This window comes from Sabethes cyaneus, chromosome 3, assembly GCF_943734655.1.
Source record: "Sabethes cyaneus chromosome 3, idSabCyanKW18_F2, whole genome shotgun sequence".
NCBI lineage: Eukaryota > Metazoa > Arthropoda > Insecta > Diptera > Culicidae > Sabethes > Sabethes cyaneus.
The window spans coordinates 227,358,602-227,428,943 of NC_071355.1; the positions used below are offsets into that span (position 1 = coordinate 227,358,602).

Consider the following 70,342-nt stretch of genomic DNA (forward strand, 5'->3'; position numbering starts at 1 on the left):
TTTGCACCAATTCGTTGCTGCATGCTACACACTACAAAATAGATCAGTCGAAAATTAAGAATTTGCACCTCTTAGGAGTTTAGGATTTACCAAAAGATCAAAACCTTTCAGGCCTTTTCTGCTGGCAAGACGAAATGAGTTGGTTCATAGTTTTTTTTTACTGTGCAGCTTGCTACCAACACCACCGCTGGTGTAGTACCTTGCTGAATCGAAAAACTTTCTGATGGCATTCAACATTTTATCCTTTAGTCGACAGAACGTGCAATGCACTGCATTGCATGAAAAGATAGTTTTCGGTGCCAAACATTGCCTTGTAGGTACATACTTTTCGAAAGCGGGTAGATATGGATACATCTCATCTCGTCTCGTGATCCATATCATTATGCACGCCCCACTACGAAGGTGTCCCGGTTACTGGCTGCCAGCTGCTGTATCTTTTTTCTCTCTCGTAAAAACTTTTTTATTCAATTTTCCCGTTGTCAAACTTTTAGGTTGTTTACTAAATTGTATCATGAGGCACTCAGGGACAATACACTATCGTCGTTTGGTTCACGAAGTTTGATCAATTCCAGTTTAATAAATCAAGACAATGTGATGAACAATATCAATATTGTCATAGTAAATATTAATTCAATTTCTAAGCTATAAGAATGCTAACTAATACCAATCCAATCTAATCTAAGTCGGTTCTCTGTAAAATTTGTATCTATAATAATCTTTGAACGATTTAAACCTTCGTGTTTGCGGTTTGATATTTCTCAACAAACAATTTAAGTTGAAATTCTATCGAATCGAAGCAAAAAGACCGGCTCTCGGCTCCCATGGGAGGCATCCGGTGTAAGGTGCCATTTCCTATAGGTTTCTTTACTGGACGTGCTACCCTGGCTCGGTAGAATGCTTGAGTACGAATAGCAATATTTAAATAATCATTAGGTATTGTGTGTGCTTTAGCAATTTCACATCTGAATAATTAATGGTCGAGAGATATTCCACGCTTGATGCTCTGCCGCCTCTCGTTTATGCTACACTATATCGACATACGTAGAACTCTCCTGTATATGTAGCAGGATAAGTAAGTACACACGTGGTTTTCGATTTCATTTCTCTTTGTATAGGGTTGCCACCACCGGAATGGAAATCGATTGCAGCATCCGGCTTTGCACACTCTGCCGCAGCAGTAAGCGACGTCAGCAACAGGCAGAATATACCTAGACAGGCTTTCACCTCCGCCGGCAATGATTCTGATGTTGATCGGGTACTTGATGCTATGCCACAATCTTGATATTCAATGCTTTTGCATTTGCAGCTTTTACACTAACGATGCACTACGGTTAGTAGGTACTCGTTTGTTACGGGTTTTCTGTGTTCTATAAAGTGCGACCCGTGAGGCGAGACGAGCTGGAACCGATCGATACGGCAAAATGCGTTCGAGCATATAATGCAAGGGTAATTCTACATCTTCGGTTGGCGTTTTCACGGGATATACCTATGCATCTTCAATGATACTACAATGTATAAATTCTCAGTTAATGGCATTGCAACTGGCATAATAGTAATATTTCTTTTTCTAAAACTGCAAAAAAAAACTCACATAATAATAATTATTTATTTACAGAGGATTTTGTAGCAAAGGTTCTGGAATTACCAAAACAACGGTATATAGTCTTATTGAAGTATAACACTCAAGTTTAAGCTGTTCGCGAAAGTCTGCGAGAAAAGTCACTGTGTTTAAAGTGGTGATAAAAAATTTTCACAAAACAAATTGTTATGGTATTTGCTAGCCCCTCGTACAAGTCAGCCATTTTTATACCAATCTTATAGCAACTGATTATTCTTGAACATTCATGTATTCTGTATCAGTACTTTGATGTGAATAGACCATCTTAATAAAGCTGTTTTAATCGTTCGATCGCGTTTTACTAAATCTAAAACATGGTGTCAGAAGTTCGCGTGTGCTTCTAGAAGTTGATTTCGGCGTCATTTGAAGAAAATCGCGAAACAAACTTGTGAAAACACGGAATTTCGGTAGTGACTTTGAAAAAACATTAAGTGCGCAATTGTAGACGCCATTTTGTTTTTCGACTCGAAGTGAAAAAGTAGTTTGGAGTGCCTCATAAAAATGGATCCAAACCAGTTTAAAATGTTTCTGGAGCACCAGACAAATTTGTTTTCGCAGCTGCTCCAAGGTATGCAAGCTTCAAGCAAGCAGACTGCCGCACAAGTGCAGACGCAGGCTCAATCAGCAGTGCAAAGACCGAGCGCATCCAGTATCCAGGTACCGCAGCCATCGCCGCTAGTTGTAGAAGGTGACATGCGTGAGAATTTTGAATTCTTTCAAAAAAGCTGGAAGGATTACGCGAAAGCTATCGGTATGGACCGGTGGCCAGTCGAGGAAAATTCGCAAAAGGTCAGTTTTTTATTATCAGTGATTGGAGAAACTGCGCGTAAGAAGTACTTTAATTTCGAATTGACGGAAGCAGAGAAGGCCAACCCAGAAGCCGCACTGGAGGCAATTCGTTCAAAAGTGGTTACTAAACGGAATATTATAGTCGACCGGCTTGACTTTTTCTCTGCCGTTCAGAATACGAATGAGTGTATCGACGACTATGTGTCTCGATTAAAGAATCTTGCTAAAATTGCGCAACTCGGACAGCTGGAGACTGATTTGATTACCTATAAGGTCGTTACTTCCAATAAATGGAAAAAAATGCGTGCAAAGTTGTTGGGCATTGAAGATGTTACGCTGTTGAAGGCGATAGACACGTGCCGCACAGAAGAAATAACATCCATTCGCTGTCTAGAACTCTTCACCGAAACATTAGATGTGGAGGTAAATAAAATCGAAAAAAAGAAAACTCGTCTACGGAAGCAAGCTCAGCGCTGCAAGTTTTGTGGGGACAAACATGATTTTACGAAAGGTTCGTGCCCTGCATTAGGAAAGCGATGCCACCGCTGCAAGGGTAAAAATCACTTTGAGCGAGTGTGCAAGGCTAGTAACACGTCGAGAAACCGCAGAACGAAAAGGGTAAAGGAAGTAAAAGATGAATTCGAGCAAAGTGCGTCTAGTGAAAATGATACATCTTCCAACGAGAGTGACACCGAATGCGAAATCGGGAAGATATGCGACAATTCTAACAAAGGAGGAAGTGTTTTAGCAGAACTGGATTTAAAATTTTCCCAGAAATGGAAAAAGGTTCAGTGTGAGGTAGATACCGGTGCGAACACGAGTTTGATTGGTGTGGACTGGTTGAAGAAACTTAGTGAATCTGAAAATGTGAAAATACAGCCGTCTACACTTCGTCTTCAGAGTTTCGGAGGTTCTCCAATTAACGTGCTGGGTCAGGTAAAAATCCCTTGTCGCAGAAAGGGTCGTAGATTCCGATTAGTTCTGCAAGTCGTAGATGTAAATCATCGTCCACTGCTTTCAGCAAAAGCGTCACGAATGCTGGGCTTCGTAAAATTTTGCAAATCGGTTGTATTCGGTAGTGCCAATGCCAATCTGTCATCAGAAGAATTATTTAAAGTTTACAGAATTGAAGCACGGAAAGTAGTTGAGAAGTATAGCGAACTTTTCCGCGGTTACGGCAAATTTGCTGGAACAGTATCACTTGAAGTAGACTCTAACGTTGTTCCATCAATCCAGTCTCCACGCCGTGTGCCAATCGCCATGCGGGATAAGCTACAGAAAGAGCTAGAGTCATTGGAGAATGATGGGATAATTGTCAAGGAAAAAATGCACACAGAATGGGTAAGCAACATAGTTATCGTTCAGCGGGCAGGACCTGAATCAGAAAACATCAGAATCTGTCTTGATCCAATTCCTCTCAACAAAGCGTTGAAGAGACCCAACCTTCAGTTTAATACGCTAGATGAAATACTCCCTGAACTAGGTAAAGCAAAAGTATTCTCCACCGTGGATGCCAAAAAAGGTTTTTGGCATGTTGAGCTAGACGAAAACAGTAGTAAACTCACCACATTTTGGACACCGTTTGGACGATACCGTTGGACGCGCTTGCCATTCGGTATTTCGTCAGCTCCAGAGATTTTTCAGATGAAGCTTCAAGAAGTAATTCAAGGTTTAAGTGGTGTCGAATGCCTAGCAGATGACCTGCTGGTATTTGGAAGTGGTGATACTCTCAAGGAAGCTCTTGAAAATCACAATAAGTGTTTACAGAAACTGTTCCAATGTCTCGCGGAACAAAACGTTAAACTAAACAAATCGAAACTGAAGCTTTGCCAATCGTCGGTAAAGTTCTACGGTCACGTACTAACAGACAATGGTCTACAGCCAGACGAATCAAAAATTTCCACTATCCAACATTTTCCCGTTCCCCTGAATCGCAAAGAAGTACATCGTTTCGTCGGTATGGTGAATTACCTGAGCAGGTACATTCCAAACCTGAGTGCTAACTTGACTAATCTTCGTAAACTGATATCGGAATCGGTTACCTGGAGTTGGGGGAAAGCAGAAGACGACGAATTTGAATGCGTTAAACGCCTTGTGTCAGATGTTAAAACGTTGCGGTACTACAATCCAAAAGCCCCACTGGTTATCGAATGCGACGCTAGTTGCTTTGGACTTGGAGTTGCGGTATATCAAAATGAAGGTGTGATTGGATACGCTTCGAGGACACTCACACCTACTGAACGTAACTATGCACAAATTGAAAAGGAGCTGCTCGCAATCTTATTTGCCTGTGTTCGCTTCGATCAACTCGTAGTGGGAAATCCGAAGGTAACTATTAAAACCGACCATAAACCTCTAATCAACGTATTTCGCAAACCGTTATTATCAGCACCAAGAAGACTTCAACATATGTTGCTCAACTTGCAACGTTATAATTTGGAAATTAAATTTGTTACGGGCAAGGACAATGTTGTGGCCGATACGTTGTCTCGAGCGCCGTTCGACGACAAAGAACTGAAAAAGGACTTCAAAAAGCTTAATATATACAAAGTGTTTCACGATGTTGAGGACATACAACTTTCACGTTTCTTGAATGTCTCCGATAGTTGTCTAGCTGAAATAAAAAAAGAAACGGAACAAGACTATACTCTACAAATGGTTGCAGAGTTTGTGCGACGAGGATGGCCCAAGTCCATGGTTCATCTTCCTGATGCAACTAAAATTTATTTTAACTGTCGCAGCGAATTGTCTACTCAGGACGGCATAGTTTTTCGAGACGATCGAATAGTTGTTCCCTACAAGATACGAAGAAAACTAATCGAAAAATGTCATACTAGTCACAACGGAACTGAAGCAACGTTGAAGTTGGCCAGAGCAAATCTCTTTTGGCCAGGAATGAGCAGCCAGATCAAAGATTGGGTCAAACAATGCAACGTGTGTGCTAAGTATGCTGCATCACAGCCTAATCCTCCAATGTTGAGCCATGGAATACCGGTCTATCCATTCCAACTTGTTTCAATGGACGTCTTTTTCTGTGAATATCAAGGAAAAAATCAGAAATTCTTGGTAACAGTCGACCATTACTCCGACTTCTTCGAAGTTGACATTTTAAAAGATCTAACACCTGAATCAGTCATCGCTGCCTGCAGAAAAAATTTTGCCCGTCACGGTAAACCACAACGAATTCTTACTGACAATGCTACGAATTTTATAAACCAGAAAATGGCAAGTTTTACAGCTGAATGGGACATAGAACACATCACGTCAGCACCACACCACCAGCAAGCAAATGGTAAGTCCGAGGCAGCAGTAAAGATCGCAAAACGTTTGCTGAAAAAGGCAGCAGACACAAACACGGATTTCTGGTTTGCACTTTTGCACTGGCGAAATATTCCTAACAACGTCGGCTCAAGTCCAGTGGCACGTCTGTTTTCCCGATCTACACGCTGTGGAATTCCTACTTCAGCAGCTAAATTGCTCCCGAAAGTTGTTGAAAATGTACCCGCTTCAATCGAGAACAACAGAAGGAAAACTAAACTGCACTACGATAAGAAAACACGAAACCTACCTATTCTACAAACTGGCTCACCTGTTTTTGTTCAACTCAATCCTGAGACATCAAAGCTGTGGACTCCGGGGAAAATTACATCTTGCCTAAGCGATCGATCTTATGTGGTACAAGTAGATGGAGCAAACTATCGCCGAAGCCTGAAACACCTTAAGCCGCGTAAGGAACCTGATACGTCGCCCGACCGTTCTTCGCCGAAGAAAAGTTTTTTTGTACAACCGGGAGAAAATCTAAACCGTAGTGATTCTTCCTGTGTAAACAACAATTTGGACTTATCGCCGGACTTTCAAATGGATGTTTTGCACTCGTCGCCTGCTTCGATGGACTATCTGCCGTGTCAGTCACCAAGGTTGCCAAATATTCCGAATCTTGCTCCGAATGTATCTGCTACTGCGCCATCTGGATGTCAATCGCCAAAACCTGTTTCTGAACAACGGGAATGCAGACCAAAAAGAGCGTCACGTTTACCAGTTAAATTTGATGATTATCAAGTTGAGTTCAAATAGCTTTTTCTTAGAGTAGGGAGGATGTTATGGTATTTGCTAGCCCCTCGTACAAGTCAGCCATTTTTATACCAATCTTATAGCAACTGATTATTCTTGAACATTCATGTATTCTGTATCAGTACTTTGATGTGAATAGACCATCTTAATAAAGCTGTTTTAATCGTTCGATCGCGTTTTACTAAATCTAAAACACAAATAACGAGTTAAACAGTTACAAATTCAAGAATACATATTTAATTTTACAAAAAAAAAAACAAGTGGAGCACGTGACCCACGGGAGGCGTTCAACAAACACTGTGCAACCCATTCTTTGTGTGATTGTTCAGAACTTTCAATAAGAAAAGGTTCCATGTTAGTTTCGACATTGACGCCAAAAAATAAAAACAGGAAATCTTTTCAAATAAAAACTTTTCTGGCAGCTAAACTGTTCAGCGCAGGTTCAAAGGCTTTTCGATAAAAATTTTCGAAGAAACGCGGCTCAGTTCAGTGTGTCGACAAATATTCAGCCCAGTGAGTGAGAATCTCGTTCAAACACAACACTCGACACGAGTTGTGGAGTGTTGTGACACATCTCCTTTCAAAAAATTGAATGGGAATTGCAAAAAATCTAGCCCACGTTCAAAAATCAGAAGAGTTTTGTTCCTCACAAGGCCGTACGTTAGGAGGGTTTTCTTACAATAAGACTTCGAATGTAGAAGAAAACATTTGCCACTACACTAAAACAGCTTGCAATGATAAAAATCATATACCTAGCAAAGTAACAATGTAATCAAAACTATTATCTTGTGTTTATTATCATAAAAGCATGAGCTTTCGTGTCTTCAGAATACCTGACTCTTCTATGAAAACGTGATAGACGGTACATTTCAACATGCGTCATGATGCAGAAATTTCCAGTGTGCAGAACTTGAGAAGAAATGATTCGTCATTGATTCTGTAAATTTCAAAAGCAGTGTTTTATTTGAAACAAAAATTCTGCTAATGAATATGTATTCTCTATGTTCAGATTGGCAAGAAGAAAGTAGTAAATCAATTTCTAAAAACCGAACCCTTGTTTCGGATCCAAAAAATGGTTCCGAAATTGGGCTCTCTGACAAAAAAGTAGACTGCATTAACTTTTTGTCGGAAATTCCAATTTCGGAAGCAGTTTTTGAGCACAAAACAGAGGTTCTGTATTAAAAAAAAAATGTATTCACTACATTTTTCTTACCAATCTGAATAAAGCGAATATATTTTCATGAACAGAATTCCTGTTTAAAACAAAAAAAACTACTTTTGAAATGTACAAGATCAACGACGCCTCAATTTACTTTAACAAACTGTTGAACATTTCAAAAATGTCCAGCATTATCGAATTGTATCTACTTTCGCAGTTCTACGTCAGCCCAGCGTTCGGGCCTCTAGGCACAGACCTTCATCTACGATCTACAGATCTCGGGAGAAGAGCTCGGGTTCGAATCCGGTTATAATTGGCTTCCAGTATAGCTTGGCTCGATCCGCGGATCCTCCGGCTTAGGTAAAAAGCAAAGTTAAACAAACAATAATAATCGCTGCTTCATTAATGACACTTCTTTACCTAATTTTCCGCTAATTCCCCTTCACTATTATGGTGTATTTTAAAAAATACAAGCCTGAAAAATGAATATTGTCAAATTTTTTTGTTGAACTATCGGTTATTACAACGAGCAGAACCAGAACGAAATGAGTCTCGTTTCCAATGCCGCTCAGTATCGCATCAAAATACACGTTTCATTATTGGCATACTTCCCATCGAATTTTATTACCAAACTTCGCACAGAACTCACAAAACTAAGCGGAGAATTATACATGAGGCTTTCAGGATAGCCAGTATTCAGTATTTGAAAAAAAAAAAGGATTCTGTGATGTCAGTTTCGTTTCAAAAAGAATAAAAATGATTTAGGTATGAAATTTGCCAAAAACGATTCGTGTCAAAAATGAGACGTGCTAAAATCGAACTGATACTGTATATACACATTTCAGTACATTTAAACATTTAATTTTTTTTATTTTGGACTAAATGACTCAAAAATTTTTCAATAGAAAAGGCCATCTGAGAAAACTGAATCAATGAACACTTAGAAAAACTGAGATGGCCATTTAAAACCAATAAGAAACCGAGCTCAATCGTGCTAACCTAAAATTATTATTCCATTGCCTAATATTCCAACCGTTAACTGTATTTTCCGTAACCGGGTTGAAATTCCGATGGAATTAGACTTCGTACATTTTAGTTCGACAGGTATCAGCATCTTTGGCTCGAGCAGCCCGTGCCTCGTTCGACAAACTTTGTAGTTAACTGTTCATTCGTCCGGTGAACGCCTTAGCGAGCACACGTCTAAATTAGTCGAGCAAGTCAAAAGAAAATTTCCACGTGTTTTTTAAGATTTCTATATTTAAATCATTATTTGTGAATCTCTATCAAAAGTTGGTTTAAATACTACTGGACCTAGACAGGAAGAACCGTATAATCATGGCGGAAGGTGGCGGAGGAGGAATTCCTCCCGATAAAAGAGGTCAAGGTGCTACTGAAAAGAATCAAGACAAAATGGACACTACACAGGAGAAGCCATCTTATCTCTATTCGCAAACAGACATGGCGCCATATAGGCTTTATGTGGAAATGTTGGACAATACAAGCCGAATCAATAAATTTTCATTGGGATCAGTATTACGAAAAATGGAAAAATATAGAAACAACATTACGGATATGAAATACATGGGAAATAACAAGATTATCATTTTCTGCGATTGCTGGCAACGTGCAAATTCAATGGTTGTCGACCCACTGTTCAAAGAGAGAGGTTATAAAATCTATATCCCGCGTCATCTACTGTGTATAACAGGTGTTATTGGAGGCATAGCAACAGATATCAGTTGTAACGAAATTCTCAATGAGATTGAAAGCAATGTTCAAGTCCTTGAAGTATACCGTTTGAATAGATGGATAAATGATAGTATTGGCAAAGTGCCATCGACACGAGTCAGTGTAACGTTCAGAGCTAAAGTGCTACCAGAAAAAATCAAATTGTTCGGGATTCCAGTAAAAGTTCAGCCGTACGTCCGGAAATTAATCTTTTGCGACAACTGTCATCGGTTTGGCCACGGAAAGGCTAATTGCAAAGCAAAAACACGCTGTGACACATGCTCCCGGGTACATGACACCACTACCGAAATATGTCTATATGAGGTAAAATGCCTACATTGCAAAACATCTGATCACCGTACTACTGACCCAGGCTGCCCTGCACGACAGAAAGAAAAAAGTATAAAATCAATGATGGCAAGGAAAAATCTGACCTACGTAGAAGCAAAGGAGATGCTAGCACTTGTACCCACCAACAATTTCTACGATGTATTAGCCAATTACGAAGAATTTCCTAACGTGTCTGAAAGTTATGCATCTAAAGCAGGTTCGAACACGAAAAGCAATCAGAACTATCAGCAACCCCGCTCGTCTACAAATAAGCTACCAAGTGCAACTGGAGCAAAAAGGAAGAGACCCGAAGACACACAACATAACATGCAAACAGAAACTACAACTAACGTCCGTGGGACCGCATTAAATAACCCTCACAGTACTACAGAAAAAGAGCGATGGGAAGAAAAGTATAACAAAATGGCTGCGGAAGCAGAAGAAAAAGCACATCGAGCCGTACAAGGTGATCTGATGAGTTTTTATTCGGCACTCTTTCAACTCCCCGAGGTAAATGATTCGATAAAAGAAAAAATTAAAGAATGTTCCAAAAAATTTTTTAAATTTGACCGCGTGATTAACTAATCTTACATTCTTAAACTCAGATACCCACTTGTAATCATTAATTGATAGATCTATAATATTTTTTACGATGGCTGATTTCAGCATTTTGCAGTGCAATATACAAAGTCTGGCAAAGCACAAAGAAGAACTATTCAGAGTATTACAAATGGGTAACTATTCTGCTGCCTTCGTTTCTGAAACATGGACCAACACTGATTTCGAAAAATCAAATAAATATCATATTCCTTACTACCACGAATTTTTTAAATCCAGAGAAGACAGTTACGGCGGATGCGCACTGCTTTTAAGGCAGGAAATGGGATACAATATAATTAATCTTCCTACACTCTCGGAAGCGACGCAAGCTGTCGCCATAAAAGTGTACTCATTAGATATAGTTCTGGTTTCCGTATATATAACACCCTCAATTACAGTGAAAGCTTTAGAAGAAGATTTAAACAAAATTTTTAGCACAATCAAACATCACAAACAAATCATACTAGGGGGAGACTTCAACGCGCATCATTGCGCGTGGGGTAATAACTTCAACGATACGAAAGGCGTAGTGGTCATGAACATTATCAATGACTACAACGTAATCCTAATAAATGATAGCTCAAAAACCTATATTCCAATCCAAATAAACAGGAATTCAACAGCAATAGACTTAACCTTGTGCAGCCCAAACATACTGTCCAAACTTTCGTGGGAAACATTAGACTATGGAATAGGTAGTCATCACGTTCTGATTAAAATTACTTACAGTACTAGTGTAACAGTTGAACAGAAATGGGTTTATAATCGTAAAAAAATAAATGACGAAATTAGGAATATTAATTCAGATAACCACATTCGTATTGAAGATTTTCAACAGATAGTAAGCAACATACATAAAAAGAACAGAATCCGTAACAAGTATACTCCGAAACATTGGTGGACAGACGAAGTAAGTGCGGCTTGGAATGACAAAAACTCTGCAAGAGCGGCTTTCAATAAATTATCAACAGTTGAAAATCTCATTGTTTTCAAAAGGAAACAGGCTTTATTTAATAGATTGAAAAAACAAGAGCGAGCAAAAAGTTTCAAAGAATTTGTAGAAGACATTAACCCTTCGTTAACCACAAGCGAACTTTGGTATAAAATAGGAAAATTAACTGGAAAATCCAAAAAGAAAATTACAAATAACATACTATATGAGGATTCATCGTTAGCAAACAAATTTTTGGATAAAAATTTTGGTCCAGACGATCCAACATTTTTAATAGCTTCTAGTAGATATTTTACAATTCCTCATGATCTGTTAACTGCTAATCAATTTGATGAAATTATTCATAAGAAAAAAAAGAAATCTGCTCCTGGAGAAGACAAAATCAGTTACCAGCTACTAAGAGAACTGAGTACTGAAGCAAAACTTAAAATAGTACAACATCTGAATAATGTCTGGAAAAATTGTTATTTACCCTTATCTCTTAAAACAATAAAAGTAATAGCTATTGAAAAGCCAGGCAAAGATCCGTCAAGTATAGACAGCAAAAGACCAATATCTTTAGTTCCAACTCTTACCAAAATTATGAATACAGCCGTACTACAAACACTCACAAGTCATTTAGATGAAATGAAAATAATTCCTAGTACATCCTTCGGTTTTCGCAAACACTCTTCTACGACTACCTGTACGAATTTTCTTATAAATACTATTAAACAACACAAAAGGGATAAATTCGAGACTATGGTAGTATTCCTAGATTTGTCAAATGCCTTTAATGCAATACAAACAAATCTGCTAGTAAACAAACTATTTGAATACAAAGTTCCAGATGCGGTATGTCTCTGGATTTCCCAATTCTTGAAAAACAGAAAAATCACATTCAGTATGAAGAATAGTAAAATTGAAAGATTTGTATCAAACGGTCTACCGCAGGGAGATGTGTTATCACCCACGCTTTTCAATATTTATACTGCAGTACTACATCAGATTGCTGATGAGGATACAGTACTTGTACAATACGCCGATGATTTCGGAATCATAATAAGAGCAAAGTGTCTACGTCTTTTAGAAATAAAAGTTCAAAGTGTTTTAGATAACTTTGTACAAGAGTTGGATAAATTAAATTTTAAGATCAATCCACAAAAATCAAAAATAGTCTTATTTAATGGTAGCAATAGAACTATACCATTAAAAATAAATAATGTGATTGTAGAAACAGTCAAATCTCATGTTTACCTAGGGATAACAGTAGATCGCTTTTTAAATTTCAGCGGTCACATAAAAAATACAAAATCAAAAATAACAGAAAGATTGAACATGCTTAAGGTCATCAGCAGCGTTAAACAAGGAGCACATCCACAATCTATGATAAGTATATACAAATCTATTATCCGTAGTGTACTTGACTATGGTGCATCAATCTATAATAATGCTAGCAAATCTAGTAAACAAATGTTAAAAACAATCAACAATCAATGCCTCCGTAGAATTACGGGCTGCACCAGAACTACTCCGCTGAATTCATTAATGGCCATAGCTGCTACTCCTCCATTAGATATAAGACAACATTTTATTACAAGCAAAGAAATTGCGAGATCAATTTATTTCCGAGATAAAATAGCAGATCAACTACATCTTATTGATGAAAACACTAACCATGTCAAACTTTCATACACCGAATCTATTTTCATTTCAGAGAAGTCTATTCTGAAGAATATATCCCCACTAGTAAGGACCAATCCAAACTTTAAAAAAATTGACATTGTTCATAAATTAGATTCATTACTAACATCGAAAAGAAACACTAACCCAATGCATCTCAAGCAACTCACATTATTCGCTATGAACGGCAGATACAAAGGAAGATGTCAAGTTTTTACCAACGCATCGAAAGAAAACATTACTTGCGGAATAGGAATTTACACAACCTACAATAAAAAACGATACTCATTTAAATTAGAAACAGAAACGTGCATAACAACTGCGGAAATAATTGCAATTGACACCGCACTGTCATATATTGAACAAGATCAAATAACCAACGCTGTAATATATACGGACTCCAAATCTGCTTGTCAAATTATAGATTCCGGGCAATATGAAAAACAGGTTCCTTATCTAATTTTTAATATTATTAGAAAAGCCGCAACATGGAATGTTGCATTTCAGTGGATTCCAAGTCACACTAACATCAAAGGAAACGATGTCGCTGACATACTAGCAAAACACGGTCTTACTGAAACCAGAACTATAGCTAACCAGATATTGATAAAAGACGCGTTTTGTAAGTTCGAAACTGACATGTTTGCTAAAACTAATTCGTGGTATAAGGATTATGCAGATACTAAGGGTAAAACCTTCTATCAATTTCAGCCAAACTTCGAAAAAGTAGCCTGGTTCTTTAACAAAAATATAAATAACGAAAATACGAGGCAGCTAAATAGATTGATTACAGGCCATGATTGGTCCAAATATTGGAAATTTAAAATGAAATTAGTGGATGATGAAAACTGCGAAACATGTAACGTACCCGAAACCGCTGAACATGTTATATTGCACTGCAATAAATTTGAGACCATCCGTCGGAAATATTCTTACAATTTAGTGTATAATACTTTAACATCTTTATTCCAAAGTAAAAATCTTCATCATTTTGACGAAATCTGCAAATTTTTAAAAGAATGCAAAGTGGATATTTGATTTTGGTTAGCCCAATACAAGAAAATAGCAATAATTAAGATATTAGTTACGAAAGATTGCCAATAAAAATGAATCTAAGCCTAGACAGTGCTGTCACAAAACACCACAGGGCATTATAGTCATAGTCACTCGGCCCTTACCAAGAACTGTCCGATGACAGTTCGAACAGAGTTGAAGAAGAAGAAGAAGTAGTTAACTGTTATCAACAATAGCGTAGATTGTGCTACCAGCCGAGACTTGTTAAGCCAGAGTCGTACCTCAAGTTCAAATTTGAGTCTGTAATTCCACATGCAATTTAATAAAAATAGAAAACTTTTTCAATTAAATTCTACTATTTCTGTTTATTCGCGACAATAGTAGAATTTATTTGGAAGTTTTATTTTTTTTAAATAGCAGGTTCCGTATTCTACTAAGGTGCTTCAAGAACTTTAGTTTAAATTCCACGCCACCGTTTTTACTTTCTTCTGTGATGGAATAGATGTGGCACAAAGCTCCTAAGAAAACATTACCGACTAGTGCTCCACAAATTTGAAAAACTAAACTGCAGTTAAACGTGGTTAAACTATGTTTAAAAAGTCGAAATAATCTTTTGAAATGCTCATTGAAAATTGTTGCATAAGTTATTAATTTATATATTCGCACAGTCAAATTCTATATACTATAGTAAAATTTTAATATCTATATTTCGTAGAGTAATCCTTAGGAGATACCACCAAACCCCGCCCTTTCCGTGCACCTCGATAGACCGTTTCGATGATGTCAATCATTTCCTGCTTGTCTTCCAGGGGCCAGTTAATTTTGTTATTATTACCGGTTCCTAAATCGATCATAATGTGCTTATTCCGGAAGAAGAACATTACCGTGCAGGGATCGTACAATTCGTACATTTTATTAAAGTCCGGAACCTCTGTAATGTCCACCAGATAAATGACGGCAAAGTTTTTCACCTTTTCCGCTATGCTATACATCACCTCGTCCATCTTCATGCAGGTAGGGTCCCAATCGTGGCCAAATCGGATAACCTATGGTGGAATAGAACGAAATCAGAACGGTTAGATGCTTTGACGATTTAAAAGTAAAGCACTGTAACTGAAACTTACCACGACACGATCTTCTTCGGAGAGAATAGCCTGGTCTACCTGCCATCCGTTATGTAAATGTGCCAGCATATACGACATTTTGGAAGAGTGTTTTTTAACGTTTTCCTGATAATAATTTTAAAACTTAAAGATTCAGTTTCGAACGTTTTATAGACAAGCACAGTCCCACAAACAGGCGAGAGGCGAACAAAACGTAAACAAAACAAATCATTCAAAAACAGCGATTGCTGTTGCTCAAAATTGACAACCTACCCGAATCCGAAATCCTGAACCGTATAGGGCTGGGAGAAATTTTCAAGCAAACTGCTTTGAAGGCTTTTCGAGCAGTCTAGAAAAATTACAAGCTTGCTTATAAAGGTGTATGCTTGGGCGAATGTACTCCAGTACCCCATCATATACGAACTAGTATGTAGGGTATCCAACGTATTTTGGACCCCCTCAGCAGCGGTATATAATTTGGACACTGACAGCAAAATCAAATGCAAGTGTCCAAATTATGTACAGCTGCTGATGGGGTCCAAAATAGGTTGGTTACCCTAGGTTCAGTCAACATGTTCGTCTGTGTGAAAAATTAAGGCAGAAGAAGATGTTTTGTATGAAATTTGCTCATCTTTTAATGTAAAAAATATCCGGTTATATATGCTCACATAAGTACACGGGATTCCTGGTAGCCGCCTTAAAATACTCCATGGACAACGTTTCAACAGGGCCCAAGTCCAGCATGCAAATAAACCGAGTAAAGGTTCTTTTTTCAGGGCTTGTGATGGGTGCAATGCTTTTGTCGCCAATATCTCAGCACATGCGAAAAAGAAACAGCAAGTCATTGCATACGTTTCACTCGACAATGTTGTCAGCAAATTTACCTATCAAGCGGGCGCTTTTTATGCAATAGTGCCATTCGTTAAGTCGACTGTCAAACACCGTTCGTTAAGATTAGGGATAGCACCCCGCTGTCTTTTTTGTATTCTGTTCGAGCCGAGATTCCAGCAAAACAGAACCCTTACCTAGACCCTTACACGGTTTAAGGCTGGCTAATATGTCACTGTATTAGTGGTTTGTGCACATCGGGAAAGGATTTTTTATGGGAAAATTTTTCTATAGAGGAAAACAAATTGCGTAAACGTGCGGCGAAGCGTGCATAAGATAAATGTAAGCAATCTGTAGTAAAATATTGGTCGTCAGTTTGCAAAATTAACTACCGAGTCACAACAGTGGACATTATACCCTAGATTGCAAAAAATCGAGCAGTTCAGCTCGTGCCGAGCGCGAGTCTGCTTGTCTCTAGCCAAAGGAAATCGTTATCCAATGTCAACGTCAGCGGTTGCGTGTGTTTCGGTTTCGGTGCCGAATTTTCATTGTCGAGAATTTTAAGTTGATTCCATGTGGTAACAGGCTGCTTAATTTCATTTGAAAATTTGCGTGAGCCTGCAAAAGTGATCTGTTCGAATCAAAGGAAACTAACCATACGTAACAATGGTAAGTTTAGCTTGTTCACTAGGTGATTCAGCTGATGAAATATCACTGATTGATAATGCACATCCGTTTTAGGCGACGGAACGAAAAGGTACTTTTAAGGTAGAATACCTCCAGAAAATCGAACGGGAGATGCAAGAGCGCTGGGAAAAAGAGAGGCTACATCAAAACGATGCCCCGGAGACTGGGAGGAAAAATTCCGATGATAAGTTTTTGGTTACTTTTCCTTTTCCGTACATGAACGGCAGATTGCATTTGGGTCACACCTTTTCATTGTCCAAGGCGGAATTTGCGGTGCGTTACCAAAGGCTGAAAGGGAAGCAGGTCTTGTTTCCATTCGGTTTTCATTGCACCGGTATGCCAATCAAAGCTTGTGCCGATAAACTTAAACGTGAGATGGAAGACTTTGGATGCCCGCCGGTTTTTCCAAGGGATGATGAAATAATTGCTGTTGTTGAAGAGAAAGATGTGATTCCGAAGGATAAAAGTAAAGGAAAGAAGAGTAAAGCTGTGGCAAAAACGGGCGGGGCCAAATACCAGTGGCAGATTATGCAAAGTCTAGGTCTCTCTGATGAAGAAATTAAGAAGTTCGCTGAAACCGATCACTGGCTGGAGTACTTCCCACCGCTGGCCATTCAGGATTTGAAGTCTGTAGGGTGCCACATCGACTGGAGGCGCACGTTTATTACGACGGATGCCAATCCCTTTTTCGACTCGTTCGTTCGATGGCAGTTTAACCATTTGAAGGCACGGGGAAAGATCATGTACGGTAAAAGGCATACAATATTTTCGCCTAAGGACGGACAACCCTGCATGGACCATGATAGATCTTCCGGAGAAGGTGTTGGGCCACAGGAATATACGCTTATAAAGATGAAAATTACTGGCAAGTTGCCGACTAAGCTGGCCGGCTTGAAAACATCCGTCTACTTGGTTTGCGGTACGCTAAGACCGGAAACCATGTACGGTCAAACGAATTGTTGGGTACATCCGGACATTAAGTATATCGCGTTTGAAACCACTCGCAACGGAGAGGTTTGGATATGCACGAGGCGAGCCGCTAGGAATATGGCCTATCAAGGTTTCACTGCTGTTGAAGGTGAGGTGAAAGTAATTGCTGAATTAGTGGGACAAGAAATTCTCGGTTTACCTCTGTCTGCTCCATTGACTCCGAATAAAATTATTTATACGCTTCCGATGTTATCTATTAAGGAGGACAAGGGTACCGGTATTGTTACTTCGGTTCCTTCCGATTCTCCAGACGACTACGCTGCTCTAATGGATTTACAGAAGAAGGCAGCATTCCGCGAGAAGTATTCGCTTACGGATGAGATGGTTCTGCCATTCCAACCAATTCCGATTATAGAGGTTCCCGGTTTGGGTAAACTTAGTGCCGTTACTGCGTGTGAAAAATTGAAAATTCAAAGTCAGAATGATCGCGAAAAGCTGACAGAAGCTAAAGAGTTGGTCTATCTAAAAGGATTTTACGATGGCATTTTACTGGTGGGTGAACATGCCGGTAAAAAAGTTCAAGATGTTAAAAAGGATCTCAAAAAGTATCTCGTCGACCGAAACGAGGCGGACGTTTATTATGAACCGGAAAAGACGATCATTTCCCGTTCGGGAGATGTTTGCGTTGTAGCTCTCTGCAATCAATGGTATCTAAACTACGGGGAGCAAAGCTGGCAGAAGGTTACCACCGATCATTTGAAGACAGTGGAAGTGTTCCACGATGAAGTGATGCGGAACTTTGAGAACTGTCTCGATTGGCTGCATGAATATGCCTGCTCGCGTACATACGGATTGGGTACGAAGCTTCCATGGGACGAACAGTGGCTGATTGAGTCCTTGTCGGATTCTACTATCTACATGGCGTTCTATACGGTTGTCCACCTGCTGCAAGGTGGTTCCTTCCGAGGAGAGAAGCCAAGTCCGCTTGGTATTACACCGGCGGATATGACTGCTGACGTTTGGGATTACATTTTCTTTAGTGATGCAAAACTGCCGGCCGGTAACAAAATTAAAGCGGAACATTTAGAGCTAATGAAGAAGGAGTTTAACTATTGGTAAGTTAGGGTTAATTTTTTTATTTTACTAGAGCCAAATTTAGAACAACACTGTCTTTTTACAGGTATCCGGTAGATCTTCGCGTTTCGGGTAAGGATTTGATACAAAATCATTTGACGTTTTTCTTGTATAACCACGTTGCCATTTGGCCAAACGATGCATCTAAGTGGCCTCAAGGAATACGCTGCAATGGGCACCTGTTGTTGAATTCGGCTAAAATGTCCAAGTCGGAGGGTAATTTCCTAACGCTTTACGAAGCGATTGCCACCTTTAGCGCCGATGGCACGCGGCTCTGTCTGGCCGATGCCGGCGACAGCATCGAAGATGCGAACTTTGTTATTAGCACTGCGGAAGCAGGCATTCTAAGACTGTACACTTTTATCGAATGGGTTAAGGAAACGCTGGCTTCGAAATTTGCACTGCGAAAGGGAAAGCAGGACGACTTTAACGATAGTGTTTTTGTCAGCGAAATGAATTTAAAAACTAAGGAAACGGACGAATTCTATCAAAAGATGCTTTTCAAAGAGGCTCTCAGAACAGGTTTCTTTGAATTCCAATCGGCACGAGACAAGTACAGAGAATTTTGTGGATCCGCTGGAATGCATGTAGATTTGGTAGTGGAATTCATCCGTCGACAAGCATTGCTGATTGCTCCGATCTGTCCTCACGTTGCGGAACATGTTTGGGAGTTGCTCGGCAATAAATCCAGCATAATGAAAGCATCCTGGCCACAGGTTGGAGCAATTGATGAAAGTAAAATCAAATGCTCTGCATATCTGTTGGATGCCGCTCATTCGTTCCGTTTGAATTTGAAAAGTATGTCTCAGGTTAAAGCTAAAGCTGGGAAATCTGCTCCTCCGGTAATGAAACCGACTGACGCCACCATTTGGGTAGCGAAATCGTTTCCACCCTGGCAGTCTTGCGTGCTGGACACAATGCGAGAGCTGTTTGAAAAACAAAAGGGTCTTCCGGACAACAAGCAGATTGCGGTTGAGCTGGGCAAAAAAGAAGTTTTGAAAAAATACATGAAACGTGTGATGCCCTTTGCGCAAATGATACGAGAACGCGTTGAATCCGCGGGAGGTCCGGGAAAAAGTGCGATGAATGTTACGTTGGACTTCGATGAGTGTGAAGTATTGCAGAAAAACATTGACTATTTGAAGAATACACTCGAGCTGGAATCGCTGGGTGTTAGGTTTACTGACGAACCGGATGCGCCGGAAAAAACGAAGGAAGAAGTTCGTCCTGGTGTTCCTTTCATCGTGTTTACGGTGAAACCCTGCGTAGCAGTTACATTAGAAAATCCGGTTGAACGTTCAGGACTTTTTACTGTTAATCTAAATTTGGCAGAAGGCGATACGAGTAAAACCTTTAAGGAAAAACTGGCGAAACAACTCGGATACAAAGGTATATATATCGTCTAGGATTTCTATAGCAATTTTAGTTTATGTGGTTTATTATTGTAGCCGATTTAAATGCTTTGGATATCTTGCGATATCAAAATCCGGTAATGGGACCACGGAAACTGCCTGTTTTCCAGGATTACCGTAGTGGAAAATTGAGCCTAGAGGATGGAACACTTAGTATTGATGCGAATAAGAAAGAAGTCTTTTTGTCAACTGGAGCAGCACAGAACTTGAGTATTGGAACGGATTTTATTTATGTTATAAATTGAGCAAAACTTGGTGATGAGAATCGGTAATTACGATGTTGGCCTGCCGAAGGTTTAAATTTGGTGGAGATTATTGTTTGATCACATTGTTTCCCTGTTTCGCTGTTTTGACGTAGGACTAAGTCTTACGATAAGGTAAGATTATAAAATTAAAAATAGTGGAAAATTGGTCAGTTTTTGAACGCTAATAACTTTTGTTTGTTAACGGATTAACAAGCTCTAGCCGTAGCCCTCTAGCTCTAGTTCAAACTCAAGTCCAAGCCCAACGCAAGTTCAAACTCAAACTCAAACCCAAGCTCAAACTCCAAGTTTTGTCGCAAAAACTTCTAGGTTATTTTTCTTGAAAAGTTAATAGAGCCAAACGTGAGCTCTTCGATGGAATTGGCATTAATTTATGCAACAAGCAAACGAGTAGATGCAGATTTATTGATTGAAATTGACATCGAAGTTTACTAAAGCTTTCTCTTGTTATGCAGTATCTCAAGTCACTTCAAATCGGCATGCCTTCTTCTCTAAACCAACTCTTAACAGTGCTCGGATCTGCATAGACTCCGATCGACTCCCCCAGTGCACAACCTTTGCTCCATGATATTATGCCGGCGAGTTGACCATCACATGTTAGCGGTCCTCCAGCGTCACCGACGCAACCTTCCCGCAGTGGTGTCCCTGCGCATAGCATCGTCTCGGTAATTACCGACGGTTGTAACCTCTGCGCGCAGAAATCCTTATTTATGATTGACACCTTAGCAGTGCGCAGTCTGTAATCAGCTTGCCAACCACCGTCGGGTGATGTCCACCCGTATCCGGCTATTAGGCAGCTTTTGCCCACGAACAGCGGTTCAGTAGTTGCTTTCAGTTTTATAGTTGATATAACTTGAGATTTACTAAAACTTCTGCTCATTTTGAGTAGCGCAAAATTGTAGTCCTTGGTGGCGGCATTGAACTTGGGATGAATGAGAACGACCTCAACGGTTGAAGTTTCTCCTCCTCCGTTGGCGTAATCCGATCCCAGCCGAACGATAATATCATGTGGTTTTATCCCGTTACTTAAGCAAAAGGCGGTTGTTAGTACCGTGTCATTCTCCAGTAAAACTCCTCCACAAAACGGGCCCGTCTGTTTCGTTGATAATGAAACTATCCAAGGTACCGAGATGACTAACTCGATGTTGCCTCCAACGACGCCGTGGACTGCTCGTATAATTTTCAATACGATCAGAAGAACTGACGACAGGCGCAGTTCGAATTTTAGAAGCATTTTGATTTTTCTGTGAAGCTCGATTTACTAAACCTTTATTTTTTAACAGTAAATTTTAATACGGCCTGTGGTAGATCAAATTGAAAATCAGACACGCATTATAGCCTATCAAATGATAAACGGGCTTGAAGCTATATAGTCTAGAAGCTGTATTTGCTAACACTGTTTGAAGGTCAACTTAATAAAGAATACAAATTGTGAGATGAACAGGAGGAAACTATTATCTGGATGGACGATTCGATGCTGTTTCGATTTGTTGCTGGCCGCAGGTCTGATGGTTCAATCATCTGCGGCCGCCTTGTGGTGGATGCAATCCAGTAGTAGAATAATCGGCGGTAAATTGGATAAAATAGAAAATAATCCCTGGTTGATATCGATATCTAGTCGTGAATTTGGAGGACATTTTTGCGGTGGTTCCTTGCTCACCCCTTCATGGGTTTTTACAGCGGCGCACTGTTTGAATGATATAAAGTCTCAGGAGGATCTAGTGGTGCGAGCTGGATCAGACAACAAGAATTCCGGGGGAGTAATGCGAAAGGTGAGACGTTTTATAAAGCATCCCGATTTCGAGCGTGCTTCACCACTGGATATGGACTATGGGCTCATAGAGACACGGAGACCGTTTGAACTAGGTCCAAAAGTAGCTGCTATTCAATTAGCCAGTTATGAGCATCCTCTACGTATTGACCAACAGTGTAAAATCGCCGGTTGGGGCTTAACGAAAGATCCAACACAAGAACATCGACCGTTGAAAAGTGCCATCGTGAAAATAGGAAGCATTGAAGACTGCAGGAAGAAATACTATCCAGAGGTAATTACGAGCAATATGATCTGTGCTGGAGGAGGTGGCAACGATGCTTGTCAGGGAGACTCAGGTGGTCCAATTGTTTGCAATGACATGCAATTCGGAGTCGTTTCTTGGGGGAGAGAGTGCGGCTTAGCTGATTACTATGGCATCTACGCTAGTGTTTCAGTTGTTCGGAGCTGGATTTTTGACTATGTTGGTGTTTGATGGATTCAGTTGATTGTTGTTCCTGTTTAACATAACAGCTAGGAGTTTCGCTAAGAATATGGAACTGTTTTTTAATTTATTATTAGCTGAGTATCCCGTTTGGTTCAGGGCTACCCTCCTTTTCTCCTTTTCTTTCAGCCACTTGTACATCAACTTTGGTTCCGGAAATTCTAATAAGGCAAAAAATAAAACCCTTTTGCTCCTTTTTGACTATTCTGCCAGCTTTGTCGACTGTCCTTTTTTCGTTCCTCAACCAGTAATGCATGTTTTGTTTTGTAATAGAATGAAAGAAAAATCAAAACAATTTTCATAATTAAATTCTACTACCTATTTATGTTATTTCCACAGATACGCATTTCGCTTACGACTTGCAGGCTTCATCACTGTCTGTTTTCGAACTACAGACACTGATCAAGTCGCAGGTAGAATGCGTATCTGTCGATATAAAATTGGTAGTGAAATTTGATTGCGAAAATAGTTGCGTCTTTTCCTTTGGGCATGAAATTGCGAAGGCAACTAAAAAAGAGCGTACAACGTAGCAGATTATGCACTACTACGGATTTTCGGTCACGCGATTGGTCAAGGCGACGCTGGATCGAGTAATGTGTGTTGTTCGAGTATCAGGGGTAGTCTCGAGTCCTTTTGAATCTCGAAGAAGGTTACGGCAAGGTGATGGGCACTCATGTTTGCTGTTCAACATCGCTTTGGAGGGTGTGATAAGAAGAGCGGGGAAAGACACGAGTTCACGAAGTCCGTCCAGCTTCTTGATTTCACTGACGACATTGACATCATAACACGTACCTTTGAGAGGATGGCGGAAACTTACATCGGACTGAAAGCTGAAGCCAAACGGATTGGAGTTGACATTAATGTATCGATTACAAAATACATGAAAGGAAGAGGTTCTAGAGATGTGAATGCTGACCTCCCTCCCCGGATTCATTTAGACGGTGATGAAATCGAGGTGATAGAAGAGTTTGTGTACCTGGGCTCATTGGTTACCGCAGACAACGACACCAGCAGAGGAATACAAAGACGCATTATGGCAGGAAATCGTGCCTACTTTGGACTCCGTAGGACGTTGCGATCGAACAAAATTCGCCACCGCACGAAGTTCACAATCTACAAGCCGCTGATTAGACCGGTAGTCCTTTACGGCCATGAGGCATGGACTATGCTCGTGGAGGACCAACGCACCCTTGGCGTTTTCCAACGAAAGGTGTTGCGCATCATCTACGACGGAGGGCAGATGGAAGACAGAACATGGAGGAGGCGAACGAACCCTGAATTGCATCAGCTGCTTAGGGAACCCATCGCTCACACCGCAAAAATCGGTCGCCTGCGATGGATTGGGCACGTCGTGAGGATGTCGGACGACAGCCCGGTTAAAAAAGTTCTGAATAACGATCCGACTGGAACGACACGGCGGAGCGCGCAGTGAGCAAGATGGATCGATCAAGTGGAAGGCGACCTGCGGACCCTACGCAGACTACGTGGCTGGCGAATTGCGGCCATGGACCGAGTGGAATAGAGACGACTTCTTCGTACAGCAGAGGAAACCACGGCCTGGAGCTAATTAAATCAAGTCAACGTAGCTCTGGGCATCCCAGGCCCCTACTTTGCGCCTCCATGAAATATTCCAATTAGAAATTGAGTAAAAGAGCTAAAAGGTGCGGGGTCGTGTGGTTTCCGGTTTCTAATCTTACAACTGTTGTTTTAGGCAAACCATCTAACTACACGTCTTTATTTTCAAGTATTATCCACATATTATTAAACCGTTATTTTTTTTAGTTGGAGTTTTTAAACTATTTTCAGAGAGTGAAATAAGTTGCTATATTCTTGGCTTATTGCAGCTTGGCTTCTTGTCTAAATTCCATTAGTTCATTCTTGATGGTCCGGAGTATCACATAACCATTACGAGCGAATTGTTATTAAATCATTATTTACCGTGACTGCAGGTAATTTCGATTAGCTCCTAATTCCGATCGCTCAACTAAAGTAGTCGATTTTTAGAAGATTGAATCAAAAAGCATACTAATGAGAAACCTGATTATCAAAGCATGCTCTTAAACTATGAATTTTATTTCAATCTTCTAAAAATCAACCACTTTAGTTGAGTGATCGGAATTAGGAGCTGATCGGAATTACTTGCGTCACGGTATATAGAAACCGTTTGGTAGCAAGATCCACGCTTTCTTTCTTCCTCTTACTTTAAGGAATTTGAATGAAATTAGGTATCATTTCTGGTTCCATCTGGTTCCTTTTCTCTGCGATAAATACATGCAATTGGTCTGGCCTTTGACAAGAAAAATAATAGATGCATGTAATCGTCATCTTCTAGGATTCTTTCAAGAATTTGTTGCAATAGTATGAAATTAGAATAAATTTCAAAATAGTTTCGACTGCTTTCATTCAACTTTCGAATTCTGCTAAGACGCTCAAAAACAAATTTCAGTTATTTTGAACTGAAAGAGAAAAAACCTTTTCCTTTGATTCGGACAATAATTAACAAATTATTTACTGTCACTTTGCCCATTGTTGGGCAGTACCCAATATTGTTTCACTAATTGAAATTTGGAAGTTATTCATCATCCTCCAAACGCATCAGGTTATCTTTCATGGATTAAAACTGGGCCAAAATATCAAAAATCAACGTTTGAATCTATTAACAAGCAAACATTAACGATACACTGCTGCTCTGAAAACTATGAAAGCTAGGAAGAAAATGCAGCCAATGACTATATTCGCTTGGAATATGAGCTGGGTAGTCACTGACTGTAGTTCACAGTCTAGCTTACAAGATGGTCAGAATACTATCCTAGAATACTATGAAAACTTTTTTCCCACGCAAAGATATCGACAAAGCCCTATGACGAATCACCAGACCAACGTATAGTGAACCAGATTGACCACGTTTTCATAGATGGCACGCTCTTCTCTAGCATCACAAACATACGTTCCCTACGGGGCGCGGATATTGACCTAGTAACAGTATATATATGCTCAAATCTGTCAACCGTATTCCAGAAATGTCAACGCTATCCTCCGAAGCTGAACATCAGATAGATGCATCTAGATAACTTGCGATCCGCCGAGAACTACGTGTAAATACTGAATGAGATAATGTCTGCTTTTGACGGGTTAGATGCTTCAAACCTCAAAGACGGTTGGGGCAAAATACGCGCAATCATCGGAGAGGCTGCTACCACATCACTAGGTGAAAAGCCCCGAAGTAAACTATATGGTTTGATGAGAAGTATCAACAAACGGTGGAGAGAATTATTGCCACTAGGGAGATCTTTGTCAAATAAATACGAACCCAGTTGACAACGATCCTCAGGAGTAAAGAGTGCCAAAAGGATAACTGAGATCGTGAAGAATTAGAACAGCTATTCCCGGCCAATGACGCGAGCAAATCTTACGAGAAGATGAACCAATCTCGTAAGGGTCACACACCGCAGTCTATCACGTGTAGGAACGAGCGGAGGGAATCTAATCACATACGACCGCGAGGTGGTCGACAGGTAGAAGCAGTTCTTCGATTACCTCAATGGCGCAGTTGCAGAAGAAGGTGGAATACAGTTTAAGGTAGGAGTGCCCATGGAAGATAGTAAGGTGCCAGTAGTTGATATTCAAGAAGTCAAACAAGAAATCGGGTTGCTGAAGACCAACAAAGCTGCTGGTAAGGGCTGCCTACCGGTATTTTAAACATAGCCGAGAAGCACTGGCAACGGCTCTACACTGGGTTATTTTTTAGATTTAACAGAAAGAAGCTACCGAAGCAATGGATGGAAGAAGTGGTTTGTCTCATCTACAAAAAGGGCGATCGGCTTGACTGCTGCAACTATCGCGGCATAACTCTGATAATCATCGCCTACAAGGTACTCTCCCAAAACTTGTTGCGCCGGCTTTCACCGATAGCACAGGGTTTCGTAGGGAATTACCAGGCGGGCTTCATTGGGGCTAGCGCATAGACCGACCAGATTTTTACCTTCAGACAGATCTTGCGGAAATGTCGGGAGTACAAAGTGTCTACGCATCACATTTTTCTTGATTTCAAAGCAGCATTCGATCCACTCGATCGAGACCAGTTATGGCAGATAATGCACGAACGCGGTTTTCCAGATAAACCGATGTAGCGCAGCGAATCTCGGGTTAGATGGCCAACTTGGTTATAGTCAGGTTGGTGGGATTGGTATAGAATCATTTACTATGAGCTGCTCATTTGAGGCTAATTTGTCATAAATTCTGCCATTAACAGAAAGCAATTGAAATAGTCAGGTCAACCTCGAAACACATATCGATAGGATAGTGACTTGCTAGCAGCTCCGAAAGTTTGTTTGAGAGGTCCTGAGCGACCTTCTCATTGGACGAACATAGCACCAAGATGTCAAATGTCACAAACGACTGCAGCGTTTTGGCAGTTTTTATGATCAGTTTCGTCATCCTTAACTAGCTGGTGGGTTGTTTGATAGAAACGTGAATAATTGGTGAAACAAGTTCGATACAGCGCGAATTTCAGAACTAATCAGATTAAGAATCCATTGTGTAAAAGAAGTGATATTCGCCGAATGCAATCTAGTTTCAATTGCAACTAAAAATATGAAACACTTCACGAAAAAACTCCATTTGTCGCTAGGGTGGTTACTCAATGTTCTTCTAGTAGTACAATCCAATCAATTTGAGCCTAGTGGCACATCGCAGGCTCGAATTATTGGAGGCTATAACGACAATATTGCCAATAATCCCTGGCTGGTTTCGATAAGCCTTCAAGGGTTTGGCCACGTCTGTGGTGGCTCGATAATATCATCATCGTGGGTACTCACAGCAGCCCATTGTATGGAATCGGTTAAGCCAGAAAGTCTGTCCTTAAGAGCTGGATCTACATATCGTAATAGTGGTGGAGTGGTGAATCGTGTCAGCCAAATCATATCTCATCCGAACTTTAATGTGCAGTATAAAATGGATTATGACCATGCGCTACTGAAGGCGCAAAGCCCTTTTAGCTTTGGAAATAACATTGCTGCAGTTCGCCTTGCCGATTACGGCCATCCTTTTTACGAAAATGAGCAGTGTAAGGTTTCCGGTTGGGGTTTGCTGAGAGCATCTGGGACTGACATTCCGCGAAACGTGCAAAGTGTTAAAATATTTCTAGTCGAGCGACCCGTCTGTGAAAGCCAGTTCCGACCAAAGTACACAATAACATCGAGGATGATTTGTGCAGGCGGAAAGGGAAAGGATTCCTGTCAGGGTGACTCGGGTGGTCCACTGATTTGCCGCGGAATGCTTCTCGGGGTGGTATCGTTCGGAATCGGTTGCGGTTCGAGTCACTATTCCGGAGTGTATGCCAACGTTCCTGAGATGAGGAATTGGATCTGGCAGTCTACTGGTGTTTAGGATTAATCGGAGATATCGATTTGTGAACAATGAATGTAAAATTTAGAAAGTAAAAATATAAAAGCAAATCTGTTTTATTATATTTTTACTAACCTTTGCGTATCCGACATTAAAAATAAAGGTTTTTGTCCAGGGATGGAAGAACAGTGATTTTGATAAAATCTGTGAGTTATCGCCACACGCACAGATCATGACAAACAGTGAATCTTTAGCGTTGATCACAAGATTTTGTTCTCTAAACAGTCTCAGCAGTCGATCACAGTGTTAAATTTTACCTAGCTGCGAGAAAAAAGGTCACACATGTTGTTTGTATTGTAATTCATATGATGCACACAACCAATCGTCTGTATCTGTTATATTTCAATATTTTAACGCAATCATGCAATGAACATGATCTGACCGTAAATCTGACATGCCAGAATTCAATACCGGAAACGCAATGATCAGATGCGATTATATTCAGCTAGAAGCTAATCAAGTTTATTACTCTTGTTGAGGAGGCTGAAGTCTGCCCTAATGTAGGTTGCGTTGTCCATTAAACCCTGCAATTGAATATTTATTTTGTCAAGATGCAAGTATGCTTTGTATTCGGGTGAAACCAGCACACGGTATGGAACGTACTTTGTGCGTTATGACAAGGTTAAGCGATGTATCTAGGACAGTATGGCAAGGTTAAGTGATGCGATCTAGGACAGGACGTGCCAACTGGTTTCTTACTCTTCTTTTCATTATGACCGCCATCCCGGTTGAAAATTCTTTGTACACTCTGCGCCACTGTTGCCTGCACATATTATTTTAAGAATAACTTCGTTTGCCGAACTACAGCTCCCGAATACGCACAGTTTATGCGACCGAAATCATGTTTTGCATTTCATTTTGTACAAACAATATTAACATAGAACCAAGCATAGAACTACAGAATACAAAAGAAATCAAAATTCGGAGATAATAACTTATATTCGTATTCCTACTAATGAGTTTCAGCAACACTGAAAGTGATACCCCGTTATATTTTCCAGTCAACGGTTGCTTGTCGCTTTCTGCCAATCAGAAATTGGGTCAATTTTAGGTCAACGCCGCGGTTGAGACTTGGCATGTCCTGTCCTAGGATGCGATATGTTTCATTAAGTTTGTTATAATTTACCTTAACAAGAAATTAACAGTCATTTACTTTTCGTCGGAGAGCCCAATTTCGAAAGCAGTTTATGGGCCCAAAGGCGGGGTTCTGTTTGTAGAAATGTATTCACTGCATTCTTCTTGCCAATCTGAATACAGCGAATATATTTTCATGAAATTTTTTTTATTTCAAACAAAAAAACTGCTTTTGAAATTTGCAGAACTGATGACGACTAACTTCACCTTAATTCATTGATGTTCTCTGCTGTACATAGAAGTCGTCTTCGCTTAGCTCAGGTGCAATCAACGGCCACACGCTACCTGGCTTGTAGCTTTGTTTCAGCCGGATCGCTATCGAGAATCATTTCCCCTGTGGAGTCAGGTGGCATTCCCATCACGCGCGCAGCCCTTTGCAGTCGTCTAGCTTGGTACTCCCAGGGAATATTTTTTGAAAAACACGAGGTTGGTCTACTCCCAGGGAAGCTCGTAGTTCGTTCGCCTTCACCATATCCAGTTTCTATCTGTTCCGTTATAAATGGTGCGCACGTTTTCATTTCCTATAAATTACCTAATCTAATTAGTCTTAGCACTGACTAATTAATCATCCAATTAAATGTACCAAAATTACAAAAACACACATATGTGTGTTTATAAACAATGAAACACAACGCAGTTATATAAGTTTAGTAATTACTTGGTAATTACTAGTTCTTTCTTCTTGGTAATTACAAGCAGTTCGGCATAGTTTGAATCCCAATAGCTGGAACCTTTATAAACATGTAAAAGCATTTCGAAGCTTCAATTGTTCACCGGAATCGTCCACAAGGGCATCTAGCGCAATGACACTCCAAGTAACTTGCATCATAATGTTGGTGCTTAGTGCGGTTCTGCTAAACAAAACATGTTCACAGCATGTTCAACGTGACAAACGAAATCTCATAATTAGTGGTGCGGAAATAGCCATACAGGAGGCACCCTACCAGGTGATAATATATTACAACGGAAATTTTAATTGTGGTGGATCAATCATTGGTTCCAGATGGATAATGACCGCCGGTCACTGTGCTCAAAAACAACTCGCGCAAGGAAATTCGAGTGTTCGCGCCGGTTCACCGCTGCTCGATCAGGAAGGGATTGTGAGAAGAATTGCACAAGTTATTCTACATCCAAACTATGCTGTTATGAGAAATTTGGAATCATACAACGATATTGCACTGCTTTTGCTAGATGAGCCACTGCGCTTCGATGGTACCACTGTTGTGTGTGCTTTGCTTCCAAGACAAGGACAAAAACTACCAGATGGTAGCTTAGGTCGAGTTTCCGGTTGGGGTCTGACGCAGTTAGCTCCCGAAATGAGGACAACTAGGCTGCGTGCAACTTATTTGACAGTTTTATCGTTTGCAGAATGCGAGGAAGCTTACACCTCGGGCGGTTACGCTTTGAATGCCGATATACAATACTGTATTGGTAATAACGAAGACAGCACCGGATCGTGCAAGGGTGATTCGGGAGGGCCATTTATAGTGGACAAAACCGTCTACGGTATTGTGTCCTGGGCTGTATCATGTGCTGAGCTCGGAATGCCTACCATCTATGCGGATGTTGGCGCTTACGTGCAATGGATTCGTGACACTGTAGCGCCATTTTCAACCGAAGGGCTGTGCAGTTAAATACATGTGACATATTATATTGATAGTATTGATGAATTATGATGAATTAAATAAATTTATTCTTTGCTTCTATCGTCTTCGATACTTTTTTCCATAGTGTACATGTTTATTCATCTTCCCTGAAATGTTGTAGGTCAGATAATATTACCGCATTGGGAAAAAACGGATCCCGTCCGACTGTAAACAAGCCACAGGCAATCTGGATACCGGAAGCAAAGTAAAGTCGTCGAATCCGTAGTATTGGTAGCAAGGAAGTTCTTTGAATCAGTCCATAATACGTAAGTCAATCCAGTTGACTGTCTTCTTAGTAATGGAGACGTCATCACGGAGAGACTAAATCCTCTCATTCTCGTCCAATACGACCAGCTTCTACAAACCTTTTTGTCGGGAAGGAGTTAACGAGCTATGGTTGTTTATTGTTATTTGTAGATTTACTTGTTAAATTTGGCGATTAAACTAGTTAATATCATTAGAAGTTAAATCGATTAGCGGTTAAACAAAAAAAAATGGGCCGGGGACCCTTTTGCCTAAGCCTTTGGCGTTCGACACGTTTTGAACAGAGAAAATCTGTTTTTTCTGTTATTTGGAATATGGATTATGTTGAAAGATGTTCAAGGGCAAGATCTGGAGAGCATAGAGAGGCTCTCGTTGGTGAAATCATGTAGCGATAAGCTAGTCGTCGAAGTCTCTGGCACATTTCCTAAGGAAGTGACAATTTTGCATTTTTTCGTGAACCACTTTGTTCTTCACAAAAAAAATTGCCACTGCGTAGAGTTGTGTTACGTAACATAATTTACAAGTCATATTAATGCAAAGTTGAGGCAAAACCATTCAAACGTGCAGTAGGCGCGCACTAAAATGGATGACAGCACTGACGACAAACGGTCAGTGGAAACTTTCCACTGGAAAGAAGAACCGCGGTTCTGCGGTTGACATCATTGAAAAAGGTAGGACGTTTTTTCGACACGATGCGGAGAAAAAGTGCGGATTTTTCTCTTGATTGACCTACGAAACGAATCGGCGCGAGTGTAATCCTACGTCGTGTGCGGTGCTACGATAATATCGCTCGAAGAAGAGGTCTCCGGTGCTACAACCGTTAACCGGAAGGCGGAGAAAATAGAAATGAGTGCAAGTGCGAACATCTACGTTCGGCCGTAAATGATGTTTGACGGGCTAGAAGAGAGTTTTGGAATAAGCCCATTATCCTGCTCGATGCCGGTACAGAGTGCAGAAGACCAATACAAGTAGGTAAGCAATACCGTTAATCGTGAGTGCTACGAAAGTGAAAAGCAGAGGAAAAATTGAGGTTGTCGTTGATCTTGGAGTGAGGCCTCGTCATCAATCGCGGAGTTCTATCAGTATGCGCGTGAAACCAAGACCCCGCTCCGGGAACACGGAAGGGGCAGAATCCGACAGATTGTGTCGAAAAGGAAGAAAATAAGAAAAATCTTAATCACCCGTTATGATCGTCGCCGTTCGACCGATAGGTGACGGCACGATGATGATGATGATGATGATGATGGTCCCACCTCATACCCCTACAACGGTTTGAGCGGGACGATTTATCTAATTAAGATATTTATGATATAACAATGTAGCCAGGTGATAAAAACAAATAGCGAACTGGCTTCTAATACAGACATATCAAACTTTCAAGTGAATATCAAAATTTCAAAAAATGTCCAAGGCTAGTCCAAAACGTTTCCAACCCGAAAATTATCTGGACTTGATTAGGAATCGAACCTAATATTTTGAGCTACAGCTGGTCAGAATTGGTTCTAGATAACGATCTAGAACTACGAGGGAGATCCTGCAGTCTTTTGGTACTCGGTACCGCCGTGAGCGATGGTATACGAGCTCCAAAGTCCACAAGCGAACCCAAGCCTGTCCAGCTGCTGCTCCGAACCCTTTGTTCAGGACTTTAACCTGATCATTCAATTTCAAGATTATCTATGTCTGTTCTCGCGCGCGTGGCTCAAACATGTGTAGTCTTCTCTATACTTTTTAAATTAATAACAATTTTAAATCCATCATCATCAGTGAACATGATAACTTAATATATCCAAAAAATATACAAAAATTAAAAAAATATACAATCTTCTTGAATCAATACAAAAAATAAATCAAATTACGTCTATAAAGTAGCTTTAATGTGTAAAATACATAGCCTTTTGAATTCTGCCATTGTTGCTGCACGTTTTATTTGTCGCGGCATCGAATTAAAAAAGTTAATTCCTTTGTACAACAGAGAGTTCTGTGATCTTCCAAACAAAAAATTTGGTGTTCTCGCATCTTCCGCGTTTCTAGTGTTGTACGTATGCAAATCACTTCCCCTTTCAATTCGATCACACAAATATCGAGGCAGCATTCCATTAAGAATTTTATAAAGAAACACCATTGTCAAAAAATAAACTCTTTGCTTCACAGAAAGCCATTGCAATGCGTCCAGCATAATATGTGAGGAAGTGTATCTATTACATCTTAAAATTAATCGCATAACTTTATTTTGTAAACGCTGCAACTTCAATATTTGTGTTTCGTTTGCAAGGAACAAGATGGATGAACAAAAATCTATATGCGGTGAAATGATTGACTTATATAAAAGAATTTTACTACTAATTGTCAATTCATTTTTTAAGCGGCACAAAACACCGTACTTTTTCGCCATTTTCTTGATGACATTATCGATGTGAGACTTAAAATTTAACTTGTCATCAATGATTACTCCAAGATACTTTAGTTCATTTACGCGATCAATTGCCTCACCATCAATTACAACGTTTACGTCTGGTCTGGAGTTGGCTGAAATAATCATATATTTTGTCTTGGTAATGTTGAGTTTAAGCTGTTTAAACTTTAACCAATCCGAAAGATAATGTAAATCTTGGTTCAGAAGTGTTACAATTTCATTGGGATCCTTAGCCGCAATGAATAAAACAGTGTCGTCAGCAAATAAATTCATGTCGCAGAACCGTAAAACTCGTTTCATGTCATTTATATAAATTATGAACAAAAGCGGCCCTAATACACTCCCTTGCGGTACACCAAGTGTATTAGCTATGGACTCAGAATTAAAATTATCAAAGCGAGTCTTCTGAGTTCTATCACATAAATAGCTTTCAAACCATTTATATGCTAGCCCTCCAATACCAAATCGCTTCAAGGTTTGTAACAATAAGGGCCTGGAGATTGTCTCAAACGCGCGTTTTAGATCCAAAAATACAGCAAGAATAGTTTCTTTAGCTTCGATTTTTTCTTTCCATTTTGCTAGTACCAGATTTAATGCAGTTTCGCAAGAGTGTCCCTCTCGATACCCTGATTGCTCTGGAATTAACAAATGATGACTGTTTAAATAATTCATTAGCTGGCCTTTGACAACAAGTTCTAGGATTTTCTCTAATGTGTGCAATATGTTAATAGGACGGTACTCTTCGGCTTTATCCGTTCCATTAACTTTGGGAATAGGAATCACAAGCGATTCTTTCCAAACTTTAGGCACGTGCCCAGTTTGCAACGATTCATTAACAAGATCCAGCAAGTCGCGTCCGATGACATGAAAGCAATCTTGTATTACTTTTGCGTTGACATTGTCGATACCAGCCGATTTCTCTAAAGAAAAACAAATATCCTTCAACTCTGCAAAAGTAATAGGGCGAAATCCATCAAATCTGATATTAGAAATCGGCTGTATTATTTCGTGAGGTTCACTGACCAAGTCAATACTTTGATTGATCAGCTGAACACTATCAACGAAATAACTGTTAAATTTATTCGCTATTACTCGACTCGATTGTTCTTCAGTGCCATTGAAAGTTATGGAGCGCGGGGAGTTATCTTTACATTTTATTAACTGTTTTAAAATTTTCCATAACTCTTTGCTGTTGTTTTGATGGTGATTAATCTTCCGTTGTATATAATCACATCGAGCCTTTTTCAAGGCTCGTGAATATACGTTACGCGCGACTGTGTATCTACTCCAATCATCACTACTATTACTTCTACGAAACTTCTTGTACTTTTTATCTCTTTCCCGTTTCAAACGTGTCAGATCTAAAGAGTACCAGTTGTTCGTATTATGTAGTTCCACATATTTTTCAATAACAAGCTTATTGGTACACTCTTTCAGCGTGTTGGTAAGAACAGCTGCCTTGTGGTCCACATCACCAGTTATTGGAAGAAAATCCAAGCTTCTCGAAACAAGCTGAGACACTGCCTGCTTCGAATATCTATTCCAGCACTTTATCTTTACTTTATCATCACGGGTTTGGTCATTCTTGATCAAAATAAAAATTGTCTCATGATCTGAAATTTTGTAATCGGCCTCTGTAACAGAATGTACCATGTCAAAGTTCGAAAACACGTGATCAATTAACGTTCGACTGTGTCTGGAAATTCTTGTAAATTGGCAAACTGTTTGTCTAAAGTTGTAAAAATCTGCTAACTGCTTTAATTGATTCGAATTTTGTCCACTAAGCCAATCAATATTAAAATCACCAGCAATAATATTTAGTTTATTTAAGTCTATAAAATTATCCCACCAGTTGTCTAAAATTTCTAAAAAGCGCTGGTCACTTGAGCTAGGGGAATGATATATTATTCCATAATTTCCAATCGTCATGCCTCTTTCAACTGAAATCCCTAGAAACCAATTATTCTCAACAGATTCGTTTGTACGAATGTTGAATTTAATTGATTCCCTGGCGTAAATAGCAACACCACCAGTATGCCTGGAATGCGAAAGGCAAAAAGCAACTTTATAACCCGGTATACTATATTGGTCAAAGGCATCAGCGTCCACTATATGAGTTTCAGCTAGTGCTACCAACATTGGACGTTTTATTTCTACAAGATGTCGCAAAGCAACATAATTTGTAGATAAACCAGCAATATTCAGATAGACTATTTCTAATTTCCCATCGCATTGCAATTCCTTTTGTTGCTATTTACTTGACAATATGTTGCTCTTTCTTTTTTCATACAGTCTCCGATAAACCGGACACTGTGAGCTAGATGCTGGATGTTTTACGTCCAAATTCATATTAAGTTCTTTATTTGATTTTATACAATTGACGCAATTAAATTCAGTTGAAGAGCAATCGGATGTTTTATGATTTCCACTACACTTAGAACATGTTTCAGTATTAACACACTCCGTGCTTTTGTGGCCAAATTCTCCACATTTAAAGCAACGCAAAACATTAACGGCCTCTTTAACAGGACACTTATCCCACCCGATGCCTACTTTACCAGCATTCATCAAACTTTTATAAGTGTCTTTGTCAACTTCAATTACTACATTATATTTGTTATATTTGAAGCGTGGATTTTCATATTGCGCAATTATTTTTACTTCATTAATGCCGATGTTCTCGTTTTGACTCTTAAGCAAGTCAACGAAAACATCGGGGGAATACTGATCACTCATTCCTACAATTTTAACCTTCGGTTTAGCAATTGTAGGAATAACAGCGTTAAATTGTTCACCCAGATTGCTTTGAATGTCATTTTTCACGACTTCAATGTCATCCCCTATTGCACACTCAGCAATAATCGAACCATTTTTCCCGTTTCTAAAGTTACTAATTTTGTGTTTTTTTGGATCTAATGTTCTTTTTAAAAAAGATCTAGTATCTTCATTAGATTGAGAAGACTCAACCGGTTTAATTACAATGACTGGTCGAGCCTTACGCTTCTCTTTTTGCTGGACTTTATTTACCGTATTCCCGGATGAACTCGCTAACACACTCGCGTAAGTTTTATTATTACTAGAAAAAACCTCGTCATCAGATCTATAATTGTCAATAATCGGCTTATCACGAATAATTAAAATTTTCTTACTGGGATTTGAGTCCGATTCAGAGTGAACCGTTCGCTCATTTCGCGTTCTTTTCCTACTCATTGCGGCTACACTAATATCCCGACTCATGTTATCAATAATAGTTTTTTTGAAATCATCCAGCTTTTTGGCAACACTGGCTTCAATGTTTACCATACTCTCACGAAGAGATTCACTGATAGATTTCAAAATACTATCGATACCACTAGAAATTGCACTATTTATCTGGCTTTCAATTTCGCTTTGGCTGTGTGCAAGCGACTGAGAGACAGATGATAATTTACCTATCATCTCAGTCAGCTCACTACAGACAGCGTCATTTTTGCCACCGTTATCTTGGGCTGATAAACATGATGCACACTTAAAGACAACATTTTCATTATCATTTACGATTTTCGCAGCAATTTTTGTTAGGGGCGTACAAACTCTGCAAAATACAGATTTGCATTTACCTACGCAAACAACTGGATCGTCGCTGGCCCGAATTACATTACCACATGCTGCACAATCCATCCCGACTTGCATACACACGCACGCCGGCTGGACTCGTCCAGCAGCAACGGCAGACACTCAAGGCAGTGAACAATGAAAAAAACACAACAATGAAATTTCAAGCAGCCGCCGGCCGTAGCGTCTACTTTCATAGGCACTATGTACGGCGCTGGTTTAGAATTAAACCGTTGATAAACAGAATAAATCAAAAGTATGCAAAGAAACTTTTACTTATCTGTTAATATCACTAAAATTGCCGTCAGATCACTGCAACAGATCACTAATAGCACTTGTTTTCACACAATAAAGCTACTTTTAAACTAGACACAAATGATACACAAGCTACCATGTTCACCGTATCATCGAAAATGATACGAATAAACGGTCCAGCCGGGGAAGCACGACATTCGCGCAGTCATTCTACGAGGATTCTAGCATGGGCCGCTCGGCAGCCCGGGAGTATCCAAAGACGAGAAAACACAAGGTATGAGTAACCCCATTGTGCCATAACCTCATAGCGCTTGAAAGATCGGTAAAACTGTACAACTCTCACTCAGTTTGTGACATTTGGCTAATTTACGCTCTTCAAATGTTCGTCGACAAATGTCAAAACCAGAATAGAAGCATCGTTTTGCTAGCACACATTTACAAGATCAGGGTTATTCAGGCTTAATGCAGGAATAAAATAAATGCGTCAAGTTTAAATCGATCAGACACTGGTGCCTGACCAGTAATGAAAAATAGGTCCACTCTGATTCTGACTCACTGGGGGTTCGGGCGGCATTCTCATTACGTGCGCAGCGCATTGCAGTCGTCCGGCTCTCACGGTCCGAACGATGGTTGGTCCTCTAAGCAGTTCGTAGTTCGTCCCGAGAAAGATTATCCATGTCCGGTTTCCTATCTGTCCAACTATAGATGGTGCGCAAATTTTCATTTGCTAAAAACTACTTAATGTAATTAGATTTAACACTAACTAATTCATCGTTCAATTATAAAAACACTTATATGTGTGTTTATAAACAATGAAACACAATCTAATTATGAGTTTTGTAATTAGCTGGTAATTACTAGTTCTTAGCAGTTCGACATAGTATGAATCCCAAGCTGGAACCTTTATAAACATGTAAAAGCACACTGAAAGCTTCAATTGTTCACCGGAATCGTCAACCAGGGCATCCAGCGCAATGACAGTCCAAGTAACTTGCACCATTATTTTGGTGCTTAGTGCGGTTCTGCTAAACGAAACATGTTCACATCATGTTCGACGTGACAAACGAAATCTCATAATTAGTGGTGCGGAAATCGCCATACAGGAGGCACCCTACCAGGTGATAATATATTACAACGGAAATTTTAATTGCGGTGGATCAATCATTGGTTCCAGATGGATAATGACCGCCGGTCACTGTGCTCAAAAACAACTCGCGCAAGGAAATTCAAGTGTTCGCGCTGGCTCACCGCTGCTCGATCAGGAAGGAGTTGTGAGAAGAATTGCACAGGTCATTGTACATCCAAACTTTGCTGTTATGACAAAATTGGAAACATTCAACGATATTGCACTGCTTTTGCTAGATGAGCCACTGCGCTTCGACGGTACCACTGTTGTGTGTGCTTTGCTTCCAAGACAAGGGCAAAAACTACCAGTTGGTAGCTTAGGACGAGTTTCCGGTTGGGGTCTGACCCAATTAGCTCCTGAAATGAGGACAACCAGGTTGCGTGCAACTTATTTGTCAGTTTTATCGTTTGATCAATGCGAGAAAGCCTACACCGGTTACGCTATGAATGCAGATATACAATATTGCATTGGTAATAACAAAGACAGCACAGGATCGTGCAATGGTGATTCTGGTGGGCCGTTCATAGTAGACAAAACTGTCTACGGTATTGTGTCCTGGGCTATATCATGTGCTGAACTCGGAATGCCTACCATCTATGCGGATGTTGGCGCTTACGTGCAATGGATTCGTGACACTGTAGCGCCATTTTCAACCGAAGGGCTGTGCAGTTAATTACATGTGGCACAATCTGTTGCATCCATTATATTGATAATTTTGATGACATATGATGAATTGAATAAATTTATTCTTTGCTTCTACAGTCTTCGATACTGAATGATGCTTTTTTCCATAGTGTACATGTTTATTCATTTTCCTTGAAATGTTGTAGTTCAAATAATACAAAACATCAGAAATCAACACCAACGTGAGGGCAACATTTGAAGGTTTACTGAGGCCATTAAATGTCTTCTAATGTCCGAAAATGTTATGTGCTGGATGAAAAAATAGCTTGTTTCAGCATTAATAGATAGGTACCTGCCAAGCCACTTTGAAGCGATTGCATGCGTCGTTTATGATTTGAAGCCAAGGGACGTTGAGCGTTTTCTATAACGATAGTCTTTCCAATCGACGAAGGAAATGGTAGGGTCACGGACCCTGTTCGTCATACGTAAACACGATCCATACTTTATTGCGAGTTTTTATAAGAATTAATCAGTAAGTACTCAAGTTTTTTACACCAGATAAATCGGACACATCTTGCCTGTACATGTATACCCATTCAGCCCGAAAAAATATTTCGGAACTTACATTTTCAGTGGAACAATTCATCATGCTCCTGCGGGAGTTCGTCATACGAAAATTCACATCGTCATAAGCAAGATTTCTCTCGTTTATCATGGACAGTCAGCAATCATTTACAAAAATCTATGCATGTATTCTTTGAGCCGTGTACAAAAGCTACCCAACTACTATAAAAAAATGGAAATAGTTTGAATCACAGCTCAAAATTTCAAGTAGTTACTTCGAGCGATCAGCAGATTCTCTTCGTCATAGTCAAAACTGGTAGAAAAACCAAGAAGACTTCTATTTTTCGAAAAGATAGTAAAAATAGTAATTTTCTAACATATTCTTTTCCTCAATAGCGAAGAGAAAATCCATAAATATCAATATCAGGTTTAGTTTGAATGTAATTCGCATCAAAATTGGTTATAATGCTGGTTTCTTGTCTGGAAAGTAGACGAACCCTAAAAGAAACTAATGAAACGGGTCTAAAAATTCTACATTCTGTTTTCGAAACTTGGCCTTCTGTTTCTACTTTCTATACGACAGACTTCGCAACCAGCTAGCTGTTAGAGTACAGGAGTAGTGCTACGATCCTATTAATTATAACAGTTTCTGCCAGTTGAACTTAGAACATACGACGACTGACTTGTTAAATCCTCGTCGTGCCTCGAACCCAACTGGGAAGCTCAAATAGGTGTTTTATAGTAACCTAAATTCTCTGCGATTCAAAGGTATGCAATACCGACGAATCAGAGGGACTTCAGTGAAAAGTTGGATTCGTATCCGGTTATAATTGACTTTTTAAAAAAGAACTACAAACCTAGTAAGTGCTGCTTCAATGACTGTATCCTTCTCTAAGTTTTCGCTCTTTCATCTTCACGTCTTGCGCGGCCCTGGGGATACTACAAAACCCCTATTTTTCATTATTTTCTTCTACCATTTTCTTCGTTTTAATAAAAAAGACTATCGTTATGAAAAAAGTATTTAAATATCTGACTTCATTAATAAGTCAACATATAAACATGAGGTTCGTATATTGGCACCCGTTAAAAGGCACCCGGTCTGGCTGATCAACAATTCCACTTTTGTCGTAACGGTATTCGAATAGGAAAATTGCAGTTAGCGATGGGGAATGTGCGAATATTTTGAATGATTTAATTGTAACCATATATTCACAATAAAGGTGCATGTTCGTAAACAGTGAGAAATTTATTTGATATGGGTTATGTACATATTTGGCTTGAATTGTCATGGTTTCTCCTGTCACCATACATGACATTTTGCACTTTCTATTTGTGGGTAGGAATTACTTGTTTGAAGCCAAGTTAGGTACCGAAGTTAAAAAATGGTGTATATATGATTCACAATCGCAACAGTACGGTTTTGTAATTACAAATCAGCAATTCGGCATGCTTTTGATTACTATAAATGCGATTTTTATATGCATGTGCGAGCACACAGAAAGCTTGGAATATTATTCACCGAAACTTCCAATCATTTACTATACCTACCGCAATGATCACTGAGGTAGTTTACACCATTCTACTGGTGTACAGTGTAGCTCTGTTAAACGGAGCATATACACACCTGGATCGGCGAAGTCTCATCATTAGTGGAACCGAAATAGCCATACAGGAGGCACCCTACCAGGTCATAATATTCATCAATGGATTGTTTGCTTGCGGTGGTACGATCATTGGTTCTAAGTGGATCCTGACGGCCGGTCACTGTGCTGAAGGAGAAATATCGAAAGAAAACTCAACGGTTCGTGCTGGTTCACAGCTGCTTGATAAAGAAGGTGTGGTGATAAAAATTGCACAGGCTATTGTGCACCCCGAATATGCTGTTCTGCCAAATAATGAAGCATATAACGATATTGGATTACTTTTGCTAGAAAAACCATTAAACTTTGATGGTAGCACTATAACGTGTGCCCTACTTCCCGATCCGGGTAAAAAAATATCACCTGGTAGTTTGGGTAGAGTTTGTGGTTTTGGTCGAACGCACTTAACTCTCGGTAGAATGTCACTCACGTTGCGAGCAACTACTTTGACAGTTTTACCGTTTGAACAATGCCAGACAATCTATCGCAATTTCACTTTAAATGCCGATACACAATACTGCATTGGAAATAACGAAAAACACAGTGGATCGTGCCGAGGCGACTCTGGTGGACCTTTTGTAGTAGACAAAACAATCTACGGTATAGTGTCGTGGGCTGTATCGTGTGCTGATCCCAATTATCCCACCGTCTATGTGGATGTCGGTGCTTACCTGCAATGGATTCGTGACACTGTAGCATCCGTTTCACCTGAAGAGTTGTGTAATTAGTCATTTGATTTCATAGTAATAAACTGAATCGAAAAAAATTGTAACTTTTCTGCTAGGTGCTTCCACTTTGTTCTGATTGTCCTAAACCCAATTGCTCAACGATAAACCCGATTCGATAATATGTTGTTCAAATCAAAAGAACGCATCGAATTATATATTCAGCTGTTTAGAAGAAATGGGACTTAGAAAATAATGCGTTAAAAAAATGGGTTTAAAATGGAAGACCTGAATGACCTGGAAGGAGCACTTAATACAGTTCTGGCTCTCTCAAGTCCCTACATAGCGGCTCCTCGAAGATCTAACTCAAACGATGACTATCGATGGTCCTATCTGGAAATGCTTCATGCACATACTGCAGGAGCTAAGCTACACACTTAAAAAAAAGTACCTAATTCGGGCGTTCGGCAAAAATGTCGATGGTACAAATCGACGTTTACGGATCTTTAGATCTTTATTCTTTAAAAATTTTGCCGAACGTTCGACTGTTGAGATTTTGGCAAAGTTTTTCCGAACTCGGTGCTTTTTTAAGTGTGTAGGACATGCGAACTTGAGCGCCTGTTTCCCAGGTGAGGGCAGCTCAAATAGCGTCTGTCTCAAAGCGAGCTGGTGAATGTCAAACGGTGTATCCCTCAAGCTATACCTAAGATGGCAGACTCATAAGTGGAATGTACGAACTCTTCGTGAACCGGTACGAGCTGGTTTGCTTGCTCGAGAGCTACATCGACTCAAAATGTAGATCGCGATCGGGAAGTTTAGAGGCCAAATTCCGAAGAAAGGAGATTTTGTACAGTAGACTGTATTGCAGGCACTTGTTTCAAATACCATATCCATTGCAGAAAGGCAAAACATGGAGTCGGAAGCAAAAGCAACAAGTTATCTGGATTAAGGGCATATGCTTTAACTACTATGTATGCGCCCCGACAAACAATAAATCAGATGATGCTAAAGAAGAGTTCTATGACACACTCGCTAAAACCCATGGAGAGTGCACTAAATATCACGTGAAAATCATCACCGGAGCTGAAAATGCGTAGATCGGGAGGAAGCAATTCTATTTATTCATTGGAAGACATAGTCTTTATCTGTTGACCAATGATAACAGTCTTAGGCTCATAAATTTCGCCGCGGCCAGAGGAATGGCTCTCTGTACCACCTACTTTCCACGTCCACGAAATTCTACGAAATAAACCTTGAGGCATCCAAATAGCTCTAGCTCTAAGACTAGCTCTAAGATATGTCTTGATTGGCGGTCGATACTTTTCTGATGTCATCGATGCACGGCCTTTTTGGGGACCAAATATCGACTCTGACAGAGAGTGTGTGTGTAAGATTAGCAGAACACTCGCTACCTATCGCATAGCAACTTTCATATGTTTTCGTGTTCATTCGTAAGCGTTCGGGTGTTTTCGTGGAAAAAAGTGACTCGCCACCGCCAGGTTCGCTAGTATCTGCAGAAAGTAGAATGTACGTGTTTGGATTTTAACTTCCACTTCTGTTCTGTGGTGATGTGCAAGAATTTGGCTATGCCTGTGATGTGTAACAAGAGTGCTGCCAACCTGCTTACTGACAAAACGGCGGTAACAGCCAGATAGAAAGAGCATTCTCAGACGTTGTTGAATGGACAGGTAAACACGAAGAGCCGCAGAAACAGGAGGAGCGATGGCCATGCTGTGGAGTCACCAATACAAGAGGAAGTTAAGAAGGCAACCAGTGTGCTGAAAAAGGGTAAGGCGAAAGGAAAGGAGAAAAGGCAAGGACGGTATACCGGTTGAATTTGTGAAAGCGGGGAACGAGCGGCTATACGAAGCAGTCCACCAGGTATTTGTCAGGATTTGGGAGGAAGCCCAAATGTTGGAGGAGCAGTTGGATGGCATCATTTGCCCTATTTTCAAAAACGGACATCGACACTAGTGTAAAAACTATCGAGGCATTACATTACTCAATGCTGCTTTCCGGTATCCTGTTTGTAGACTGAGTCCGTTAGTGGAGTACTTCGTCGGCGAGTACCAAGTTGATTTTTGTGAAATTCGCTCCACAATGGCTCAGACGTTTACCCTGCGTCAGTTACTAGACAGCTTCTGGGAGTACAACTTACAGACTCATCGTCTATTTGTGAACTTTAAGGCGGTACGATTCAGTCAAATGAAATATTTTGCGGCAAAACTAATTATGCTGATTCGAGCAACGCTGGATGGGTCAAAGTCATGCGTCAGAATAGCGGACGAGACCTCAGTCACGTTCGTGACTTTGGATGGATTGAAGCAACATGCTCCAACATTGTCTTGGAAGGTGCAATACTAAGGGCGAACGTGGAAAGGACTACCATCACGGAATGTCACATGCTTCGTGGTTTTGCGGATAACGTCAATATCGTTGGAATCAACCCTAGAGCAGTGGAAAGCAGCGAGGATGCGACTTACCATTAGCACCGCCAAAACGAAGTGAATGGTTGCTGGTTGCAGTAAAATGGTTGGTTCAAATTATATGATGATAGCAAAGTGATGATGATACGATAGTAAAATGACTACTAATTCTGCTTTCCTATTAATATTGTGTGACAGCAAGATAAGTATTCCGTTTGATATTTTTGATAGCAAAAGTAGTATTCAATTTAATTTCACGACGTGGAATTTTTGCAATCAATTTTGATATTTTAACCGCTAAGTCGACCAAAATGAAATCACACCGAGTATTCAAAATCCGTTACATCAAGATATCAAATTTTGTTTTCAATTTGCTCTAAAATCCTGCTCGGGTACGCACTTCGGTGAACATTGTTTGATTCTATTTGTGTTGTTTAAGCTATATAATAAGCTTGGGTACCTTGTCGCCCTTTCTTCTAAATCACTCAGAAAATGAACTAAATGGTTTAACTTGACTTCAACGTGACAAAATAGTAATAGTATAATTAGCAATCTTTAACAATTCGGCACACTTTGAACTTCAGTCGGTAGAACTTATATATATACTCTCAAAGTCACACCGCAAGCTTGAATTGTTTGACGTAAATCATTCGAGCACATGTATGAATTGCATCTGACGACAATGGAAGCAGCGTTTTCTCTTCTTCTGCTGGTGCTCAGTTCGAGTCTAGTAAGCGGAACATATCCAGAGCTGGCCAGACGCGACAAACGGGAGCTTATTATTAATGGGAAGAAAATTTCGATAACGGAAGTCCCCTACCAGGTTGCATTGTTGATTGGTGGATTTCCCGCTTGTGGTGGTTCAATCATCGGACGTCGGTTGATACTGTCCGCCGGCCACTGTTTGCAAGGTCAGAAGAAAGCAAAGCTAAAAGTTCGTGCGGGATCAAGTTGGCGCGATAAAGGTGGAATAGTGGAAAAAGTTGCCCGTGTCGTTGTGCATCCAAAGTTTTCCAACACGACGGGAGCGAACGATATTGCACTGGTTTTGCTGGATGAACCGTTGAAGCTCGACGGAGCTAATGTTTCGTGTGCTAAGATTCCCGAACAGGGTGAAAAGCTACCACTCGGTAGCGTAGGGAAGGTTTCCGGTTGGGGTCGAACGACCCCGAAGACCGGTACAGGGTCTATCCAGTTGCGATCAACTTATTTGACGATTTTACCGTTTGATAAGTGTTGGACTGCCTACAATGAAAAAAAATTGAACGCCAAAATGCAGTATTGCATTGGAAGCCCTAGATCTACAGGATCGTGCCAAGGTGACTCCGGCGGGCCTTTTGTAGTCGACAAGACTGTTTACGGAATTGTGTCGTGGGCTGAATCTTGTGCGAAGACCGAATATCCTACCATTTATACAGATGTTGGCGCTTTTGTGCAATGGATTCGTGAGTCGTTGGTATCCATTTCTGCACAGGAGGAACTAAAGTGTGATGTAATGTAGTGTAACTTTATCCATCATTAAGAATAAACACTGCTTGGCATTGTATCTTTCGTATTCTTATTCCATGCTAAAGTTTAAATTGTCTATTTTTAATAATGGTAGATTCGTTCTCCAAAGTGTAGATGATCCTTGATCTATCTGTTCCCACTTGCGTTTGGCAAACTGATTAACTTTTTGCTTCACAATCCAGATCCAAAGGAACTATTTCGATTGAAATCTGTCACCGGTATCCGTGCCACTGGCAGTCAATTGTCACTGGTAATAAATTGTTATTAAGTAGGTAAGCGGATAACTTACTATTTTGGATAAAGATGTTCAATTATCAGAGGAATTATTTAGTTTATAGTTCAGATTTCAGAACCAGTACGAAGGAAAAATCCAGATTTATTTTGTACCGCATCGGGAATTTGTTACAGTTGATAAGACCGACTCAAGCGTTTTTTTGTCAGACTGGAACCGACCATGACTAGTTGGGGTATCGAATTCTATTGTTCTGCAAGTAAAGAAGAGGAAGTAAAGGTAAAGTACCTAGCACCGAATGAATAAAGAAAAAACTAAAGTTTTGTAAGTGGAGTTGGATTAACGAATATGTATGTTATTGAGGTATCTAAGATTAATACGAATTACGCTCTGTCCATAAAACTTTGCGTGGAATAGCAATGTTTTGGTATTTAAGTCGATCTGGCGTGCAGGATAAAGCGTGGATACAGCTTACATCATTTATGTTCGGGGATTCTAGCTATTGACAGTGTTTTGTTGTTTGTAAACCGTTCCATTCGACTTATTTCGCGGTTTAAAATTAACGTGTTTCCGAGACTTTTATAGCAAAATAATTGTGCACATTCATTATACCAGGGCTGTTGGTGGTGATTTCACTGTCTGTAAGCCGGAATATCGTTTCCGTAACCTGGTGTGTGTCTGCACATCATGTTCGGAGCGGCTCATAACTGCGTTTGACCCGCAGTGGGCGGCTTAATCAAGAAACGTGTTTTCTGGAACGCTAAAACCAATATGTCAGGTCCAGGCAGCGACATTAGTAAAGCAAAGTACCCAAATATAACAACTAAGAAACAGGGAATATTCGGTATTGACCCAAACAATGAAATAAAAACATGGATACCGATCGTCTAATTTCGCGGGAACGGTTAGGTACTGCTCGAGCAGCTAGATAGATGTGTTGCAAAGGCGAGAAGCTTTAGAAGATGGAGGCAAAACCCAATTTTACCAGATCAATGCAGCCTCTATCGAGCTGGGAACGGAATTTCACGTGTTGAGAAGTTAAGGTCACACGATGGAAGCCGATGAATACGCGAATGTATATGTTGGGAATAAAAGGGCGTTTCTTCAGTTCTAGCATCGGTTTCGTGCACTGCCCTTACGAAGGTAAACCCGACCACGGTGTTCAAAATACCGTTATTAAAAAATAAAATAGGCCATTTAAACGGAAAATGCCAGTTGGTTTGTATTGCCATCCTACACCTCTGAGCTAATTTAAAAAAAAATCGATCGACGAATTTTTCAGTTACGCCCTTTTGAAGTTTTAAAGGGCAGATTGCTCATATAAAGTAAATAAAAATCTTCAGTGACACTTCCAAAATGAACGTATATCACAGCCGGTATTGATTTTTTATGCAGTATATGCCCATTACCGACCATTTTAGGAGTTTTACGCTGTATTGGGACTAACCGGAAATGTTTTGGAATAAGTTATCGCTGTGGGAAACAACCAGTATCGAACATGAACAAATACTTATCATGCGACACCTCAAATTACGCCAGAATTTAAAAACTAGATCACTGACAGTCAGATCAACAACCTAGCGCCACGTTGGTTATATAAGAACAAGTTCCGGACACTTCCGGGGACATCCAGACCAGTAGCCAGTTTTGTCCAAAAACAATTGCCATTGTGGTTCTTGCTTCTTGGTACTTAATTTGGCTTACTTGGATCTATTTTAAAAGTTTGAGTTTGATTTAAGGTGTCGTATGATGAGTTTTTGTTTATGATCGAAATTGGTCATTTCCTAGGGGTTCCCGGGGTACCCCAAATATGTCCAGATATGACCAAATCTAACCCTAGATAGCAGATTTGGCTTCCATTGATCTAGTTATTGAATTCTAGTGTCATTTAAGGTATCGTACGATAGGTTTTTGTTCATGGACGAAATTGGCCACTTGTCTGGGTGTTACCGGAAGTCCCCGGAACTTGTCCAGATATAACCAACGTGGTGCTAGGTAGTTGATCTGACTGTCAGTGATCTAGTTTTTAAATTCTGGCGTAATTTGAGGTGTCGCATGATAAGTATTTGTTCATGTTCGATACTGCCTATTTTCCACAGCGATAACTTAATCCGGAACATTTCCGGTTAGTCCCAATACAGCGTAAAACTCCTAAAATGGTCTGCAATGCGTATATGCTGCATAAAAAATCAATACCGGCTGTGATTTACGTTCATTTTGGAAGTGTTATTGAAGATTTTTATTTACTTTATATGAGCAATCTGCCCTTTAAAACTTCAAAAGGGCGTAACTCAAAAATTCGTCGATCGAGGTGTAGGATGGCAATACAAACCAACTGGCATTTTTCGTTTAAATGGCCTATTTTATTTTTTAATAACGGTGTTTTGAACAGCGTGCCGCCGACAAGGAAGGCAATGTATGACAGCTTTTCGTCGTGGGTCATCCCGATCCTTATTAGAGATATGAACTCCCAGGTTGGTAGCAAAGTGATGTATCGAGCAAAAGGCCTCGATACTGACAGGAACAATAATAGCCTGCGGTGCATCAACTTTGCAGCTTTTCGAGGTCTCTCGATCTCGAGGAGCGATCCGACTGAAGAAAATGGAGCTAAATGAGAACAAATTGGAAACGAATTTCTTTCAGTTTGAAGCAGCTCTTAATAAAATTTTTGATTAACTTTTCTTAAACAAACAGCTATTAACCAAAGAGAGGAAAACTACGTAGTCATTTAACCGGCTAAGATTTTAATTACCTATTTCTTACAATTCGTTGCACTGCGTTACAATAGAGCAAACTTAATTATATAAACGCATGTAAGACAGTCCAAGTAAATTGTTCAGATAGTGGAACTACATGTTTAAAGCATACTGACTATGGCGATAGTGAACTCCATTCTGCTGATATTCACTGCACTTCTGGTGACCGAAGCCTTTTCGCAACTAGTTCGGCGCGAGAAACGAAATCTCATCATTGGCGGTTCAAAATTAGCAATACAGGAGGCTCCCTATCAGGTGATATTATTTCACCTTAGTGCCTTTATTTGCGGTGGTTCAATCATTGGTTCCAAGTGGATATTAACTGCTGGTCACTGTCTGAAAGGTGAATTCAAAGAAAATTTAACCGTTCGAGCGGGTACAAATAAGTTAAATGGAGGCAGCCAAGTGAGAAAAGTTGTACAGACCGTAGTACATCCACACTTTACCAATCTGCTAAACAGTGATATCGCTCTACTTTTGCTGGAAGAACCGTTGGACATCGATGTTATCACAGTTTCGTGTGCATTAATTCCTGAGCAAGGTCGAAAATTACCAGTCGGGACCGTAGGTAGAGTTTCCGGTTGGGGTCGAACGGCTCTGGCGCCCGGCACTGAGTCTTATACGTTACTAGCGACACATTTGACGGTTATAGCGTTTGAGGAGTGCCAAAAGGTCTACTTTAATTACAGATTAGATACTGTCACACAATACTGCGTTGGTAATGATGGAGACCATACAGGATCGTGTAAAGGAGATTCCGGTGGGCCATTCATAGTAGATAACACCGTTTACGGCATTGTATCGTGGTCTAAATCCTGCGCGGAAACAGGATATCACAATGTCTACACGGATGTTGGCGCTTACACACAATGGATTCGGAACACTGTAGCATTACTTACACCTGAAGAGGTTTTAGGTTGTATGTAGTTGTATGAAATATACTTCCCTCTTCAAAATCAAATTTAATGGATTGTTTTAGCAACGGACATGTTGAGTTTATGATAATAGAATTTGAAAAGCATGTATCATATTCGGGTACTTATTGATTAACAGGCTTTATTTTGTATTATTTTGTAATTATGTGATATTGCCAGGGCGCCCAGGACTTCTATAGGAGCCACTTAGCTTTACTTTTCCGTGCATCGACATGACGTTGAAAGTAGAAAGTAGTCTGGGAAAACTCACCACAGTCATAGTATTACAACTTTCTAGCTGTTTACACAAATCAAACGGAAAAGTTTCGTAGCTATCAATTTTAACAATTCGGCACACTCTGCATTACGATAGGTAAAACAAGTGAAGCCGCGTGTGAAGTTGTTTACTACTCTTTAGAACTGTACCGGCTATGGAGGTGGTTTACTCGATTCTGCTGGTATTTGGTGCATTTCTGGTAGGCGAAATCATTCCTCAACAGCTTCGGCGAGATAAGCGAAATCTCATCATTGGCGGCAAGAAAATTTTAATAACGCAGGCACCCTACCAGGCAGCATTATTCGTGAATGGCGGCTTCATTTGTGGCGGTTCAATTATCAGCGCAAGATGGATATTGACCGCCGGACACTGCTTGCCAGGTAAAGCGAAAGATAACCGAACGGTTCGTGTGGGTTCAAAGCTAAGGAATGCTGGCGGGGTAGAGAGAAAAGTTTTGCAGGCCATTAGACATCCAGCCTATGCTGCAAACGAAAGTGTGGTAGCATTGCACGATATTGCTTTACTTTTGCTAGGCGAACCCTTGGACTTCGATGGTAGCCATATATCGTGCGTTACGCTTCCCGAGAAGGGTGAAAAACTTGCAGTCGGTAGCGAAGGTCATGTTTCCGGCTGGGGTCGAACGGACCTCAGTGCACCAGTGACTGATACATTGCGTGCAGCTTATTCGACTATTCTACCATTTAAGCAATGTCAGGAAGCGTATACTCGTTACAGCCTGAAGGTGTATGAAGAAGAACAATACTGCATTGGAGATGTTGGGGATGATAAAGGATCGTGTCGTGGCGATTCCGGTGGGCCATTTATAGTTGATAGAACTATCTATGGTGTCGTATCTTGGGGTCAAAATTGCACCGACACCAACTTTCCAGGCGTCTACACGGACGTTAGCACCTATGTGCAATGGATTCGAGACACCGTGGCATCCAAATCATCGCCAGAGGACCTAAAGTGTAATGCATAGTTTATTTGGATAGTGTACAACATTTGCAGCAGATTTTTAAACAAAAGATAAATGAATAAAACAATTAAATTGAGACGGGCTTACATACTAGCATTTTTTAAATCATGTTCTTATCTGCCACAGCTCATTTTATTTAACCGAATCAAACGCCGTCTTAAAGTTAATAAACGGATGACTCTACAAGTTGTACTCCTAGAAGTTGTTGAGTAGTTGGCACAGGGTAAATATGTAATAACGCCCAAACCTAGTTTGGTATATATCAACGAAGAATTAACGTTCTCAGTATACAAAACAGGATACGGGAGTGCACCTTGAATGGAGAATTGATCAACGTTATGCTTCGATAGTTTTTCACTCGAGTCAATGTCCTGTTTTAAAAATAGAGCAAACGAGGTCAACCGACTACTCCTCCGGCGTTTGTTCTTCTGCCCAAATGCTGACAATAACCCGGTGGATTGCTTCGTACAGCCGGTCGCCCCCGCTTTTAAAAGTTCTGCAGGAATACCGTGTTGTTTTCCAGCTTTTTTTTAACCTCCTCCTGTGTTGGTGGCTCCATAGCTTGATTATTACTCATGATTCTTATCCTTTTTTGGCTATTCATCTTTTTTTTCAACAATATTGTAGATAATAATTAACTATACAATTACCTTATAAAACATTAACCCTCTAGTTCCCAACCCTGCCAATTGGCGGGCTTCAGGAAAATCGTTATAAATCTACTCTGCTTATTCGTTTTATGTTGGTATCCACTGATACCTTCTCATTATAGTCTAATCTAACTATTCGAGTGGTTTGTTTGTTTTATTACATTAATTTGAAACAGATATTTCGTGCGAAACTTGAAAAATGCCAGAAAACTGAGAAAAAAATTATTTTGCACTGCAGAGTGAAATTCAAATTGTTGTAAATTGCTTATTTCTTGGAATAAATAAACAAAAAAATTATTGGTGAGTAACTGATGAGTTGTACTTCATGGTAAAAAAGGAAATTTGCGATAAAAAGTTTAGGAACTGGTCGATTTTTATCAAGGAACTAACCCCGCCAATTGGCGGGGTTGGGCATTAACGCCAACTTTTTTTGGTAATTTGACAACATGTTGTTTCCGTTGTATTTATTGATTTTTTCGAGTTTAAGCTAAAAATTATTGTTATAGGCCTTGTTAGTTTCTTTTATATGCCTTGAAAAATACACAAACATGCAGTGGCATTAAAACAGAAGGGGAATTTATAGGACTTATCACCTAATTTTCAGTGCGCCTTTTTGACGAGCTGCAATATAGCGCTTTATAGCTATATCACAAAACATTTTTGCATTTTATGGTATTTGAAAACCATAACCCTATAACCAATAAACAGATTCAATGAAACCCGGCGAATTTTGCTGCTTAACGACAAAATCTTGATAAGCAAGACAATTATTCAAAATGGGATCTATCATAGACCATTTTAACCGCAAATTTTAATTTATCCCGCTTAATAAGTTTGTGTTAATGAACAAATTGAGTGAATTACCAGTCGATAAAAGATTGTAGTGAACAAATGGGTACAACAAAAATGAAAAACCCAATTTATCAAACAAATCACATAAATGAGGATTTAAGTTTCATGTTCTATCAGATTCCAATGGTTTTTCAATGGTTACAGTTCCAAAGCATATTATGGTGTAGGCAATCCTGACTTGGGAGCAGCTACTAATGTTGTTGTTCGCCTTTCTAAAATTTTACCGAATCTTTACTATTTACATAATACCTATAGATAATGGCCATATGTCTTATGGCCCCGGAGTTATTCCGGAGTTCCTTGGGGGACCGCGACATTGCTGTATTAGATAAAGTTGCCAAATATTTAAAACTAGCTGACCCGACAAACTTCGTATTGCCACAAATTAACCTGTGTTGTACATAAATCATGAATCTCGGATGATCTTTATCACTTCTCGAGTTTTGCAAGTCCCCCAGTGGGCGGCGCTTCCGACGGCGGGTCACCGGCAACACTCGCGACCGGCTCGTCCTGAATGATCTAGTGTTACTATAGATAGTTTTTGTGGTCTTGTTATTGATTAATGTTTTATGGAAGAGTCTCGAATTTCTCGAGTTTGATTAGTTTTTGAGTTTCGCCAAAATTTCTGTTTTATTTGTATGAGAGTCCATATCCCCCTACCACAGGGGTGAGAGGTCTCTAACTATCATAAAATAAATTCAAGACTCAAAAATCTCCTACATGCTAAATTTGGTTCCATTTGCTTGATTAGTACTCAAATTATAAGGAAATTTGTAAATTTGGGGAGAGGAGTTATAATTCCTCTTATAAAGAGGGGAGGGGTCTCAATTCACCATAGAATAAATTCTTGTCACCAAAAAAAACACCCACATGCCAAATGTTGTTCTATTTGCTTGATTAGTTCTCGAGTTAGGAGGAAATTTGTATTTCATTTGTACAGGAGCCCCCCCCCCCTCTTAGAGTGGGGAGGGGTCCTAATTCACCGTAGAAAATTTTCTTGCCCTCGAAAACCTTCACATGCCAAAGTTGGTTCCATTTGCTTGATTAGTTCTCGAGTTATGAGGAAATTTGTATGGCAGCCCCCCCTCTTAAAGGAGAGAGGAGTTACAATTCCTCTTATAAAGAGGGAGGGGTCTCAATTTACCATAGAATAAATTCTTGTCACCGAAAACACCTACATGCCAAATTTGGTTCCATTTGCTGGATTAGCTCTCGAGTTATAAGGAAATTTGTATTTCGTTTGTATAGGAGCCCCCCCCCCTCTTAAAGTGGGGAGGGGTCCCAATTCATCATAGAAAAAAATTTTGTCTTCAAAAACACACACATGCCAAATTTGGTTCCATTTGCTTGATTAGTTTTCGAGTTATGAGGAAATTGGTATTTCATTTGTACAGGAGCCCCCCCTCTTAAAGTGAGGAGGGGTCCTAATTCAACATAGAAAATTTTCTTGCCCTCGAAAACCTTCACATGCCAAATTTGGTTCCATTTGCTTGATTAGTTCTCGAGTTATGAGGAAATTGGTATGGAAACCCCCCCTCTTAAAGGAGAGAGGAGTTATAATTCCCCTTATAAAGAGGGGAGGGGTCTCAAATTACCCTAGAATAAATTCTTGTCACCGAAAACACCCACATGCCAAATTTGGTTCTATTTGCTTAATTAGTTCTCGAATTATGCAGAAATTTGTGTTTCATTTGTATGGGAGCCCCCCCTCTTAGTGGGGGGAGGGGTCTCTAACCGTCACTAAAACCTTTCCTGGCCCTAAAAACCTCTACATGCAAATTTTCACGCCGATTGGTTCAGTAGTTTTTGATTCTATAAGGAACACAAAACAGACAGACAGACAGACAGAAATCCTTCTTTATAGGTATAGATTTGTTTAAAATCTGTTGATTTTTGAAAATATATCATCGACTGTGGACATATCAGTTACTTTGCTGCAGTTATGAGCCATGGTACGCGCCATCCGAATCCGGGGGGACACTATAAATCCGAAACCGGTTCCCATAAAGGGACATTTCACAATCAGTAAAGTATGTCGTGTCACATGTCAAAAAACATTAGCACTCGACAAAATAGCGATTGGCGATCATCTCATGTCTCTCAGAGGCCGTATGACCGGTTCCAGGCCCGGGGAGAGTTTCTTTTCTGATTCAAGCACGGAACGGATTTCGAAGGAACTTGTCCGGGGCCTAGAATCGGCCATATGGCCAAAAATTTCAGTTGAAGCTCATTATAACTAGTTCCGTAAATACTAGCACTGTTATAGATTTTCTGAAATGAATGTCCCGAATTAAATTGAAAAATTAGATTTCGCAACTTTTTTGCGCCCAGGTGCCCAACCCCGCCAATTGGCGGGTTACGAATTTTTATAAATAATCAAACCATTCCTGAACTTAGTAATTAGAGAATATTTTTTCCATTATTCTGGCCACGAAATGAGCATTTTAGAATTTTTTCAAGCAAATCAAAAATTTGGGCACTAGAGGGTTAAAGACATAGTGCCTACCGGCTCTCTCGTGGTTGAATTAGTGGCACCATGGATGTTCCATTTATTTCGCGATTCATTGATCAACCTTTCTTGCGGATTCCTCCGCCACGCCATTTGCCATCAACGGATAGGCGTTGAGACGTAGCGTCCTCCCAACAAACATTTTTGTTGAATAACAGCTTATCAAACGCTTGTTACTCGGTAATTAACTGTGCAATGGTTGGACAAGCTATTATTCAACAGAATGGTTGGTTGGGCTGTTAGTGTGAGTCTTTACCGCGTATTTTTCACATCACGTGATAGTGATTAGAGTGTTGATCCCCGGAAAAGACATGACCAATATGACAGGTAGAGTTTGCAGCCTCCGTGGCAGGCCCCGCGTGAGCGCTATCGATGATGATGCACGTTCAGTTTGTGTTTGAGGGTAGCGGAGGACGGCAGTTCGGGACCGACAGTAATGGAGGAACATAATTCTTTCCGCATAGGATCCATAACAGATCGCCACCACTAAAGCAAGTGAAACGGCTGGCATTGATGATGACGACACGTACATCGAGAGTCGTGGCGGCAATTGTGACAACTTCTGCTGACGGTTATCAGCTGAAGAGTCCCGCTGGGGTGTTTTCTTACTACCCCTTATCCTTTTATGTCACAAGCTCACAAGCTGCTTTATTGACTTGCAGGCGGTGGCTATAGGTCTTCTTGAAGGTCGGTCGGCAAGTTCATTTCCATGACTTTCAGTTTTAGTGTAGGCCGTAGACCCCAACTGTCCCTGAGAATATATCGTGGAACTTGCGCCTTTTTCCGTGCCATTTCAGTGTTTGCATCCTTCGCTGCTTAGTAGCAGGTCCAGTGTTGGTTGAAGTAGAATTGAATGAAGTTTCGGTAAGCAAATATTATGCATCACCATATTGCCAGGTCTCCATGTTGGCTCCGTGACGAGACGAGATCCTGCGGATCACAAATTCGAGCTTTTGCGCCATGCTTCTGAGTTCTGAAGGAATTGCTTTTCCCGCGCCTTATTTGACAGCACGTGGAATAGCGTGGGCAGGTAAAGTAGGTCCAGGGGCGTACGATCTGCATATGTCGTCTATATAGAAAATTAAATAAAAAAGTTTCTTAATTACCAATTTGAACAATTTGGCACACTCCGCATCACAAAAGGTACAACTCCCTATAAATACAGACGTGTGGAGCCCGATTTGTTGAGTGGAATTTGACCATTTAAGAACTCTACCGACAATGGAAGCAGTTTACTTGATTCTGCTGATATTTGCTGCACTTCTGGTAGGCGAAACTATTCCACGGCAAGTTCGGCGCGACAAACGAAATCTCATCATTGGCGGTACGCAAATTTCAATAACGGAGGCACCCTACCAGATAGCATTACTCATAAATGGAGCATTCAATTGTGGCGGTTCAATCATCGGTGCAAGGTGGATACTGACCGCAGCACACTGTATTTCAGCTAGAGTGGATGAAAAACGGTCGGTTCGCGTGGGTTCAAACCCAAAGAACGCTGGTGGAGTAGTGGTAAACGTTTTGCAGGCCATTAGACATCCTAACTATTATAAAGACAATCTAACGACGGTATACTACGATATTGCATTACTATGGTTGGAAGAACCTTTACACTTCGATGGTAGCGGTATATCATGTGTATCGCTTCCCGCACAAGGCGAAAAATTACAAGCGGGTAGTGTAGGCAAAGTTTCCGGTTGGGGTAAAACGGGTAAATTCGGCAATTCACCATTAAGTGACACGTTGCGGGCAGTTTTTACGACTGTTCTACCATTCAAACATTGTCAAGAAGCTTATACTTCCAAGTACATGCATGAAGATACACAATTTTGCATTGGAGATCTTGGAGCTGATAAAGGGTCATGTAAAGGTGATTCCGGTGGGCCATTCATAGTTGGAAAAACGGTCTATGGTGTTGTATCGTGGAGTCGACAATGTACCGAAGTCGGCTCTCCAGCTGTTTTAACGAACGTTGGGGCCTACGTACAGTGGATTCAATACACCGTGGCGTCCGCTTCAACGCTAGAAGACTTAGTTTGTTTTTGAATTATTAAACTGGATGGCACATTTGAAGTACTTTCGGAAAAATAAATGAATATTGAAAATAATTAAGTAAAGATAATCTTATGCGCTCAATCCCGCCAAATTGGGAATTTCATTCTCGTATCAAGGCATTTTAGTAGTTAGTTCTTTGATCTATTGCGAGTTTTGATCCTTGAATTGATTTTTTTTGTGTGATTTATCCTCCTATCAAAATTTGCCTTTCTGTGCTACTTTTAGTCCTTGAGCCAATATTACCGTTACCGCTCCTAATTCTGCGCATTTTTTTTTATATAAGTATTTTTTAACATTGTGCATAACTATGATCATATACCACAATAGTTCAAAATAATGGACGCAGTGGTGAGAGTACCCAACAGAAGAACTATGATCATTGCGTTATTTTTTTTATAAATGTCTGTTGAATATTACGTCATTATTCACAAACGGGCCATAATATTTGAGAGCGAAATAATTTAACGTCAAACTGATAGTATTTTATATGACAGAAAACATCGTCGTTAGCACCAACGCTAAGATTGTCCTTCTAGAAAATTAACAAATTTATGATCGAAAATCTTTGCAATCATCAAATTACCCAGCATAATTAGAAAGAATAATTAATTTTAGTCACGTTTTAGACAAAAAGAGTGCTTGCATGCATTGCTTTCCTTAGAAAAATGCGATGCAATAATGCGCAGATTTAGGCACAGATTTTTTATTCATGTTCCAAATTCTGCGCAGTAATGTATCCTACGAAGAAATCGCGAAAGAATACGCAACCTCACCCAAATGGCTGATGTATAGAGGCATGAAAATTCAAGTAGAATCTTTAACTTGCATTTATTGGAATCCTGTGCTGTGTCTCGGGGTCCGAACCTACGAGCGCCAATTTATGAAACCATGTCTTCTATTTTTTTAATGTCCAACCTCATGGGGCTGTCAGAGCGTGGGGAAGTGGTTTCTATATGAAAACACAATTTTTGGTATTAGTCTAAAGTGTAATGTTCAGTATGCAGAAAACCCAAATCAATTCGCCCTTCACGTTATCGAGAATAAAATATTTAAAATGAGGCAATCAAAATGATAACAATATCCCTTTGCCACTCGAACAGCACAAGAAGGCCGGATGATGGATCTAATTATGGTAATGGCTAATGTCGGATGTTTTGGTGTGCTTTCAGCGTATAAAGACATAAACAGCATGTCAGGAGTATTTATTTTCACTTTTTGGGTGCGCAGAATTAGGAGCAAACATGCGCAGAATTAGGAACATGGACAAGAGAGTGCGCCGAATTAGGCACCGTGGATAAGTTTACAAAACAAAAAATATACTCAATTGTTGGTCGACTTATAATTCCCATATTTTTTACCAGATATTATAGACCGTAGCACTACACGTTGCTGCTATCCACGTTGTTAATTTAAATCTAGAATACTTAGAATAGCGGAAGAATCATAAAAATGTCTTAACTGCGCAGAATATGGTGCGTTCACGGTACTTGTTACAATCTACGCCGACAACTTCTCAATTAAATTAAGGGTGTCCACGGTAAAATTGCAACACTCTAAATTAATTCGCAAAATTCGAGTTTTTATCCGATTGTCATCAAACTTTCAGGACATCAAATGAAACCATTAAACTCAGTTTTAGTGTTTTTGTTTTATTAAATTTCGCCTCCGTATCCGAATGCCGGTACTTTGGCCTTAACCCACCCGTGAGATCTTGCACAGCCTAAAAATCGACACGGGTCGCATATTTACCCATACTTTATTCATTTCTTCAACTGTTTTGACTTTGAGTTTTGGGGGGTTATGATCTTTCGGCACGAAATCGACATTATTTGCCTTATGCCACTCCAGCGCGGCTTTTGCACAATGGCATGAAGTCAAATCCTACCAGAAGATCGTAGGACAGTTGTGAGATTCCAGAAGAGTAAGAAATCGCCTTCGGAGACGCTCTTTCAAACACACCTGTCTATGTTTATGGTACCTGGGGTCACGAAAAGTATACTCCGCTTTCCACATGAACCAATTGCTTACCAAATCAAGAATTTCTTGGCAAAATTCGACTTTTTCTGTTTTCGGAGGTTCTCGCCGAGAACTTCTCGGGAACATCAAACTTATCCTTGACAGTAGGTAGAATTTGGGATTCCCAACATTTTACTGATGTTATGATGTGACAGATTCTGATTTTCGATGTACTTGTGTAAAATTTTTTCGCAATCGAGTTGTTCTTTCGACGGCATTGTTCATATCTTTGCGCATCTGATAAAAAAACTCACACAGTATAAACAATGCACTTTGAACTTTCTCCATGCAAATTTTCAGTTGATTTTACCCAACGGTTCAAAATTAGAGCAATTTGAGTGTGTTGCAATTTTACCGTGGACACCCTTTATTTGTTCTTGCAATGTCAAAAGACTTAACCGAAGTTTTTGGAGCATCGATACGCTGGAGGTGTTGATACGAAACCTAAAATTAAAAAAGAAGAAAACTTATCCAATTTAATTCTACTATGTCTATGTTAGCAAAAGCAGACACTGAGGACGCCTGCAAGTCGTTGGCGAAATACGTATCTGTCGTGAATAAAATATACATAGTAGAATTAAATTGGATAAGTTTTTTTCTTTTTAATTATAGAAAAGACTTGATTTGGATATCGTCGAATTTAGCATTAAGAGAGGATATTGGCGGGGCCTGATTATTATAAATTCATGATTAAGCTAAGTTTAAACATATCGAAAAGCTTTGTAGAATATTTAAAGGCATCAGGGATGGAAAAAAATCGCTTCTAGCGATCCAGATCACAGGAGCGATCAGATTCAGATTCATTGACATCACTACTTGTAAGCGACAACACCTTGTCGCGATCTGTACAGATTATGATTAACCTCATGTCAGACCATGTTCATTGCATGATTGCGTTGAGAAATATAAGAGATACAGACGATTGTTTGTGTGCAGTAGAGATGGTCGGGTCTCGGGTTTTCAGACCCGAAACCCGAAAAAAACCCGAACCCGTTGGGTTCGGGTCGGGTTCGGGCTTAACACTTTTACCAGGTGTCGGGTTCGGGTTTGGGCAAATATTCGGGTTCGGGTCGGGTTCGGGCTCAGCGAAAAAAATAAGTCCGGGTTTCGGGTTTGGGTAATGAGAAATCGAACCATTTCCACATTCAGTTCTTGTAAAAGTATTATTTTAACATAATAAATTAAGCAGTACTTTAATGATATTTAGTATGGCTTAGATATCAGCTACACTGGACTGGTTGCTTTTTAGACGCTTTAGTGTTTTCAGATTTAGATCGAGTTTAGACCAAAAGTTATATATTCCAGAATTCGTTAGTCGGATCATGTCATAACTGCGCCCAAATAGTGATTGGGTGGACTGACAGAAGACTAGAATTGTCTGCTATCATAAATTATTGGTTTCTATTCCGATTTCCAAAAAGTTTCGTACCTCGGAATAGTTGTAAGTTTAGCTGTCTTTAACACTAAATATACCGTGAAGCAGAGCTGCCACAAATACAGATATTTGTGCATGCATAAATTTGGGACCCATCGATTATTTCACTTGCTGTGATTTCTGGCTCTACTAATGTTCCTGAATTTTAAAGTACTTCATAAACTATTTATGTTATTAAAAAGATTAGATCGAGAAAATAAAATAATCCGGAGAAAATGGTAGGGTCCAAATTTATGCAAGCACAAATATCTGTATTTATGGCAGCTCTGCCGAGAAGGGGTCGTTTCACCCATTGCTTTTTTAGTTCATTTTCACGATATTATAACACAATTCTCCTTTTATTAGAAAATATATTTAAAACATAATACAAAGTTTGGTCCTCTACTATTTCTGTTTTTATCGAGAAAAATATTAACGCTAATCTATTGATAATCGCGGGATTTCCGGTCTTGTCGTGAAAAATATTCGTAGAGTGAAGTCGGTATGTTTAGTGTTAAAATCAATCCCTTTTGTGTTTGCTACCTTTAAACTAAGGTGCTGGTCCTTTAGACTAAGAACTAGCTTTCGGTTATTAGATACCGGTATAACACAACGAAAGCCGCCCTCCTCGGCTGAACATCAGGCAGCTAGATAACCCACAAGCTGCCGAGAACTACGCGCAAGTACTGAATGAGGCACTGCCTTCTTCCGAGGAGTTAGGTGCTTCAAACCTCGAAGACGGTTGGGGCAGAATACGCTCGGCCATCGGAGAGGCCGCTACCGCGGCACTAGGTATTGAGCCTCGGAGTACACAAAATGATTGGTTTGATGGGGAATGCCAACAAGCGGTGGAGGAGAAAAAAAATGCTTGGAAAAATTATCTAAGTATTGCCACTAGAGAGAACCTGGCCAAGTACCGACGAGCTAGGAACAAGTTGACCACGATCCTGAGGAGAAAAAAGCGCCAAAAGGAGGACAGAGATCGTGAAGAATTGGAGCAACTATTCCGAGCTAATGACACGCGCAAGTTTTATGAGAAGGTGAACCAAACTCGGAAGGGCTACACACCGAAACCTGACGTGTGTAGGGACGAGGGAGGGAATCTAATTATAAACGAGCGCGAGGTGGTCGACAGGTGGAAGCAGTTCTTCGATGAACACCTCAATGGCGAAGTCGCAGAAGGAGGCGGAACGGAAATTAACCTAGGAGCGCCCATGGAAGATAGTGATGTCCTAGCACCTGATCTCCAAGAAGTCAAACGAGAAATCAGGTTGCTGAAGACCAATAAAGCCGCTGGGAAGGACCGCTTACCGGCAGAGCTTTATAAACATGGCGGAGAAACGCTAGCAAAGGCTCTACACTGGGTTATTTCGAGGATTTGGGAGGAGGAAAAGCTACCGGAGGAATGGATGGAAGGAGTGGTTTGTCCCATCTACAAAAAGGGTGATCGGCTAGACTGCTGCAACTATCGCGGTATTACGCTGGTAAATGCCGCCTACAAGGTACTCTCCCAGATCCTGTTACGCCGGCTGTCACCGATAGCACAAGGTTTCGTAGGGAATTATCAGGCGGGTTTCATGGGGGCTCGCGCAACTACGGACCAAATTTTTACTCTCCGACAGATCTTGCAGAAATGTCGGGAGTACAACGTGCCCACGCATCACATCTTTATTGATTTCAAAGCAGCATACGATACAGTCGATCGAGACAAGCTATGGCAGATAATGCACGAATACGGTTTTCCGGACAAACTGACGCGACTGATCAGAGCTACATTGGATCGAGTGATGTGTTTCGTACGCATCTCGGGGACACTCTCGAGTCCCTTCGAGACGCGAAGGGTTGAGACAAGGTGACGGTCTATCCTGCATGCTGTTCAACATCGCTCTTGAGGGGGTGATCCGACGAGCGGGCATCGAAACGAGAGGCACGATTTTTACCAAGAGTAGCCAACTTCTAGGCTTTGCAGATGACTTCGATATCATTGCCAGGAACTTTGCGACGGCGGAGGCAATCTACGCCAGACTGAAAGCGGAGTCTAGGAGAATTGGGCTAAAATTAAATGCGTCGAAGACCAAATACATGAAAGGAAGAGGCTCAAAGGAAACAAATGTGCGCCTCCCACGGACGGTAACCGTTGACGGCGACGAACTAGAAGTGGTAGAAGAGTTCGTGTATTTGAGATCGCTGGTGACCGCGGACAACAACACTAGTAAGGAGATCCAGCGGCGCATCCAAGCGGGAAATCGGGCCTACTTTGCCCTTCGAAAAACGCTACGATCAGGAAGCATACGCCGCCGCACGAAGCTAACAATGTACAAAACCATTATTAGACCAGTAGTTCTTTATGGACTTGAAGCCGTGACGCTGCTTACGGAGGACATACGCGCCCTTGCCGTGTTTGAGCGGAAAGTGCTGCGGACGATATTTGGCGGAGTACAAACTGAAAGCGGAGAGTGGCGGAGGCGTATGAATCACGAGCTACAGGCACTGCTTGGGGAGACTCCCATCGTACATCTAGCGAAAGTTAGCAGGCTACGGTGGGCCGGACACGTCGTAAGGATGCCGGACGACTGTGCGACGAAAATAGTCCTCTTCAACAACCCCACCGGCACCAGGAACAGGGGGGCCCAACGTGCACGATGGCTCGACCAGGTCGAGAGCGATTTGCGACTTCTGAGACGACTAGGAAATTGGCGACGAGTGGCCCAAGACCGAGTTGAATGGAGACGAGTGCTTGAAACAGCACGAGCCACCCCGGCTCTATGCTGCTGAAGAAGAAGAAGAAGAATAACACAATGAAACAAGATCCAAGCATTTCAAAATAATTTCTCATCTAAATTTTTCTTTTCGCTTTTTACATGTTTCATAGAAAACTTAAGAGATATTCCCGCGAAAAGTAAAAGAAACGATTCTAGTGTATACTTTAATTTTTTTGAATTTTCAATTCAGTTCCAAAAGAAATAGAAGGGTGAAAAAAACCTAAAATTTCAAATGAATTTTAGAGCTCGAACGCTATAGAGAATACGAAAAGAAAACTGCCGAGATTTAAATCGAGGTGTGAGTTTTATGAAAATTAATATAAAATTCAAGATCAGGGCGGGATAAAATTTAACATAAAATAAAAATTCGGGTTCGGATCGGGTTTTGGTTTGGCTGAAAAAAAAATCGGGTTCGGGTCGGGTTCGGGTCGGGTTCGGGCTTAGCGAAAAAAATAAATCCGGGTTCGGGTCGGGTTCGGGTTTGGCTGAAAATAAAATTTCGGGTTCGGGTCGGGCTCGGGTTTGACAAAAAATAAAAATTCGGGTTCGGGTCGGGTCCGGGTTTGACAGCAAAAAAATTTTCGGGCCCGGGTCGGGTTCGGGCTTGGAAAATATGAAACCCGACCATCTCTAGTGTGCAGCGGGTCAATGCATACAATCTGAGTAACCTTTCTTACGGCTAGGTAAGAGAACAAAATCTTGTGATCAATGCTAAAGATTCACTGTTTGTCATGTACTGTACGGATCGTGATCTGTGCGTGTGGCGATTACTCACAGATTTGATCAAAATCCCTGGAAGGCACTGAAAAATCGTGGATCAAAGTTATTGACTCAAATTGATTTTGAGTGCTTTTTTAAAATAACATTGATTTTTCGCTAACAGTAAAAAAGTAGAAGGATCTGTGTCTCAAGACATAAACGCAAGTTTGGCATAGGACTACGAATATATACACCGATTACTACAGACCCTCCTATTGTTGTTGTTACTACGGACCTTTCTATAAATTTCGTATAAAGATTTGAGTTAAAATAGAGATTTTCTGTCAATTTTTTTTTCATTAAATGTTCGGTTTTGACTTTTAGAAATGTTACCATAATAAAATTTTCTTTAATAAAGCCTCTAACTACTGTACAAATGAAAAAATAGAATACGTATATTTCAACCCGACATTTCTCCTATGTATTACACGCCTTTTTGTACCAGTGTCTTCTATTTTCACCACTTCGAAACCATTTGTACCACTCTTTACTCTTGTGGCAAGCAACACCCGAAGCAAAAAAGAAGGTAATCGTTAGCTTTTCATTCGTTTTGCCCTTATCGCTCAGCCGCTGATACACATATGTCAAAATCTGTTGTGCAATGGTGTCAGAAAACCTGTAAATTTTGATAAACAGTGCAGCCGAAACATGCATGCATTGCATTTTTTAAAACTCAACATTCGTGATTCGTGAAAAAAATAAGAAAAGGAGGGGTATGATCTGACGGAACAAGATTCTGGTTGAAAAAGTTAACACCTAACTGAATGTTGTGATCCTCTAGCCTACGTAGAAGAAATTTGTGAGTATTTAGAACACATAAACGAACTAACTTCTTCTTCTGCCTTTCAACAAAGCTAAAAATCAACGTTTTATCGTCAGCCTTGCGGCCGAGTAAAAATATCAATCACTGGGGTATTTACAATTCTCACTAACTCGCTGTATACAGCCCAGTAGTATCGGGGAAACAGCATTCAGTTGATGTTTTTCGAATCATTGCTCAAATTGAGTCAAAATGTTCGAACCAGCCCTAATCACAACAAATCAAAGGAAAATAAATTGAAATTTTTTCAACTATAATCGTATGTGAGTATGTATAGTTACTCTATACTATGATGAGCCTGATTTGTAATGGGCGATATTGCTGTTAGTAATCAAAACGTTAAGTAAAAAGTTACAATTTTCTAGTCAATTATAAAACTTCAAAGGAAAAGTTACCTAATTACCAATTTGAACAATCTGGCACACATCGCTATGGGCAAAACTTACTATTTATACTAGTTGAAACCGCATGTTAGGCTCTTAGTTTTTTACACTTTGGAACTGCATCGACAATGGAAGCTGCTTACTCGATTCTGTTGCTATTTGCTGTTGTATTTCTTGTAGGTGAAACTATTCAACAACAGCTTCGGCGCGATAAACGAAATCTAATCATTGGCGGTAAACAAATTTCAATATCGGAAGCACCCTACCAGGCAGCGTTACTCGTAAACGGAGGATTCTTTTGTGGCGGTTCAATCATCGGTTCAAAGTGGATACTGACTGCCGGACACTGTATTTCTGATAAAGTGGATGAAACCCTATCGGTTCGCGTGGGTTCTAACCTAAGGTATGCTGGTGGGGTGGAAGTGAAAGTTTTGCAGGCCATCAGACATCCTAGCTATCGTAAAGACACATCGTCGATAGTATACTCCGACATTGGCCTACTTTTGTTGGAAGAACCTTTGCAGTTCGACGGGAGCCGTGTATCGTGTGTTTCGCTTCCCGCACAAGGCGAAAAACTACAAGCGGGTGCTACAGGCAAAGTGGCCGGTTGGGGTAAAACGCGCAAATTCCGCGATTCACCAGCGAGTCTATCGGTTGATACATTGCTAGCAGTTGATACGACTGTTCTACCATTTGAAGAATGTCAACGAGCTTATGCTGATTATTATATGCATGAAGAAACACAGTATTGCATGGGAGACCTTAAAGATGATAAAGGGGCATGTAAAGGTGATTCCGGTGGCCCATTCATAGTTGGAAAAACGGTCTATGGTGTTGTATCTTGGAGTAAACAATGTACCGAAGTCGGCTCTCCAGCCATTTTTACGAACGTTGGGGCCTACGTACAGTGGATTCAATACACCGTGGCTTCCGTTTCATCACCAGAAGACCTAGTTTGTAATTGAATTACTAAACTGGATGGTGTAGAATATTAGATGTACTTTAGACGAAAATAAACAAAAATAACTAAAAAACTAAAATAACTAAATGAAGCCAGTATATGTACTCAAAAACTCTGTCATATTAGAAATTTCATTTTCGTATGAAATCATGATCGTAGCTTTTGTTTTTTTATCTATTATGATATTTGATCTTGGCATTGGTTTTCCTACTTGTATGTATATATCCATTTAGCAAAATTTGCCTTACTATTGACTAGAGTGTTTTGTCTTGACCTTTAAAGAGACAGATAATTAGTTTTTTATAACGGTAATTTTCGCCGTAGGGGACGGTAGAAGAGAGTATTGAAACAAAGGTGATAGTGTTCAAACAGATTGAAACAAGGCCTAAAGTAGAAAGAGCGGAAAATTAGATATGAGAGTTGCAAGTTTAAAATCGGGCTATCTGAAGCTTCGCGATCCTCTTGATTAACACTTGATGTGGTATGGAAAACCTTGGTCGTGTTTTTCGCCGTTTTTGTGAGGCTTCCCCGTCTGAGTGACTTTGCCACGGCACCCGGAGCTGGTTGCAATGCTCGATATCCACCTCAGAGAAAGCTTTCCCCTATGAGTGATCCCTTCGTCCGTTGGCTTGGAGGGCTACCATTCGACAGACACAGCCGACAGCTTGCTCAGAGGTGGACTCAGGGATTTTTTTTTGATTACGGAAATTTTTGCAGATTGAGATAGCCATACTAAATTGGTCAAGCTAATTTTATATGAGATTTGCAACCAAAGGTTACATAAACAGGAGTGAAATATAATTCATACTAATGGCGACGAATTAAGCTATTACAAATTATTTTTAAAGTTGTCAACCTCCTCCCTCCCCTTTAAAATTCGCTTTCAAAATCGGGAGGCAAAAAAAATCTTTGGGCATGAGTCAAAATTTGAACACTTCAAAACTTATCAAATTTTCAATTTTTGGAGCAAAACAAAAAAAACTGGCTCGAAAAAGTTTCCAATAAATTTTTTGATCATTTTTTATGACCTACTCGGCTCACAAAGAAAATATGCATCTAGTTTCTTTTAAACCAACTTAAATATAAGCGAAGGTGTACGTTTGATGTTTAGAGTAAGATTTGAGACGCTATTTACATTGGTTTAAAAACAGTCGACTTTTCTACCCCTGCAGCTAATCTCAACCTGCAGCAGTCTACGCTAGACATGTGAAACCGCAGGTGAAGCTTGATTTGTTCAGTAGAAAGTTTACGACACATAAAAACTATACCGACAATGGAAGTAGTTTACGCGATTCTACTGATATTTTCTGCATTTAGGGTCGACAAAACTAGCTCTGAGCAGCCTCAACGTGATAAACGAAATCTCATCATTGGCGGCAACGAAATTTCAATAACGGAAGCACCCTATCAAGTGGCATTGTTCATAAATGGAGAATTTCTGTGCGGTGGTTCAATCATCGGCGCAAGGTGGATACTGACTGCCGGACATTGCGTGCCTGGTAAAGTGGGCGAAACCCGAGCAGTTCGCGCAGGTTCCAGGGTTAGTACTTCCGGTGGCGTGCTAATAAAAATTTTGCAAGCCTTTAGACATCCTGACTTTAATGAAACAAAAACAGCGGTAGTATACAACGATGTTGCATTACTATGGCTGCAAGAGCCCCTGCACTTCGATGGTAACCGTCTATCGTGTATTTCGCTTCCCGCGCAAGGCGAAAGACTACCAACCGGTAGCGTGGGCAAAGTTTCCGGTTGGGGTCGAACGGACGCATTACTCGGTGGGCCAACGACTGACGTGTTACGAGCAGTTAATACGACTGTCCTACCATTTGCACAGTGTCAAGCAGCGTATGCCACCTTATATACGAATGAAGAAATACAATATTGCATTGGAGATGCTGGAATTGATAAAGGGTCGTGTTCAGGTGATTCCGGTGGGCCATTTGCAGTTGGAAATAAGATCTATGGTGTCGCATCATGGGGCACTGCATGTACTGGCACAAAATCTCCGGCTGTCTATACGGATGTTAGTGCTTTCATACAGTGGATCCAACAGACCGTAGTATCTGTTTCATCGTTAGATGAGCTTAATTGCACTTGAATTGTTTAAATAGTTAATACAATATTTGAAGTGATTTCAAACCAAACAATTAAATAAATACAATACAATAAATAATATTCAAAAATTTCTCCAAATGGATCATTTTATTCTTGTGTGGAAAAACCCATCCAGTTCTCTTTAACTCGCTAGCGCAGAGAACATCTTCAGAAATGACGTATGTTTATCTAAAGTGACTATTAACCTGCCAACAGTCTCGAATTTCCTTATGTTAGTGATGGTGACAGTGAGTTGTCCATTCCTTTGAGTTGTTTGCAATAATAACTTTGAACATTCTTATAATATTTTTCCGTAATTTGTTTTGCTCGTTTCAATATCTAATCTTCTAGGACAGTTATTGATTCTTTCACAGAAAGACAATATGTATAGCTGTTACTGACGATTTTCCTGTTTGTTTAGGGTCTGTCGATAAATATGGTGATTTTAAATGTTCATCAACTATTTTTTGCATTGTTTTTAACAAAACACACAATGAGCTTATTGGCATACAAGATTTGGACAAAATGTTGTCTTTTTTAACAGTCGCCGTACTGCTGGAATATGGCCTATTATAAGACTTACTTGAGCAAGATTTGTTACTTGACTCTTTACTCCTTTGTAGTAGTACTGCGAATATCCCATTCCTACCCCATGATTTGAAAGGATCAAAGGTGTCTATCACTCATATAACTTGACTTCTCGTTAAATTTTTTCTCAATTATAATTACGATGCGATGCGATGCTATAATAGCCTCGACGTAAAACAAAACAATTTTCTAGCTATTTACAAAATTTAGATGGAAAAGTTCATAATTAACTATTTGAACAATTCGACACACTCTGCAACACGATGGGTAAAACTTACTATATAAACACGGGAGACCACAAATGAAGCTCAATTTGTTCAGTGCAAAGTTTACTACACTTAGGAACTGTACCGACAATGGAAGCAGCTTACTCGATTCTGCTAATATTCGCTGCATTTCTGGCAGGGGAAACTTTTCCGCAGCGACTTCGGCGCGATAAACGAAATCTCATCATTGGCGGCAGGCAAATTGCCATATCGGAGGCTCCTTACCAGGCTGCACTGTACGTAAATGGAGAATTCTGGTGCGGCGGTTCGATTATCAGTGCAAGGTGGATACTGACCGCCGGACACTGCCTGCCACGAGGGGGTGAAATCGTAACAATTCGGGTGGGTTCCACACTTATGTATTCCGGTGGAACGGTGATAAAAGCTTTGCGCTCCATTAGACATCCTAATTATGTCGAAGACAATTCAAAGGTGGAATTCAATGATTTAGCATTAGTTTTTCTGGAAGAATCCGTGCATTTCGATGGAAGCCATGTCTCGTGCGTTTCGCTTCCCCAAAAAGGGGAAAGATTACAAGCAGGTACCGTAGGGAAAGTTTCCGGTTGGGGTCAAACGAGTCATAACCTCGGTTATAGTGATTCGTTGCTGGCAGCTTATTCGACTGTTCTACCATTTGAGCAATGTCGAGAAGCTTATTTTGATCTTTACACGGATGAAGAAAAACAATATTGTATTGGAGATCGTGGGGTTAACAAAGGGTCGTGTAAGGGTGATTCCGGTGGGCCATTTGCAGTTGGAAAAACGCTCTATGGTGTTGTATCTTGGGGTATAAACTGTACCGACACGCATTTCCAAGGCATGTACACGGACGTTGCCGCTTTCTTACAGTGGATTCAGGATACCGTGGCATCTGTTTCGTCGTTAGAGGAATTGAATTGCCAATGAATTGTTGAAAAGGTTTGTGATACAATTTTTGAAGTACTTTGTGAAAATAAATAAATGAAAAATAAAAAATTAAATCAAGGCATGGGCATGCACTCAAAAATCCTGCAAATTTTCTGTGAAGTTATGATATGACAGCCGTCAGTTCTTTCATGTATTGTAATAATTAAGATTTCATTTTGGTGTTAAGTTTTTCGCGCTTATTCGTAATTTATATATACACACAAACAAGCTGATAAACGGCTGAGTAATTCGTACCATCAGTGCCTTGCGCACTAGGCATAAAACAGACTCTACGGTGGTCCATAGTCTATTACCTAGCAACTCCTATCCCTACCTCCTCGTGGTACC

The 70,342-nt window shown here is 40.2% G+C and overlaps 13 protein-coding genes across 14 annotated transcripts; 12 read left to right on the forward strand and 1 right to left on the reverse strand.

Annotated features, from left to right (window-relative positions):
- Positions 1–2,119: 2,119 nt before the first annotated feature.
- On the forward strand, positions 2,120–6,481 carry LOC128740818 (uncharacterized protein K02A2.6-like). The gene has a single exon (XM_053836383.1). The coding sequence runs from the start codon at positions 2,120–2,122 to the stop codon at positions 6,479–6,481; it is 4,362 nt and encodes a 1,453-aa protein (XP_053692358.1).
- Positions 6,482–14,569: 8,088 nt separating this feature from the next.
- On the reverse strand, positions 14,570–15,211 carry LOC128742732 (thioredoxin-like protein 4A). Of its 2 annotated transcripts, XM_053839179.1 has the most exons (3): positions 15,048–15,196; positions 14,919–14,969; positions 14,570–14,854 (listed from the first exon to the last, which is right to left on the reverse strand). In XM_053839179.1, the coding sequence occupies exons 1-3, from the start codon at positions 15,091–15,093 to the stop codon at positions 14,619–14,621; spliced, it is 333 nt and encodes a 110-aa protein (XP_053695154.1). In that variant the 5' UTR covers positions 15,094–15,196; the 3' UTR covers positions 14,570–14,618. The 2 variants fall into 2 exon arrangements, with proteins under 2 accessions (XP_053695154.1, XP_053695153.1); XM_053839178.1 differs by having other exon boundaries at positions 14,570–14,969; positions 15,048–15,211.
- A 1,155-nt stretch (positions 15,212–16,366) lies between these two features.
- On the forward strand, positions 16,367–20,318 carry LOC128744578 (leucine--tRNA ligase, cytoplasmic). The gene is made up of 4 exons (XM_053841693.1): positions 16,367–16,523; positions 16,596–18,586; positions 18,652–19,994; positions 20,054–20,318. The coding sequence occupies exons 1-4, from the start codon at positions 16,521–16,523 to the stop codon at positions 20,260–20,262; spliced, it is 3,546 nt and encodes a 1,181-aa protein (XP_053697668.1). The 5' UTR covers positions 16,367–16,520; the 3' UTR covers positions 20,263–20,318.
- A 1,470-nt stretch (positions 20,319–21,788) lies between these two features.
- On the forward strand, positions 21,789–22,526 carry LOC128740820 (trypsin 5G1-like). Its single transcript, XM_053836384.1, has one exon. The coding sequence runs from the start codon at positions 21,789–21,791 to the stop codon at positions 22,524–22,526; it is 738 nt and encodes a 245-aa protein (XP_053692359.1).
- Positions 22,527–27,128: 4,602 nt separating this feature from the next.
- Positions 27,129–27,923, forward strand: LOC128740821 (trypsin alpha-like). The gene has a single exon (XM_053836385.1). The coding sequence runs from the start codon at positions 27,129–27,131 to the stop codon at positions 27,921–27,923; it is 795 nt and encodes a 264-aa protein (XP_053692360.1).
- Positions 27,924–29,905: 1,982 nt separating this feature from the next.
- On the forward strand, positions 29,906–30,709 carry LOC128740822 (trypsin-6-like). The gene has a single exon (XM_053836386.1). The coding sequence runs from the start codon at positions 29,906–29,908 to the stop codon at positions 30,707–30,709; it is 804 nt and encodes a 267-aa protein (XP_053692361.1).
- A 7,512-nt stretch (positions 30,710–38,221) lies between these two features.
- LOC128740823 (trypsin-6-like) lies at positions 38,222–39,046 on the forward strand. The gene has a single exon (XM_053836388.1). It carries the CDS (start codon positions 38,222–38,224, stop codon positions 39,044–39,046), a length of 825 nt encoding a protein of 274 aa, XP_053692363.1.
- A 2,067-nt stretch (positions 39,047–41,113) lies between these two features.
- Positions 41,114–41,929, forward strand: LOC128740824 (trypsin-6-like). Its single transcript, XM_053836389.1, has one exon. It carries the CDS (start codon positions 41,114–41,116, stop codon positions 41,927–41,929), a length of 816 nt encoding a protein of 271 aa, XP_053692364.1.
- A 3,045-nt stretch (positions 41,930–44,974) lies between these two features.
- On the forward strand, positions 44,975–45,793 carry LOC128740825 (trypsin beta-like). The gene has a single exon (XM_053836390.1). The coding sequence runs from the start codon at positions 44,975–44,977 to the stop codon at positions 45,791–45,793; it is 819 nt and encodes a 272-aa protein (XP_053692365.1).
- A 4,341-nt stretch (positions 45,794–50,134) lies between these two features.
- Positions 50,135–50,962, forward strand: LOC128740826 (trypsin 3A1-like). Its single transcript, XM_053836392.1, has one exon. It carries the CDS (start codon positions 50,135–50,137, stop codon positions 50,960–50,962), a length of 828 nt encoding a protein of 275 aa, XP_053692367.1.
- Positions 50,963–56,191: 5,229 nt separating this feature from the next.
- On the forward strand, positions 56,192–57,016 carry LOC128740827 (trypsin-6-like). The gene has a single exon (XM_053836393.1). It carries the CDS (start codon positions 56,192–56,194, stop codon positions 57,014–57,016), a length of 825 nt encoding a protein of 274 aa, XP_053692368.1.
- Positions 57,017–65,307: 8,291 nt separating this feature from the next.
- LOC128740828 (trypsin-1-like) lies at positions 65,308–66,144 on the forward strand. Its single transcript, XM_053836394.1, has one exon. The coding sequence runs from the start codon at positions 65,308–65,310 to the stop codon at positions 66,142–66,144; it is 837 nt and encodes a 278-aa protein (XP_053692369.1).
- A 3,034-nt stretch (positions 66,145–69,178) lies between these two features.
- LOC128740829 (trypsin 5G1-like) lies at positions 69,179–69,994 on the forward strand. The gene has a single exon (XM_053836395.1). It carries the CDS (start codon positions 69,179–69,181, stop codon positions 69,992–69,994), a length of 816 nt encoding a protein of 271 aa, XP_053692370.1.
- The last annotated feature ends 348 nt before the right edge of the window (positions 69,995–70,342 follow it).

Excerpts from the sequence above, each read along its gene's own strand:
- LOC128744578 (XM_053841693.1), top strand. Across the intron at positions 18,587-18,651 it reads AAGAAGGAGTTTAACTATTG|GTATCCGGTAGATCTTCGCG; the intron begins GTAAGTTAGGGT and ends GTCTTTTTACAG. Across the intron at positions 19,995-20,053 it reads GAAACAACTCGGATACAAAG|CCGATTTAAATGCTTTGGAT; the intron begins GTATATATATCG and ends TTATTATTGTAG.
- LOC128740827 (XM_053836393.1), top strand. The coding sequence starts at position 56,192 with ATGGAAGCAGTTTACTTGATTCTGCTGATATTTGCTGCACTTCTGGTA.
- LOC128740821 (XM_053836385.1), top strand. The coding sequence starts at position 27,129 with ATGAAACACTTCACGAAAAAACTCCATTTGTCGCTAGGGTGGTTACTC.
- LOC128740825 (XM_053836390.1), top strand. The coding sequence starts at position 44,975 with ATGGAAGCAGCGTTTTCTCTTCTTCTGCTGGTGCTCAGTTCGAGTCTA.
- LOC128740824 (XM_053836389.1), top strand. The coding sequence starts at position 41,114 with ATGATCACTGAGGTAGTTTACACCATTCTACTGGTGTACAGTGTAGCT.
- LOC128740822 (XM_053836386.1), top strand. The coding sequence starts at position 29,906 with ATGTTGGTGCTTAGTGCGGTTCTGCTAAACAAAACATGTTCACAGCAT.
- LOC128740823 (XM_053836388.1), top strand. The coding sequence starts at position 38,222 with ATGACAGTCCAAGTAACTTGCACCATTATTTTGGTGCTTAGTGCGGTT.
- LOC128740829 (XM_053836395.1), top strand. The coding sequence starts at position 69,179 with ATGGAAGCAGCTTACTCGATTCTGCTAATATTCGCTGCATTTCTGGCA.
- LOC128742732 (XM_053839178.1), bottom strand. The coding sequence starts at position 15,125 with ATGTCGTATATGCTGGCACATTTACATAACGGATGGCAGGTAGACCAG. Across the intron at positions 14,970-15,047 it reads CCGAAGAAGATCGTGTCGTG|GTTATCCGATTTGGCCACGA; the intron begins GTAAGTTTCAGT and ends ATTCCACCATAG.
- LOC128740820 (XM_053836384.1), top strand. The coding sequence starts at position 21,789 with ATGGTTCAATCATCTGCGGCCGCCTTGTGGTGGATGCAATCCAGTAGT.
- LOC128740826 (XM_053836392.1), top strand. The coding sequence starts at position 50,135 with ATGGAGGTGGTTTACTCGATTCTGCTGGTATTTGGTGCATTTCTGGTA.
- LOC128740828 (XM_053836394.1), top strand. The coding sequence starts at position 65,308 with ATGGAAGCTGCTTACTCGATTCTGTTGCTATTTGCTGTTGTATTTCTT.
- LOC128740818 (XM_053836383.1), top strand. The coding sequence starts at position 2,120 with ATGGATCCAAACCAGTTTAAAATGTTTCTGGAGCACCAGACAAATTTG.